The sequence below is a fragment of the Antechinus flavipes genome, chromosome 2, assembly GCF_016432865.1.
Source record: "Antechinus flavipes isolate AdamAnt ecotype Samford, QLD, Australia chromosome 2, AdamAnt_v2, whole genome shotgun sequence".
Lineage (NCBI taxonomy): Eukaryota > Metazoa > Chordata > Mammalia > Dasyuromorphia > Dasyuridae > Antechinus > Antechinus flavipes.
The window spans coordinates 36,052,468-36,123,788 of NC_067399.1; the positions used below are offsets into that span (position 1 = coordinate 36,052,468).

At 45.4% G+C, this 71,321-nt stretch overlaps 7 gene segments (V, D, J or C); all 7 read left to right on the forward strand.

The window, feature by feature from the left end:
- The first annotated feature begins 4,489 nt into the window (after positions 1–4,489).
- Positions 4,490–5,245, forward strand: LOC127547559 (immunoglobulin kappa variable 3-11-like). The segment is given in 2 exon segments: positions 4,490–4,587; positions 4,906–5,245. Coding segments are annotated over 2 exon segments (381 nt in total).
- A 4,617-nt stretch (positions 5,246–9,862) lies between these two features.
- On the forward strand, positions 9,863–29,232 carry LOC127546350 (immunoglobulin kappa variable 3-11-like). The segment is given in 3 exon segments: positions 9,863–9,971; positions 10,290–10,667; positions 29,123–29,232. Coding segments are annotated over 3 exon segments (537 nt in total).
- Positions 29,233–31,180: 1,948 nt separating this feature from the next.
- Positions 31,181–32,097, forward strand: LOC127547545 (immunoglobulin kappa variable 3-11-like). The segment is given in 2 exon segments: positions 31,181–31,291; positions 31,610–32,097. Coding segments are annotated over 2 exon segments (525 nt in total).
- Positions 32,098–45,800: 13,703 nt separating this feature from the next.
- On the forward strand, positions 45,801–51,314 carry LOC127546351 (immunoglobulin kappa variable 3-11-like). The segment is given in 3 exon segments: positions 45,801–45,918; positions 46,237–46,602; positions 51,205–51,314. Coding segments are annotated over 3 exon segments (525 nt in total).
- Positions 51,315–54,646: 3,332 nt separating this feature from the next.
- Positions 54,647–56,239, forward strand: LOC127547544 (immunoglobulin kappa variable 3-11-like). The segment is given in 2 exon segments: positions 54,647–54,764; positions 55,083–56,239. Coding segments are annotated over 2 exon segments (525 nt in total).
- A 3,805-nt stretch (positions 56,240–60,044) lies between these two features.
- LOC127547543 (immunoglobulin kappa variable 3-11-like) lies at positions 60,045–61,610 on the forward strand. The segment is given in 2 exon segments: positions 60,045–60,134; positions 60,453–61,610. Coding segments are annotated over 2 exon segments (531 nt in total).
- Positions 61,611–65,375: 3,765 nt separating this feature from the next.
- LOC127546352 (immunoglobulin kappa variable 3-20-like) lies at positions 65,376–67,450 on the forward strand. The segment is given in 3 exon segments: positions 65,376–65,492; positions 65,811–66,188; positions 67,392–67,450. Coding segments are annotated over 3 exon segments (486 nt in total).
- Positions 67,451–71,321: the final 3,871 nt, after the last annotated feature.

Genomic DNA, 71,321 nt, shown 5'->3' on the forward strand with positions numbered 1-71,321 from the left:
TATTAGCTCTAATGAGTTAGCACTTTGTAAAGCTAAACTTGAAATTCTAAAAATAAAAGGAGAGATCAATAAAATTGAAAGTAAAAAAACTATTGAATTAATTGATAAAACTAAGAGTTGGTTCTATGAAAAAAACCTACAAAAGAGACAAACCCTTAGTAAATCTGATTAAAAAAAGGAAAGAGAAAAATCAAATTGTTAGTCTTAAAAACAAAAAGGGAGAACTCGCCACTAACGAAGAGGAAATTAGAGCAATAATTAGGAGTTACTTTGCCCAATTTTATGCCAATAAATTTGACAACTTAAATGAAATAGAAGAATACCTCCAAAAATATAGCTTGCCCAAACTAACAGAGGAAGAAGTAAATATCCTAAACTGTCCCATCTCAGAAAAAGAAATAGAACAAACTATCAACCAACTCCCTAAGAAAAAATCCCCAGGACCAGATGGATTTACATGTGAATTCTACCAAACATTTAAAGAACAATTAACTCCAATGCTAAATAAACTATTTGAAAAAATAGGGATTGAAGGAGTCCTACCAAAGTCCTTTTATGACACAGATATGGTACTGATACCTAAACCAGGTAGGCTGAAATCATAGAAAGAAAATTATAGACCAATCTCCCTAATGAATATTGATGCTCAAATCTTAAATAAAATATTAGCAAAAAGATTACAGAAAATCATCCCAGGATAATACATTATGACCAAGTAGGATTTATACCAGGAATGCAGGGCTGGTTCAATATTAGGAAAACTATTAGCATAATTGACTATATCAATAACCAAACAAACAAAAACCATATGATCATCTCAATAGATGCAGAAAAAGCATTTGATAAAATTCAACATCCATTCCTAATAAAAACACTTGAGAGCATAGGAATAAATGGACTTTTCCTTAAAATAGTCAGGAGCATATATTTAAAACCATCAGTAAGCATCATATGCAATGGGGAAAAACTGGAATCTTTCCCAGTAAAATCTGGAGTGAAGCAAGGTTGTCCACTATCACCATTATTATTCAATATTGTATTAGAAACACTGGCCTCTGCAATAAGAGTCGAGAAAGATATTAAAGGAATTAGAGTAGGCAATGAGGAAACCAAACTATCACTCTTTGCAGATGATATGATGGCATACTTAGAGAACCGCAGAGATTCTACTAAAAAGCTATTAGAAATAATTCACAATTTTAGCAAAGTAGCTGGTTACAAAATAAATCCCCATAAATCCTCAGCATTTTTATACATCACCAACAAAACCCAACAGCAAGAGATACAAAGAGAAATTCCATTCAGAATAACTGTTGATACCATAAAATATTTGGGAATCTATCTACCAAAGGAAAGTCAGGAATTATATGAACAAAATTACAAAAAAGTTTCCACACAAATAAAGTCAGGCTTAAATAATTGGAAAAATATTAAGTGCTCTTGGATAGGCAGAGCGAATATAATAAAGATGACAATACTCCCTAAACTAATCTATTTATTTAGTGCTATACCAATCAGACTTCCAAGAAAATATTTTAATGATCTAGAAAAAATAACAACAAAATTCATATGGAACAATAAAAAGTCAAGAATCTCAAGGGAACTAATGAAAAAAAAAATCAAATGAAGGTGGCCTCGCTGTCCCTGATCTAAAATTATATTATAAAGCAGCAGTCACCAAAACCATTTGGTATTGGCTAAGAAATAGATTAGTTGATCAGTGGAAAAGGTTAGGTTCACAAGACAGAATAGTCAACTATAGCTATTTAGTGTCTGACAAACCCAAAGATCCTAACTTTTGGGATAAGAATTCATTATTCGATAAAAACTGCTGGGATAACTGGAAATTAGTATGGCAGAAATTAGGCATGGACCCACACTTAACATCATATACCAAGATAAGATCAAAATGGGTCCATGACCTAGGCATAAAGAATGAGATTATAAATAAATTGGAGGAACATAGGATAGTTTATCTCTCAGACTTGTGGAGGAGAAAGAAATTTGTGACCAAAGATGAACTAGAGACTATTACCGATCACAAAATAGAAAATTTTGATTATATCAAATTAAAAAGCCTTTGTACAAACAAAACTAATGCAAACAAGATTAGAAGGGAAACAACAAACTGGGAAAATATCTTCACAGTTAAAGGTTCTGATAAAGGCCTCATTTCCAAAATATATAGAGAACTGACTCAAATTTATAAGAAATCAAGCCATTCTCCAATTGATAAATGGTCAAAGGATATGAACAGACAATTTTCAGAGGATGAAATTGAAACTATTACCACTCATATGAAAGAGTGTTCCAAATCATTATTGATCAGAGAAATGCAAATTAAGACAACTCCGAGATACCACTATACACCTGTCAGATTGGCTAAGATGACAGGAAAAAATAATGATGAATGTTGGAGGGGATGCGGGAAAACGGGGACACTGATGCATTGGTGGTGGAGTTGTGAACGAATCCAACCATTCTGGAGAGCAATCTGGAATTATGCCCAAAAAGGTATCAAATTGTGCATACCCTTTGATCCATCAGTGCTACTACTGGGCTTATATCCCAAAGAAATATTAAAGAAGGGAAAGGGACCTGTATGTGCCAAAATGTTTGTGGCAGCCCTGTTTGTAGTGGCTAGAAACTGGAAAATGAATGGATGCCCATCAATTGGAGAATGGCTGGGTAAATTGTGGTATATGAATGTTATGGAATATTATTGTTCTGTAAGAAATGATCAGCAGGATGAATACAGAGAGGCTTGGAGAGACTTAAATGAACTGATGCTAAGTGAAATGAGCAGAACCAGGAGATCATTTTACACTTCGACAATGATATTGTATGAGGATGTATTCTGATGGAAGTGGATTTCTTTGACAAAGAGACCTAACTCCCGTTTCAATTGATAAATGATGGACAGGAGCAGCTGCATCCAAAGAAAGAACACTGGGAAAAGAATGTGAACTATTTGCATTTTTGTTTTTCTATCCGTGTTGTTTTTACCTTCTGAATCCAATTCTCCCTGTGCAACAAGAGAACGGTTCGGTTCTGCACACATATATTGTATCTAGGATATACTGCAACATATTTAACATATATAGGGCTGCTTGCCATCTAGGGGAGAGAGTGGAGGGAGGGAGGGGAAAAATCGGAACAGAAGCGAGTGCAAGGGATAATGCTGTAAAAAAATTACCCTGGCATGGATTCTGTCAATATAAAGTTATTATAAAATAAAATAAAATATTAAAAAAAGAAATTACAGAGAGAAAGTGAGAAAATTTTAATGTGCTTTGCAATCTTTGATAGTCAGTAAAAGTAGTTAATAATAATAAAAGAAAAGATTATGATGTTGCATTTTGCCTTGAATTCTGAGGACCTGTGGTACAGAGACTGTTTCTGTTTTTCCATTACTTTCCCCAGTGTGTAGCATTTTGTTTTGTGCAAACATTATTTTTAGCATTATTGCACACGTATAACCTGAGTCATATTGCTGGACTTCTCAGTGAGTGGCGAGAAGAGGGAGAGGGAGAATTTGAAAATCAAAATAGAAAAACATTAAAAATTGTTTTTATCTTTAATTAGAAAAATGTTTTTTTTAAGCCCAAGTATGACACGAATGCTTTTTCCTGTGTTTGCTCACTATTGATTGAATGGAGAGAGGAGAGCCTGGAGGCGGGGGATCAGACAGAGGCTGCTGCAATCACCCAGGGTAGAAGGGAATGGCGGCCCAGACTTCTGGTCCCTGTTTCTCAGCTAGTTACGCTCCCATCAGAGGCTCCCCCTGAGCCCTCTTTGCCCAGAACCTCATTCTTAGAAACCGTCAGAACCCAGACCTGGGACTGATGCTATTTTGGGTCCTCGCCTCCAGGGCGTGTCAGGATGGGAAATGGGGACAAGGACAGACCGAATGCTCTTCCCCACATGCCTCAGACAAGGGCAGGATCCCCCCGGTGACTGACAAAGCCCATTGAACAGGAGCCAGGCTCGAACAGGCTTTTCCCGGGGTCCCAGGCCAGGATCTGTCCAGTCTGAGCCAGACCCCCTCCCTGCCCCCCGGAGTTCTCCCCTTCTCCAGCAGAGGGCGGCAGTGGGGCAGGCCCAGGAGCAGCATCAGGGAGGCACCTCCCAGGTCTCCAGGCTGGGAGCTCGGGCCCTCTCTGCCTCCTCCCCAGGGCTGGGAGCTCCCTCGGGGTTAAGAGGAATCAAGTCCTGGGGGAGGGAGAGAAACTGCCTTCATTTGTCCAGAACCGGCTGCACCATCATCCTGAGGCACTAGACGTGACCTTGCCCTTGGTCCTGAGTCTCCCCCTGGGGATAGAGCAGAGGGGGCCCCTCCCCCAGAGCCAGGCTCAGCCAGGGGGACTCCCTGGGGCTCCCGGGGTCCCTGAGGGGAGGCTCCTCCCACACCTGGGGCTCTTTTGCATCTGGAGCCCCAAGGGAGCCACAGGGAGCCCTGCCCAGGACATAAAAGCTTCCTCCCTCCTTCCTGCCCCTCAGGGCTCTGGCTGCTCTCTGCTCAGTCTCTAAAGGCCAGGATGAGCTCCCCATGGCAGCTGCTCTGGCTCCTGGTGCTCTGGGCTCAGGGTAAGGCCCAGGAGGGCAGGGAAGGGGTGGGAAGGTCCCAGGTTTTCAGGGATGTAAAAGTGATGGCTCCTTGATACAATGGGGGCACACGCTGGGGCACAAGATGGGCAGATGGAGGCTGGCAAACATGACCAAAGCCCTGATTGTAAACCTTGTGGGGTCTGTGGAAAAGGTGGTTTCTGTCTCATGTTTATACCCAATACAACGACTTGTCGATCATTTGGGATTTCTGGGGTCTCTGAAATATTGTCTCCTTCATGTTCTTTAGACCAGACCTTCCCACAGTTCTGTCTTCCTCTAATTCTGTTGCTTCCCCAGATTCCCAGGGAGCCATTGTGCTGACCCAGTCTCCAGCCTCCTTGTCCGGATCTCCAGGAGAGAGAGTCACCATCAGCTGCAAGGCCAGTCAGAGTATTACAAATTCTTATGGTACTAGCTTCTTGTACTGGTACCAGCAGAAACCTGGCCAAGCCCCCAGGCTCCTCATCTCCTATGCTAGCGATCTGGCATCCGGGGTCCCTGCCCGGTTCAGTGGCAGTGGGTCTGGGACAGATTTCAGACTCACCATCAGCAGCCTGGAGCCTGAGGACGCTGCACATTATTACTGTCAGCAGGGTTATAACAGCCCTCCCACAGTGCTTCAGGCCTGAACAAAAACCTCCCCCGTGTGTCCAGAGGACTCAGCTCAGAGCAGCAGGTGCCTCCTCGGGGTCCCCAGGGCAGAGCAGCCCCTGCTCTCTGGGCAGGCTCTCACCTCCCAGGGCTTCCCCTTTCTGGTCCCCCGGGTCCCTCCTTTCTAACTTGTGATCACAAGCCCTGTCTGCACAGCCAAGGCAGAGGGAAGGCAGCACAAACCCAGGAGAAACAAGGGGGAAAACGTAACAAAGAAATGCTGATATTTCTGGTCTATTTGTTATATTTTGCCTCAACAGAAAGCGTTTCTCTTGTGAGGACCCCAAGTTCCCGTTGAGGAGGCTTTCCTCTAGGTCTCTGTAGCAATGACAAAAACTCACTGCTGCTCTTCAGCCATGTCTGAGTCTCTGTGACCCCCTGGGGGTTTTCCTGGCAGAAATATTGAAACAGGTTGGGTCCCTTTAAGACACTGTATTTCCTATTGATCTGTGATCCCTTTCAGAATCTCAGCCATTCCTGGGGAAGCCATATCCTCCCCAGACACGTTATCTTTGCAGGATGCAGGGCCTTGGATGCAATTAGAAATCCTGCCACAAAGCCCCACTTTGAAATGCTGTTAATTCTAACAGGAGATCCGGGCTGTCCCAGCCCCTCCTAAGGCCCAACATAACAGCTTCCTTCAATGAAGGTCTTTGCAGATGGATCTCGGCAGCTCCTTTGCTTCCAGGACCTTCTGTCCATTGAGAACTGCCTTCTCTCAGTGCAAAACTCCATTTCCCATAGATCTGCCACTACAGAAGTCGGTCTCTGGGGAACTGATTTCTGTCCAACAATAAACTTTCATTTTGCAACTAATATTCGGGAATGAGTGAATTCTTTCCCTCCTAAAATCCGTGGCCGAGTTAAAGGGGATTCTCAGCAGCTCTTACAGCCACTAACCTCTAGGCCACCAGGAATCTAGAGCACCCAAAGCACATCCCAGGGATGCTGCTCCCTCAGGCAGAGCTGACCGGGAGCAGGGGAGCCTGGAGCTCCTGCACCTGGAGAAGTTGGCCACCAAGGAGGAGGGCCGGCACAGCCCCGGGTCAGGCTTTTCTCTGTAAACTCTGAGGGAATTGTAGGCTCTCTGCAGAGCTGAGACAAAACATCCAATTCTTTCTGCAAATTTCTTCATTTTCTGCTTCATGAGCATGAGCCTGTGGCCAGAGCTGAGTGTGTTCCCTCCTTTTGGAGAGCGGTAAGTTCCTCCCAGTCCTTAAGTCGACTTCCTAATGGGCTGTCGACTAGAATTCCCTGGCTAAGGTTCTGACGCTCATGTTTGGACTGTGATTTCCCCATGTTACTTATTCCCCAAACTAAGCTCAGCAGTTTCTCGGCAGCCTCCCTTGGCAATTCTTTACCACCTGGGCCTGTCACAGTCCAGCACGCAACAAAATTTAGCGAGAGCTATTCCCTCGGGTTCCCTAAAACCCAGCCAATAAGGTCCCCAAACTATTCCAAGAGCTCACCGAGCCACACGGTGCGGATTCTAAACTGCGCTGGCCAGTCAGGACATTCGTTTCTTCCAAAGTATGAGTTTCTGTACATCACTGAGTCTGCCTGCTTCAGTCTGTTGTCTGAGCGGGAGGAAGGATGTGCACACTTGAGTCGGAGACCATTGGAAAAATTCCTTCGTGGGCACCTGCCTCTGCTCAAGGTGCGCACCCTTCTCCCCAAAGACACCATCCCGGAGAGCCCCCAAAACTGTTTGGGGCAATTGCACCTCCCCAAACTGACTACTCAGGAGTCACTCCAAATGATGCACAGAAAGAATTTATTAGAATCTTGAGAAGCGGACCGTCCTGGCCTGTGGTCCCGAAAGGACAGCAAGGACACCCACAGGAGGAGAATCATTCACTTGGAGATGCTGACAACTTTTATACATTTCAGACAAAGAACCCCCCAAATCCCACACTCTACAGGCTGTGATTGGTCACATAAACCTTTATCCCCCTATTTGGTCAGTGGAATGCAGAGAAAAAGGTGATTGACAGCTTTGGCCACTTAACTCCTTCTTTGGACAATGGAATGCAGTCCAGGTCTCATCTAAAATCACGTGACCAGGGCCTATAGGCCTGATCTGCTTTAGTTAACAGTCTCTGATCAAAATGTGATTAATCTGTAAGTTCTTCACCTTTCACACACTCAGAAAAATGAACTGGCAAGAAAACCTGCAAGTGAAGTCCATCCTGAGGCCTTTCTTGATGTTTCCCATCCATTGCCTCCCACACCCATAACCCTGCCCCAGAAAATACCTCATGTTCACTTTTTATTAGGACTTAGAGGCCACAACATTTATTTCAAATAAGAAAAGAATCCTTAACCCTGGAGCCAGGATTCCCCTGTCTGTAGCAGGCAGAACGAGAGCCCATTTCTGGGACTGTCACAGATGCCTATGGCCTGACTATTGTCCCAATGAGCCAGGAAGCCAGTGACATAAACTTAATGCTGAGCTACTTTCCCTTTGTGGAAGTCACTGAGGTCCCCAAGAAGCAGCTTTCCCTTATATTTGCTGTAACGAGGGGACGTGACTGCTCTTTCCCACAGACTTCGAAGTGCATCTAGTCCAGCCCATGACTGTGCCCCCCGAGATCTGCCAGCTTGTGCCGGGCCTGAGCTGTTTCACCTCCGGGATGGAGGAAATTGTGGGAACTTGACTCTCAAACCAGATTCTCTTACAAACCCACCCAATCCTCTGTTGTTTCTTATCTTGAGAGGGGAGCCCTTATAACCTGATGATCTAAACTGGAGACATCACCTTGGCTCCTGAAGCCCAGTAGAAAGGAGGTTCTGAGCCCATAAAATAGCGGGAAGATGAATCTTTTCTATCTTAATGGGGCTTCTGAAAAGTCTGTGTCCCCCCCAGGGTATAAAGGACACCCTGGATTTTAAATGTAGTTTAAGTCAAGCAAATCATGTGTACTTTTCTAGGATTTATTGATAGGTGAGGGCTAAAGGCAGCTCTCTAGGACTACATGCTATAGGAAAGATATTAAATTGCATAAGCGGAAGTTTGGGAGCTAATCACAGCAAACCAGATCTAGCGAAATGGATATCAATATTAATTGACATAATGACATACGGTGGTGCAATGAATGGAGCCTGGACCTGGATTCAGGAGGATCTGAGTTTAAACAATGTCTCAGACATTTGGTAGCTGTGAAGGCCTCACCGCGTCACTTTCTTTGATTTTCTCAGTTTCTTCATCTACATAAAATCCCTATATCCTATAGGTATAATTCCTATATGAATCCCCATGAATCGATGGGCACATCAGTGGTTTTAGTTACTGGCTCCTAGCTCCCACCGAAATTCTAGAGAAAAAGGGAGATAAAATTTTAATGTACTTTGCAACCTTTAAGATAGTCAATAGTAGCTAATAGTAATAAAAGAAAAGCTTATGATGTTGCATTTTGCCTTGAATTCTGAGGACCTGTGGTACAGAGACTATTTCTATTTTTCTATTACTTTCCCCAGTGTGTAGCATTTTGTTTTGTGTATAACGTAATAAGGCTCATTTTCCAGCTGCAATTTCTGAATGTAGAAAAAATCATAACATTTTATTTTCTTTTTCTTTTTTCTCTATTTCCTTTCCTACCATGATTATTGCTGAAACATGTTTAGCATTATTGCACACGTGTAATCTGAATCATGTTGCTGGACTTCTCAGTGAGTGGGGAAAAGAAGGAGAGGGAGAATTTGAAAGTTAGAATAGAAAAGCATTAGAAATTCTTTTTATCTGTAATTAGAAAAATGTTTTTTTAAACCCAAGTATAACATGAATGTTTTTTCCTGTGTTTGTTCACTATAGATTGAGTGGCGAGAGGAGAGCCTGGAGCCGGGGGATCAGACAGGGGCTGTTGCAGTCGCCCAGGGTAGAAGGGAATGACGCCCAGGCTTCTGGTCCCTGTTTCTGAGCTAGTTACGCTCCCATCAGAGCCTCCCCCTGAGCCCTCTTTGCCCAGAGCCTCATTTCTAGAAACTGTCAGAGCCTCCAGGGCGTGTCAGGATGGGAAATGGGGACAAGGACAGACCAAATGCTCTTCCCCACAGGCCTCAGACAAGGGCAGGATCCCCCAGTGACTGACAAAGCCCATTGACCAGGAGCCAGGCTCGAACAGGCTTTCCCCGGGGCCCAGGCCAGGATCTGTCCAGTCTGAGCCAGACCCCCTCCCTGCCCCCTGGAGTTCTCCCCTTCTCCAGCAGAGGGCGGCAGTGGGGCAGGTCCAGGAGCAGCATCAGGGAGGCACCTCCCAGGTCTCCAGGCTGGGAGCTCGGGCCCTCTCTGCCTCCTCCCCAGGGCTGGGAGCTCCCTCAGGGTTAAGAGGAATCTAATCCTGGGGGAGAGAGAGAAACTGCCTTCATTTGTCCAGAACCGGCTGCACCATCATCCTGAGGCACTAGATGTGACCTTGCCCTTGGTCCTGAGTCTCCCCCTGGGGACAGAGCAGAGGGGGCCCCTCCCCCAGAGCCAGGCTCAGCCAGGGGGACTCCCTGGGGCTCCCGGGGTGCCTGAGGGGAGGCTCCTCCCACACCTGGGGCTCTTTTGCATCTGGAGCCCCAAGGGAGCCGCAGGGAGCCCTGCCCAGGACATAAAAGCTTCCTCCCTCCTTCCTGCCCCTCAGGGCTCTGGCTGCTCTCTGCTCAGTCTCTGAAGGCCAGGATGAGCTCCCCATGGCAGCTGCTCTGGCTCCTGGTGCTCTGGGCTCAGGGTAAGGCCCAGGAGGGCAGGGAAGGGGTGGGAAGGTCCCAGGTTTTCAGGGATGTAAAAGTGATGGCTCCTTGATCCAATGGGGGAACACGCTGGGGCACAAGACGGGCAGATGGAGGCTGGCAAACATGACCACAGCCCTGATTGTAAACCTTGTGCGGTCTGTGGAAAAGGTGGTTTCTGTCTCATGTTGGCGCCCAATACAACCACTTGTCGGTCACTTGGGATTTCTGGGATCTCTGAAATATTGTCTCCTTGCTGTTCTGTAAATTGGACCTTCCCACATTTCTGTCTTCCTCTAATTCTGTTGCTTCCCCAGATTCCCAGGGAGCCATTGTGCTGACCCAGTCTCCAGCCTCCTTGTCCGGATCTCCAGGAGAGACAGTCACCATCAGCTGCAAGGCCAGTCAGAGTGTTACTATTTCTAGTACTAGTTACTTGCACTGGTACCAGCAGAAACCTGGCCAAGCCCCCAGGCTCCTCATCTCCTTTGCTAACAGCCTGGCATCCGGGGTACCTGCCCGGTTCAGTGGCAGTGGGTCTGGGACAGATTACACTCTCACCATCAGCAGCCTGGAGCTTGAGGACGCTGCACATTATTACTGTCAGCAGTCAAGGTATACTCCTCTCCCACAGTGCTTCAGGCCCGAACAAAAACCTCCCCAGTGCGTCCAGGGGACTGAGCTCAGAGCAGCAGGTGCCTCCTTGGGGTCCCCAGGGCAGAGCAGCCCCTGCTCTCTGGGCAGGCTCTCATCTCCCAGGGCTTCCCCTTTCTGGTCCCCCGGGTCCCCTCCTTTCGAACTTGTGATCACAAGCCCTGTCTGCACAGCCAAGGCAGAGGGGAGGCAGCACAAACCCAGGGGAAACAAGGGCAAATCCTAACAGGGAAATGCTGACATTTCAGGTCCCTTGGTATCTTTGAAGTGTCCTTTGTGGGGAGCCCAAGGGCCTGTTGAGGAGCTTGGCTCTAGATCTCTGTAGCAATGACAGAAACTTGTTGTTGTTCTTCACTAAGTCTGAGTCTCTGTGACCCCACTGGAGGTTTCCTGGCAGAGATACCACAGGGTTTTGCCATTTCTTCCTCCAGCTCACTCACAAATAAGGAAACTGATAGAAACAGGATTCAGTGACTTGTTCAGAGCCTCATGGCTACTAAGTGTCTAGGGTTAGATTTGAAGTTAGGAACACAATTCTTGGGGATTCCAGGCCCAGCGCTGCATCCTCTCACTGCCCCTGGGGCTGCCATGATACAGACCAGTCACCCCTAGTAGGAGCCTCATTATTTTCTGAATCTCCAGGACCAGGCCCTCACTGGCTCTCAGGCTCGTGGGTGTGAGTGGAGTGCATTTCCCATCAGGCCTTGGGCGAATTCCCAGGAGAGTAGGGGGCAGGCCCGGGACCCTCACTGCTGTCCCTGCTGGGGTCCCTGCCTGGATTCTCTGCCCCAAGGGTTCTCCTGGTAGTATGAAAGCCCAAGGCCCCATCCTTTGCCTTCAGGACCAAGGGCCCCCACATGGCTTCACTGCCCCCAGAGACTTTCTGGTCAGCCTTTGTCACTGGAAAGAAGAGGGGATCGGCTCAGCTCTGAGATGTAACCTCTCCTCAGAACGTTCCCAGACTCTTTCCTATAACCTCATGCTCCCAGTCCCAGGAGCGGGATTACAGGAAGTATAAATAACCACTAAATCCAGTTCCTTTCAATGAATGTTCTAATAAGTCAGAACTTTCTTACATGAAACAAAAGTGCTAGAATAAGCACAGTAATGGCCGTACAAAGGCAATTTTAGTTTTTAGGGAAACTGGGACACGGACAGTCAGGGAAGCAGCTCTCCTCTAAAAGCAGATGCTGGAGGTCAGAATTAGAGAATGCTGGGGATTCATACAGCCGTTTGTATTGTACATTCCAGGAATGGGCCCAAACCGGGTATAGGTCCGGAGTCAGGAGATGAAACACCATTTGTGGTAGAGAGTAAGACAGCTATTTAGTTTGGATTATTGAATACAGGCTGCATTGTGCAATTAATCTGGATAGAAATGAGGAGCTAGATGATAAAGGTTTTAAATGACAGAGTGGTTTGTATTTTATCCTAAATGTAAAAAGAGACAGAATTTCCTCCATGAAACTGTCAGTACACATTTATTACTCACCTTCCAGGTATCTGTCACTATTGAGGTGAGTTCTAAGTTCAGATCTGTTCGGGAAGGAAAAGTCCAGAGACCCTCAGTACTTGACCCTCAATTTCATCTGAAATATAGATACTTTCTGAGGGTAGGATGGGGGATTGCCCTGTTAAGCACTGTTCCAGTAAGATGAAGGTCTTTTCCAAATTACCTCCTAAGAAATAAGGAAGGAGGAAGATTTTATGAAGAAAGAATCAGGAAGCAGGAATCAGAACTCTAATGCTATTATGTCAAGAAGAGGCTGAAATGAATATTCGGGGCTGAGGTTCTTGCAGCCAAACTGGTTTGGGTCAGTTAAACATCTTCCTGGTCCCAGCATCCCATCACCAGAACCAGACAGCCCAAAGGCGGATACTGCTGAGCAGAGCAAAGAAGCTTCCATATCTAGAAATGTATTCACCAGAGGTTGTGTGTGTGTGTGAATGTCCCCTATATTCCCTGGGATTGACATCTCACACACAACACCCACAGCCAGGGAAGGGTAATCTTCCCTGACATTCTCTGTACCGTGTGTAGTTCTTCACAAAATGTATTCCCCTGACTTTTTGGTCATTCTTCCCACATTAAGAATCCTGTAGGGATTCTGTGATGATCCAGCCTCCAGCCTCCTCGTCTGTGGTCCCAGGACAGAGTCCCCATCTAAGGAAATGCCAGTTGTAACATTGGCAAGTGGAGAACCTCGTAGCAGCAGAGGTAGGACAGTCCCCAAACTCCTGATCAATGAAAGATCTTCTGTGCCTCCTGGGGTCCCAGCCCCGCTCAGTGGCAGTGGGTCTGGGACAGATTCCACTTTCCCTAATCAGTGCTAGAGGGGCAGAGCTTGCAGGCAATGACTGCTCTTGGTAGCTCTCCCAGAGAGCTGGGGCCCTGAACAAAACCTCAGCCTCTCAGTTCTGGGGAGGAGGTGCTTCTGCCCAGGTCACAGGCAGAAACAATCTCTTTGTGGGGAGGCTAAATCCTATTCTTCTACTAGGAGCCAGCTGTGTCACTTCTCTTGTGGGAGAGAGGGAAAAGTTAGGGGAATTGTAAAGCAAAGAGAAGTGGAGTGTTTTTGGTTTTACATTCAAATCTTAGATTAAAAACCTGCCAGGCATGCGATCAGTAAAGCTTGGTGGGTCAGAGCTTGAGTTTTTCCTTTCCTGAGCATTGTTATGCCTCAGTTTCCCCAAATTATTATGCCCTGGGTAAAATTATTATAGCCTCACTCTTTTTTCCTTGCCACTAGGCCTGGGGGAATTGAGGCCCTGAAATGCCATTGAGTCATAAAGCTCCAGGTGCCTTATCTCAATTCTTGCTGGGATAATTCACCCTCCTTTGGAGTATTGCCCCTCGCCTTGCTGCCTCCTGCCCTCTGCCTTTTTATCTTGACTCTCATCTTGTCAGGACTAAGTGAAGAAGAAATCTCTATATTATGAGTAAGGTCATTTCAAATCATTGTAAGGACGTGACTTTCCCCATGTGAACCTAATCTCATGCGAACCATGTGAACCCAATCTCTAGTAGACTGACTTTCCCCATATGAACTTAATTCCCATGCAAACCATGTGAACCTAATTAAGGTAGGATGTGACTCCCCCTGTGAGAACCTGACCGTTCCTTAACCCATAAGAACATGTGTTTTAGCTTCTTCTCTCATGAGAATTTGACCATTTTTTAACCTATAAGCTGGGAACATACCACATGTGTTTTAGCTCCAAATACACGATTCCAGGAATTCACCACTCCTTGGAACAGTTGCTGTTGATAACGACTGGCCCCTTTGTCAATGGAACACTTGACTATAACCATCTGGAGCCCTTGTCGGTACATCCCTGTCTTATATGAGGTCTTTATTTGGCTCAAAGCCTTCTTTGTCCTGATTCCTATAAAAAGCAGGTAAAGCATTCTCCATTTTGAAACCTCACCTACGGAGATGATGATCTGCCTAGGATTTTCCCGTTCGGGACTAAAAGGCTGAAAATACCGAGCCACTGCCCAGTAAATTAGAGTCGGAGCTCCCCCGATTGGTGATGTATTCTCTCTCTCTGCTATTTTAATCATAATTCTCATTATTCTTTGTATTTTATGTATTATTTGCTGTGTGAGTTGTTATTGTAAGCATTCTATTCTGTGTATTGTATAATTAAATTTTACTTTCACTTTGATTGAGTCCGAGAGCATCATTTATAGGAGCAGATTCGAACTTTTCCCTAAAATCCCATAATAAAATTGGCATCACGAACAGGATCCACTATATATAAATGCCTCTCTTTAAGAAAACTAATGAGACCCCCGCCCTGGCTGAGGTCCCGGGGTGGGAAGATGCCCTGTTTTCTTCCTTAGCAAAGATCTGGGTGCAAAATATGGGATCTTGTGAAGCCTGGGGCAGCCGAGTGAGAAATGGCAAGCTGCCCCAGTTAGCTGAATGTTTATCTAACATTCCCATAGAGAAAGGGAAAGAGATGAGTGGTATAGTAGAAGTGGTTGGGCTTTGTTAACGGCGTACCACAAGGTATGTCAGGAGCTAGATAAAAAAGGAAGATGAAAAAATTCAAATGGAAAAGGAGTTAGCAGAGCTAAAAGGCAGAATGTCCATGTTGCGATGATAGAAATTCATTCGAGGAGATCAGGCCTGGAATTATCAGCATGTCGCTGAAAAGGCTGCGGTGAGAGTAGCACAATATAAGTACAGGAATCACTGGGGCAAAGTGAATAAAAAGAAGGCTCATGCCCTGATTGCCTCGGCTAAATCTGATTGGGACCCTGATAAATGGGATGGAGATATTTGGGATGAAGATGATGAGTGATGGGAGGACGTGATTGAGGAAGATAGGCCCGATGTAAAAGAAGAAGTAAGACCTATAGTATGTAGGAAAGCTGAAAAGGAAGGGAAAAATCAACCTAAAATAACAGAAATCACTGAGGATTTTTCTCAAAGGGAGATAACTGATTTACTAAGCAGATTTTCTCAAAGGTCAGGAGGGTCCACTATCTCCTGGCTAGTAAGGTTAGCTGATGGAGGAGCGGGTGGTGTCTGGCTGGACCCTAAGGGTTGCTTAAAATTCATCAGTCTTACTTCTAATCCCTTTGTTCAGCAGGATATAAGGGATCACAGCCAATTAGGGTTAAGTGCTTGGGGAAGTAACACTTCCATATTAGAATTAGCTGCCCAAGGGTTGGGACTCAATATCCTGATTCTTCCGTGTGGCCTAATGCTCACCATCCTTAGTACACCCTAAAGGATGGAATTCAGAGATTGAAGGAAGAAGTGATGAAAACTGCTGTTCTTGTGGGAGATGCTGACACTTATACTGCTACTGGTGTGTTGGAAATGCATAGAGCTCCTATTATGCAATTTGCACTCCCCACTTACAAACATCTCATCTTAACCTTGTTGGTGGCATCTTTAGGGAAGTTGCTAGGGACAGTGATAGATAAGCTGTCTCAGCTAGGAGACCTCGGAGAATTCAGAGATGTGGGGATCCTAATATTTGGGAGGGGAATCGCCCTGGGGAAACAACAGCAATAATAGAATGTCCCGCAAGGAAATGTTCTCTACGCTCCTGAAAGCAAGAGTAAAAAGAGAAGAGATAGATGGGTTCACAACTGCTGATATGTATCAATTATATAACAAAATAGGCAATAAAGGCTAGATATCTGCTCTGAACGTTACCCCATCAGTGCCGCCCACTTCTACCTCTCTGTACCCCTCTTTAGACCATCTTAAGGGAGAATAGGGTGAAGGCCAAGCTCTGTGTGTCCACACCTTGCATACTGATTATAGGCCCCACATGTCTTTCATAATATACTGGAAAAGTGGCTCAACCACCAAGACTCATGCATTAGTGGACACAGGGGTGGAGGCCACCCTAATTTATGGGAATCCTACTAAATTCAGAAATGGAATACCAATAACTATCTCGGGGCTGGGAGGATACAAAGTAAGGACAAGTGTCGTGTATGAAAATTGGAACTTTCCCCAAAAGGGAATATAAGGTTGTAATCGTGCCCATTCCTGAATATATCATAGGGATTGATATATTAAAGGGAATGACCTTACATTTACCTGATGGACAATATCAATTTGCTATAAGGACTTTGCAAATAGCTGCAGTGGTTGGAAAATTGTCAATGCTTCCAGTCTGTTCCTGTTCCCTCAAAGATTGTTAGTCAAAAGCAATATAGGATACTAGGAGGGACAGAAGAGATTACTCAAACTATAAAGGAATATGTGCAAGCTGGGGTGTTAATTCCTACGACTACTGCTTGGAATAATCCAGTTTGACCCGTCAGAAAATCTGACGGGTCCTGGAAGATGACAGTGGATTATAGACAATTGAATAAAGTCACCCCTCCCTTATATGCAGCTGTCCCGGATACTATTACTTTAATAGAAGCTGTGCAGTCATATCCCGGTTCCTGGTGTGCAGTAATAGATCTAGCTAATGCACTTTTTACTATTCTTAGAGAACTTAAGCAGTGGGACTAATTTGCATTTACCTGGCAGGGTAGACAGTATACCTTTACCAGACTTCTCCAAGGGTATTTACATAGCCCCACTATTTGTCATCAGATAGTGGCTGAATACTTGGATGAACTTAATTGGTCTGATGTGGAATTAACCCATTATATTGATGATATTATGATACAAGCCACTACTGCTTAGATGCTGAACAACGACTGGTGCAGCTTATAGAACATATGAAAGGGAAAGGATGGGAAATTAATCCTGAAAAAAATACAGGACCTACCCAGAGTGAAAAGTTTTTAGGGATAATTTGGAATAAAGGCCACAGAGAAATATTACCAAAGGCCAGACCGAAAATATTGGACTTTTCTCCTCCCCGGGATAAGAAAGAAGCACAAAACTTTATAGGCTTATTTGGATTTTGGAGGAATCATATTCCCCATTTAGGCCAGATCTTGCAGCCTTTGTACAAGGTCACTAGAAAGAAATATGAATTTGAATGGGGGGACAAGAAGATACAGGCCTTTGAAGAAGCTAAAGCTGCTATCCAGGCTGCCTTAGATTTATGGCTTGTAAAGGAGGGACCTGTAGAATTACAGGTATCTATTTTAAATGGATATGCAGATTGGAGTTAATGGCAAAGACAGCAGGGGAAGAATGTTCCCCTAGGATTTTGGTCCCGGAAATTGCCCCCTGCAGGACAAAATTATACTCCTTTTGAACAAAAGTTATTAGCAGCATTTTGGGCATTGGTGGAAACTGAGTATTTAACTTTAAATCATGAAGTAATTTTAAGGCCAGCTATACCCATAATGAGCTGGATTTTGGGGACATCTGACTCCCACAAAATTGGACATGCTCAAGAATCTTCTATAATTAAATGGAAGTAGTATTTACAAAATAGAGTAAAAACTGGGTGGGAAGGAATGTCTGCTCTGCATGAGAAGCTTTTAGAACTTCCAAACCAGCAGGAATATGTGGAAACACCCAGAATATATGAGCAGTCCCCAGTATCTTGGAATCAAGATTATGATTCCTTAACCCAAGTTCAGCCAAGTCCATAGGCTCCAAAAGATATTGGAAAGCAATAGCATATAATCCAGTAAAAAATATTGTTCTAGAGGCTACAGAAGGCCAAAGTAGCCAGTGGGCTGATGGCTGCTTATCAAGCAATACAGAGTGAAAAAGGAAATCAGTGATTTGTTTACTGACTTATGGGCAGTGGCCAATGGGCTAGTGGTCTGGATGCCCATGTGGAAAGAACATGACTGGAAGATAAGAGATAAGGAGGTCTGGGGCAAGAAATTGTGGTTACCAATATGGGATTGGTGTCAGAATACTAATGTGTCTGTGTTTCATGTAGATGCTCATGTAAAGATGGATTCTGTGGAACGTGAGTATAACGCACGAGCAGATGAAGTATCCAAAATACAAGGAAAGGCACTGCAAGTGATTCCCACTAAGGATGATGACCTAATGTTGGGAAAATGGATCCACACCGCTGCGGGACATCTTGGCACACTTGCTTCTTGCAGGTGGGCATTAGATAGGGGAATCAATCTTCCTCTTCACTTATTTAAACAAATATCTCAGGAGTGTCCCCAGTGCCAGCTCTTTAGTCAGCGCCCTTTACCCAGGAGGGTGACTGGGGAACTGGCTCGGGGTACACTACCTGCTCAAATCTGGCAAATTGATTATATAGGCCCATTGCCTATGAATCAAGGGTGCCAATATGCCTGTACTTGTGCGCATACCTACTCTGGGATACTTTTTGCTTGTCCATATAAGAAAGCTATGCAAAGGAACACCTGTAAAACCTTAGACATTGTTTCATTATATTATGGCGCCCCATGCAAATCCTGAGTGATAATGGCACTCATTTTAAAGGAAAAGAAATTGAACTATATTGTAATTATAATAATATTGAATGGATTTATCATATTTCTTATTATCCTCAAGCAGCAGGACTTTTAGAAAGAATGAATGGATTATTGAAGGAAAAATGAAAGAAATTAAGTGATAATAATGATTTGAGAAAATGGAAAGAAAATGTATTTGAAGCTCTAAAACAACTAAATAATAGACCCCTAGCTGATGCAGAAGATACTCCTCTCTCCAGGATGATGACTCCTAATTTACAAATAAGAAAGATATCATCTCTTCCCACTATTCCATGGTGGATTCTAAATAAGAATGGTAGGCAACGTTGGTGAGCTTCATTAGGATCCGCAGGGTATGATTTATATGTAATTCATGATGTGAATATTTCTCCTCAAGGTCAACAATTAATGTCATACTGGTATTGATTTTAAATTATCCTCTGGATATTATGGACAATTATGGGCACGGACCTCAGGAATGTTGATGCATCCTCGCAAACATTCACCCAGGGACTGGTCTGCTGATTACCTGCCTGACTCTCCATACAACACTTTGATGCCTTTATATTGGGATAACAAAACTCAGAGGTTTCAAGATGGATTTATGTGTCCCAATACACCCCTGTGTCAAATAGGAACCTGGACTTTACCTGACGGATCTTCCTTTTGGGTGACTTCGAGACCTGTGTTTAGAATCTTTAGATCTAATCAAACCAATGGGACTATTACAGTTATACCTAAGGCTAACATAACACTATTATGTTGTTTTTCTTATCTCAATTTTATTCCTTTTCCTACACATAGAAATACTGTTGTATCTGTTATGATGTCATGTAATTTTACTGTTACTCAAAGTACATATTTCAATTATTCCTTCCCACCACATAATAATCAATATTTTATGTGTGAAAATGGATCTACAATTTATATTTCTAAAGAAAGGACTGGAAGACCATATTGGAATTTTATGAAAATGGTATGGGATAAAGACCCTGAAAAACATCCTCCATCCATTGTAAGAATTCCTAAAATTTGTACCAATACTTCCACTTCACAACACAAAATAGTATTCCACTATAATGTTACTTTTCCTCCCTTGTCCTTATGCAACAGAAGGAGAAGAGCTTGGTATGATACTTTGCTTGATGGGGCAGGAACTGGTTTGGATATAGTTAATTCCATAGATCTTGAGACCTTGGCCAGCAGACTGCGCAGTGCTGTATCTCAGCCTTAACTGTTAATGCACAATGGTTACCCACAACGATCCTACCACACCAAAATACTTTAAACTACCAAGGCCAATTTCTACATGTATTCGATGACAGTACATTAGCCCAATTTACACTCTGATAACAATGTTACCCAATTATTCAGTTGGACTAAATGTTCTCTCCAAAATATGTATACCTTGTTCCAAAAGGAGAATGCTCAACGTCTCCTACAAGAAGGAGACACACGTATATGAGATCAAATATTCCCCCAACATTAACATGTGGAGAAAGCTTAAACCTGGAATGCACAGCGCACCCCTCACTGGTACACGGGAACGATTGTATGTTACCAAGTGCATGATGGACTGTTATGTGTCAATTTCATGCTATTCCTTTTGTCCTCCATGATTATTTTGTAACCTCACATACAAAGTAACTACAGGTCGTAATAATGTAACTCACACCTGAGCTGACTGTGTACCGACCGATAAGGGCAGAATATGTGGGATGATGACCCGGCAGGTGCAGCCCTGCCCTCTCCCACATTCTTCTAATCTTTGTGATCTAACTCTATATCCTTTAAACAAATTTTCTGTGATATATGAAGTTTCTGCCCAACATATATGTCTTGTATCTAATAATGATACTCAGATTCCTCCTTATTCTGGCTGTTTAATTAATGTTTCCTTCTTACACTGGCAGGGTGATGATTTCTATTTTTCCCCTGACACTGATGTGATACAGAATGTGACGTGGGCACCCAAATTGTTACCTCTTCCCCATACCTCTTTGTCTTTGCAACCTTTGATTAATATTCTGAATCAATCTCATGTCCTGAAGCGACTATTACAGTCTCATCAGCGCGCCTTGAATGAACATCGAATTCAGACTCATATAGTGGCAGGACAGCTGTTCGAGGCCTCACATTTAGTTACTTCTGATACTAATCATCATTGGTATGATTTTTTATTTAAATCTAAAAGTGCTACCTCATATTTTAATAGTTTAGCTATTCCCATATTATTATTGTCAATCTTTTTTATTATCCTTATGTATATATAACTGTTATATGTATTCTAAAATGAAAAGTATTTATTCTAATTTCACCTCCCTAGTCATGGCCTCTTATGCTTCTCATGAACTTAAGGCCAAATGAATAAGAAATGCCTTCTTATTAGTAAGTTCATTTCAAACCATTTCAAGAACACGACTCCATGGGAACCTAGTCTTTCTTTAACCCTATGAGATCGGGAACATGCCACATGTGTTTGGCTTCACTTCCACAATCCCAGGAACTAGCCACTCCGTGGGACACAATGGATGTCAGGGAGGGTTGGGCCCCTCCCTAACATCTACATTAATCTAGTCATGTCTTGGAAGTCCATCTGGCATTTCCTTCTCCTATACCTAACTTTCTACATGTAAGCAAGTTGGCTCTGTGCCGACTTTGTTTTCAAGCACTATAAATTCAGGGCAGTTTTAATTGTAGTTGGAATCTCAGCCATGGAGATAATCTTTCTGCCTGGGATCTCTCCCCGTTCAGGACTCAAAGGCTATTTATTTGGGGTTCCCTAGCCTGCTACAACTTAAGAACTGCAACTTAGAGACAGTGTTCCTCCGGACTATTCTAATCATAGTTCTCCTTTTTCTTTGTCTTTTATGTATTATTTACTGTATTGGTTGTTATTGTAGGCAATCTATTCCGTGTATTGTATAATTAAATTTTACTTTCTTTTTAACTGAGTCAGAAAGTGTCATTTATAGGAGCAAATCCGAACCTTTCCTTAATTAACATAACAGACCCTTAGGACTCCATCATTTGAAACATAGATACTTTCTGAATCTGGGGTAGGGAGACTGCCCTTTTAATGTTTGTTTCAATAAAATGGAGATCTTTTCTAAATTGTCTCCCAAGGAAGAAGAAATGAGAAAGATTGAAGGAGGAAGCAAGAAGCAGAACTCTAATGGTCCCATCCCAAGAAGAGGCTGAAATGAACATCTGGGACTGAGGCTCTTGCAGCCAAGCTGGTTTTCATCAGGTGAACACCTGTTTCCTGGTCCCAGCATCTCATCTCCTAGAACTAGACAGTCCAAAAGCTGATACTGCTTAGCAGAGCAAAGAAGCTTCCTTGCCTAGAAATGTATTCGATAGAAGTTGTGTGTATGTGTGTGATTGTCTACTGTATTGGCTGGGATTGACATCTCACACACAACACCCACAGTCAGGGAAGGGTAATCTTACCTGACATTCTCTGTACTGTATGTAGTTCTTCACAAAATTTATTCCACTGTCTTTTTTGTCATGTTTCCCACATCAAGAATACTGTGCGGGTCATGCGATTGATCCAGCCTCCCTGTCTGTGGTCCCAGGACACAGAATCCCCATCAGTGGCAATGGCAGTTGTAACATTGGCAAGTTACCTGGTACCAGCAGGAACTAGGACAGTCACTGATCAGTGAAATCTTTTATGTGCATTCTGGAGGTTTTGCTCACCTCAGTGACGGTGGGCACATCCTCCACAACTAATAAACCCACTCATTTTATGGCGACCTTACACAATTTGGCAAATGGTTTCATATGGCTGATCATATATTATTATATATCATATCTGCTCAAGAAGATGTTCACAATAAACTTGTTAGGGTAACAACTGAGGAGATTTTAGAAGTCTAATTCTCAATCACTTTTTCCTTTTCTCCAAGTAAAAATTATTTTTTTTTCTTTATCAATTGAGATGCCACACTTGGATGCTTCATTATTTAACATACCAAAAAGGATCTATAAAAACTGAATTGCTATTTTCAGAGCAATTTTACAGTATCCCATTTCAAAAGGATTCAATTTTCCAATGACACCATTTCCTCCTCCTCTCAGTAGTGTTCCTTATATAATGCTTTCCCAGAAATTATAATGTAAGAAAATATAGGAGCACAATAATGACATTCATAATATCTAGAATTCAAAATGTGAAATACTCTATTGAGTATGATCTTAAGTGAAGTAGACTGGAATGGATTAGACAGTAGGAAGGGGGATATTTTCTAAAGGTGATGACTTTTAATAGAGGTGATTTGTTCCACTGGCTGGGGCTCTCTAACAAAATTAGTTCCTTTGTGTATTTCTTCATCATTTTGGGTAAAGTGAATGTGCTTTTTCTTGATCACTGTGTTCCATGACCTCTGACTACAGGAGAATCCTTGGAAAACTCTTGATGTGTAAAAAAGTGGGTTCTGATAATAGAGATTTAGTTCTGGATGAGCTATTCATTTTCCAAGTACTGAACTCTCACCTCTGTCATTTACTAAATTTGTTGTCTTAGAGAGGTAGATTAAACTGTGATTTTTTTAGTTGTTTCATCTGCAAAAATCTGATCAAGTGATGGTGACTCAGTATCCTTTTAAATGGAGTAACTCTGCCTCCTTCATTTGTTCATCAAGCTACTTTCCGCCTCTCTCTGCAAAGAGAGGCTTTTTTTGGCGAGGGCAAGATAGCAATCTCCGGGTAGAAGGCAGGCCATAAAACTTGTGGAACTTCATGGTATTACATATCATTATTTACCCTTAGAAAGGACAATATTCCCATATATTTCTGCTTTGGTATGGAGCCCATGGAGCCCAAATTATCACCCCTAGCCTCTCATGTAATTATAATTCTGGTGAAAGTGAAATTTCTTTGTTTTTTTTAACTTAAAGAAATCATATAACCAGAGGGTCTCTCCTGTTTCTGTGTCCTCTGTCTCTCCCTTTCTGTCTCTGTCTCTCTCTGTATCTCTCCCTCCAAACCTGAAGCAGTAGCAGAGCTAGAAAGCTGAGTAGGTCTGTGTCATTGGGGAAAACTGTGCCATTGGCCATAGGGGAAAAGAAATATTCCTGAGACTGATTGTGTAGTTCAACCCTCTATGGTAAGATATCCCTGGGAGGAGCTGTTGTAAGTCTCCGAGTTTTAGAGACAAGAGAGCTCTGTAACTGGAAGCCTAGAACCTCCCCCACCGTGGGACCAATTCACATGCCCTTCCCTGCTGCAAGGAGTCCTGGGTTCTGCCTTTGAAAGCATCAGCCCTGGACAGCACAGAGCATGAACATGTGCTGCCGGCTCAGCTCCTTTGTCTCCTCTGGCTCCCAAGGAAGGAAGTCAGCTCATGCAGAGGGATCATGGGATCATTCTTGTGATTTCATTCTCCCTGCAGAGCATATTTGCCAGATTAGGAAATATTCATGTTTAGGAGAATGTTCTTTCTTTCTTTTCTTTTCTTTTCTTCTTCTTCTTCTTCTTTTTTTTTTTTTTTTTTTTGCTGAGGCAATTGGGATTAAGTAACTTGCCCAAGTTTACACAGCTAAGAGGTGTTAAGTGTCTGAGACTAGATTTGAACTCAGGTCCTCCTGTCCTGATGCTCTCTCCACTGTGCCACCTAGATGCCCCCAGGAGAATGTTCTTTATTTGCAGCCCCTTATATGACTTCAACTGCTTTTACTTGAGAGTCATTAAAGTTTGGCTAACTTTTGTTTTTTTCTTTTTCTGTGTAGATGCCAAAGGAGTCCTGGTGCTGACCCAGGCTGTGGCCCCCTGCCTGTGTCTCCAGGAGACAAAGTCACCTCTCAGCTGTGGTCCAGTGAGGGCTTGAATAACTCTTTATTGTGAAAGAATAAGTTTCTTACATTCCTAAGGCTTTTGGCCTCGTCTGGGGTCGCGGCTCACCTGACTGGCAGTGGGTCTGGGACAGACTTTTCTCTCCCCACGAGCAGCCTAAAGCCTGAGCATGCTGGGGATGCTTATTTTCTGTAGGATGATAGAAGGGTCCCACTGCATTACAGTCTTAAACCAAACCTTCCCAGGACAGCTCAGGTGCATCAGTCTGGGCCAATAGCTGCTTTGTCCAAAGTCAGCAAGACGGAAAACTCCTTCCTCTTTGTTCGTACAGGCCTTAGCTGGGCTCAGCCCACTATGTCTCCTGTCATACTTTCTCATTTCAGCCCAGCCAGCCTGACATTTCTAGCTTTACACAACAGAAAATTGGATGGATTGGATTTGTCTCTAAAGCTCAGACTTACAGCAGCTGCTCCCAAGTTTATTTTATCATAGAAGGTTGAACTACACAGACTTCTCTCCTTAGACTCATGTTCATATGTCCTTGGACATGTGATCCAGGATGTTTAGGGAGAAAACATCTAGTAGAGTAACCATTTCTGATCCGCTAGAAGTGATTTATGCTACGAGGGAAGAACTCCTTTTGTTCATTCTTCTTTCAAGGGCACTAATGTAGGAAAGGCCTTTTTCCAGTTTTAGAGCAAACAAGGTCAGATTAAAACAAAACAAAACAAAACAAAACAAAACAAAACAAAAAAAAAAAAAACTTGGGCACATCCCACACAACACTCTCTGGAGGTATTTTCCTTGTCATCTGAAGAATTCTAAATTTGAAGCGGCATCATGTAGGCCCTAGTGGGTGTTTTGTTAGTGTCTGGACTAGGAAACAAACCACACTGGAGGATCTGCCTTTTAATGGGAACGTGTAAGTGTGTATTTCTCACCCCCAGAATAAGCAAATAAGACATGACAATGATGGGACGTCCATTATGGGTTCATTGTTTCTCTGATGGGATGACATGATTTCTTGTGCAGAAGGGTTAGCTTACGCATGGAGCCCCAGTGACCTAATACTGTGCTTGAGAATCAGGAATATGGAGACATTCCCTTTTGTGCCACCAGGAATCTCAGCCACTCCTTTGTACTGGAAAGAAGAAGGAACAGGTTCATGTACCAAAGTCTTTTGACTGTTTTTTCACTTCATGAAGAAAGAACACCTGGGTTAGGGGACAGTGTCAAATTAGAGCCCTGTCACATACTGAACGAAGGTCTCTGGGGTCCTGAGAGAACTTTGGCTTCTGCATTCTACCAGGACAGGTGAGAGGAAGTTTGTTCTTTGGCATTACTGCACAGAACTGGAGAAGAACTTCCCCCAAAAGAACTTAGGCTTGAACACAGAAACATGAATCACAGGATTGAACACAGAAAATTCTGTCATACTTGTTTTCTCCCTATCTCCCCACATCAATTCTCCCTGGACCCTGCCTTGTCTCTGTATCTGAGGTTTACCATAATCTGTAGGAACCTTATCATAACCTTTCAGGTACAAGTTTAGAATGGCTTGAACACAGTAACTAATACAACCACTAGGTTCTGTTGGTTGCTCAGGGAAGACTCGGACCTCTGTGTGAGAGCTGCTCAGTATATTTCTCAGGACTCCTTTCCATTTTTGGTGTCCCATCTGCCCCCCCAACTCTCACCCACACGTGGCTCCACGAAGCTGTAGCATGTTCAGCACTCTCCACTGTGTTGACAAACCACTCAGTCCAACTGATTAATATGAAATCCACTGCTCACTTAGGAGGATGTTTGTTTGAATAATTAAAGACTGCCTTGGAAGAATAGGTCTTCTTATTGGTGGTTCAGGCAGGTGCTGTGGAGAGCTTAGGGCTTGGTTAGACTAGAAAAATGCTGATCCAAACCACTGACAGTCAACTTAACCTTTTTTTTTTTTTTTTTTTTTTTTTGTGATTCAGTCTGATGACTTCTGAAGAGAGAGAGACTGATAACTTTGAGCAACCTAGCTTCATTTGAATTACCCCTTTAGCTGAAAGGTATGACCCACACAATTTTTCCTTTACTCTCTAATGTTTCATTATTTTATTATTGACATGGCCATTGACACTAGGAAACAGTAGTTCTCCCTTTCTTCCCAAACCTTTCATACATGGAGTCATTTCTTATATAAATTGTTGAAGTTTTGAATGCTGTGGATAAAATCATTCCGCGCCACTGTGCTTTTCAGAGATACAGAACTAGATGATGAAGCTGACACCTGCATTTCCAGTCCTAGCTCATTGTCTGGGAAACTCTGAAGGAAAAAGCATTAGAAATAGAAAGAGGAATTAGTCTGCGTACTGAAGTGAAAGTCTGCAGAGCCACTGTGGTCACTTCATTGCCGTGTCTGTGCCATCTGGAGAGTCTACCAGAACCCCGCCAGAAAATGGAACGCCTTCCTTCTGAATTGTCTTAGGAAGATTCTGAGGATCATCTGAGAAGATAGAGTAATGAGCTCCTTTCTTGGGCCGAACTGGCAACACTCTCACTGAATTGCAGAGGACACAACCCAATGGGTGGGCCATGTTGTTTGAATGACAAAAATACACTTGTTTAAACACTATTTTAGGGAAAACTCATACAAGACAAGTGCTTAAATTGAGATCTGAAGAAAAAATATAAGGACATTCACAAAGTATCTTTTTAGAAATTTGTTATCAATGATGACACATGGGAGACACTGGTCCCAGACGTCTCAGCAGAGTATACCTGGAAAAAAGAAAATGCTGTAATTCATGACAGACACAGAATTTCAGTAGCTCAATGGAAACGTGAGATATAAAAATTTAGAGACATCTCTCTTCTAAATGTTGATATCGACCATTTGTGCCTTATTTGTTATAGAGCCTTCTGAGATCATATTGGTCTGATCATCCCTGCAGGATATAGTGCATGTTGTACATCCCACCATATAGATGTCATTTTTGTTCCTTTCCATTACAAAGGGCAATCAAAAATTTCATCCAAGAGAATGACAACAATGAGATAACATAGCAAATTTGTGGGTTGAAGTCAAAGTAGTTATTAGGGAAATTGTATATGTCTAGATGCCTACTTGCATTAAATAGAGATAGAGAAGACCAATGAATTGGGCTTGCACTAAAAAAGCTAGAAAAAGAACAAATTCAAACCCTCCAATTAAACACCAAGTTGAAAATTGCGAAAATAATAGGGGATTTTAATAAAGCTGAAAGTAAGAAAACTATTGAATTAATAAACACAACTAAGAGTTGGCTTTATGAAAAAAAATCAATAAAATAGATGGAGCTTTAGTTAATTTGATTAGAAAAAGAAAAGAAGAAAATCAAATTATTAGTCTCAAAAATGAAAAGGGAGAACTCTCCACCAATGAAGAAGGAATGAGAGCAATTGTTAAGAGTTCAAAATGTTGGAGTTTGTTCTCAGAGGACAGCCGGTTTAGAGGCTTAGAGCCCTTCGGATGTCTCCAAATCCAAAGGTTCTGTCCTTCAGCCTCTGCCTCTGCCTTCTTCTGCCTCCAACAGAGATGGAAGATCTCTCTTATCTCCTTCTGGGGAGCCCAGCACCAACTTGCCGCGGAGAGAGGGCTTCTGGCGTAGCTCCACTGAAATCCCAAAAGTGTTCTCTGCAGCAGAGTCGTTTCTCTCGAGTCTAGCGCGATCAGCCAGCCAAGAGGAAAATATATATTCTGGAATGGCTGTCTCGCCTTATATGTGAACCTTCTGAGAGAATGGGATTATGGGTTTTCTCCCATAGTGCTCTCTGGCCCAAAGAGCTTTAAGGTGTGGACTTTGAGTAAAGGTGGGAACACAAGCCTTGTCTTGATTAGTTCTACTTAGTACCTTGTTTCAGGTTCTGGCCAAAACAACTTCTTGTAAGATTAGATCAACTCTAATTACTTAGCAGTTAGTAAGGATTCCAACAAGCAATAATGAAAAGTTATTTTTGCCCAACTATATGCCAATTGATCTGATAATCTATGTAAAATGGAGGAATAATTATAAAATAGAAATTGTCCATATTAAGAGAGAAGGAAATGAATTACTTAAATAGTCCCACATTAGAAAAAGAAATTGAACAAGCTATTGATCCCCTCCCTGAGAAAAAAATCTCTAGGAGCAGATGAATTTATATGTTAATTCTACCAAACATTTAAAGAGAAATTAACTCCAATATTATGCAAACTATGTGAAAAAAAGGCAAAAAGGAGTTGTACCAAATTTCTCCTATGACACAGATGGTCTTAATACCAAGAGCTAAATCCCCCATCCAGGCTTGTGTAAGATGCTGGAAAACCATGGGAGGCTACAGCCATGTCTCTGTATATCGAGAGAAAACCTGGAACCTTCATGCTCCGCGCTGCCAATTGTGAGAATGAAGTCTCATATATTTCACCATTTTGAGGCTAGACCAGTGTCTGCTGGGACAGTGTAAGAGGTCTTTATGCTCCTTCTCCATTACACTTTGGATGACTTTGATGGTGATTTTTTTTCCTGTCTGTCTGTCTTCCTGTTTCTCTCCATCTGTCTGCCTGTCTCTCTGTCTCTATCTGTGTCTGTCTCTGTTCTAATCTTTCTTTCTCTCTCTGTCTGTGTGTCTGTCTACTGGAGATTTGGACAACCAGGCTGGAGACTGGGTCATCACAGGAACTCCTTGGAAATCTAGGAAGTCAACACAATTAGAAAGACAGACATATATGCAATTTCTAAGCACTATGAATAAACAAGAACATTGTGGAAGTCACTGAATTCCCAAAAAGTAGCATTCACTATATTTGCTGTAATGAAGGGACTTGACTCCTTTTCCCCACAGACTTTGAAGTGTTTATATTCCAGCTCATGACTGTGCACACCGAGATCTGCCAGCTTGCGCCGGGCCCGAGGTTTTTTACCTTCTGGATGAAGGAAATTGTACGAACTTGATCCTCAAACCAGATTCTCTTATAAACCCTGTTGTTTCTTATCCTGGGAAGTGAGCACTTGTATAATCTAGCAATATGTAGTGGAGAGATCATCCTGCCCCTTGAAGTTCAGTAGAAAAAGTGTCTTGAGCCCTGAGTAAGACAGCTGGAAGGGTGAGTCTTTTACATCTTAATGCAGCTTCTGAAAGGTCCCTTGGCCCCCAAGGTGTAAAGGACAGATGGGATTTTAAATGTAGTTTAAGTCAAATGAATAATATGTACTTTTCTCTGATTTATTAACATGTGAGTGGTAAAGACAGCTCTCTAGGACTACATGCTATAGGGAAGATGCTGAGCTGCATGGATGCAAGTTTGTCATGGGGGCCTAATCACAGCAAACCAGATCTAGCGAAATCAATATCAATATTAGTTGATATATTGATAGATAATTGGTGGTGCAATGAATGGAGTCTGGACCTGGATTCAGGAAAAGTTTCAACAATGCCTCAGACATTTACTAGCTGTGAAGCCCTCACCATATCACTTACTTTGATTGTCTCAGTTTTTTCATCTATAAAATGGGTATAATTCCTTTATGAATCTCCATGAATCTATGGTGACATTAGTGGTATTAGTTAATAGCTACTAGATCCCATCAAAGTTATAAAGAAAAAGAAAAATTATAAAGATAAAATTTTACTGTGCTTTACAAATTTTGAGACAGCCAATAAAGGCTTACTGTATTATAATGATAATGGAAAAGATTATTATTTTGCATTTCCCCTTGAGTTATGAGGATCTATGGCACACACACATGTTTCTGTTTTTCCATTTCTTTTCCCAGCACTTAACATATAATTTTGTGAATAACTAAAGAAGCCTTTTTATTCAGCTGCGATTTCTGAATGTAGATAAAATCATAACATGTTACTTTCTTTTTCTTTTTTATCTGTTTCCTTTCCCACCATGATTATTGCTGAAACATGTTTAGCATTATTGCACACATATAACCTGAATCATGTTGCTGGACTTCTCAGTGAGTGGGGAGAAGAGGGAGAGGGAGAATTTGAAATTCAAACTAGAAAAGCATTAAAAATTATTTTAATTTTTTATTAGAAAAAATGTTTTTTTAAATTCAAGTATAACAGGAATGTTTTTTCCTGTGTTTGTTCACTATAGATTGAGTGGAGAGAGGAGAGCCTGGAGGCGGGGGATCAGACAGGGGCTGTTGCAGTCGCCCAGGGTAGAAGTGAATGGCGGCCCAGGCTTCTGGTCTCTGTTTCTGAGCTAGTTACGCTCCCATCAGAGGCTCCCCCTGAGCCCTCTTTGCCCAGAGCCTCATTTCTAGAAACCTTCAGAGCCTCCAGGGCGTGTCAGGATGGGAAATGGGGACAAGGACAGACCTAATGCTCTTCCCCACAGGCCTCAGACAAGGGCAGGATCCCCCAGGGACTGACAAAGCCCATTGACCAGGAGCCAGGCTCGAACAGGCTTTTCCCGGGGTCCCAGGCCAGGATCTGTCCAGTCTGAGCCAGACCCCCTCCCTGCCCCCGGGAGTTCTCCCCTTCTCCAGCAGAGGGCGGCAGTGGGGCAGGCCCAGGAGCAGCATCAGGGAGGCACCTCCCAGGTCTCCAGGCTGGGAGCTCGGGCCCTCTCTGCCTCCTCCCCAGGGCTGGGAGCTCCCTCAGGGTTAAGGGGAATCTAGTCCTGGGGGAGGGAGAGAAACTGCCTTCATTTGTCCAGAACCGGCTGCACCATCATCCTGAGGCACTAGACATGACCTTGCCCTTGGTCCTGAGTCTCCCCCTGGGGACAGAGCAGAGGGGGCCCCTCCCCCAGAGCCAGGCTCAGCCAGGGGGACTCCCTGGGGCTCCCGGGGTCCCTGAGGGGAGGCTCCTCCCACACCTGGGGCTCTTTTGCATCTGGAGCCCAAGGGAGCCTCAGGGAGCCCTGCCCAGGACATAAAAGCTTCCTCCCTCCTTCCTGCCCCTCAGGGCTCTGGCTGCTCTCTGCTCAGTCTCTGAAGGCCAGGATGAGCTCCCCATGGCAGCTGCTCTGGCTCCTGGTGCTCTGGGCTCAGGGTAAGGCCCAGGAGGGCAGGGAAGGGGTGGGAAGGTCCCAGGTTTTCAGGGATGTAAAAGTGAGGGCTCCTTGGTACAATGGGGGAACACGCTGGGGCACAAGACGGGCAGATGGAGGCTGGCAAACATGACCAAAGCCCTGCTTGTAAACCTTGTGCGGTCTGTGGAAAAGGTGGTTTCTGTCTCATGTTGGCACCCAATACAACTCCTTGTTGGTCATTTGAGATTTCTGGGGTCTCCACAAACTTATCTCCTTCATGTTCTTTAAATAGGACATTCCCACATTTCTGTCTTCCTCTAATTCTGTTGCTTCCCCAGATTCCCAAGGAGCCATTGTGCTGACCCAGTCTCCCGCCTCCTTGTCCGCATCTCCAGGAGAGACAGTCACCATCAGCTGCAAGGCCAGTGAGAGTGTTAGTAGCTACTTGCACTGGTACCAGCAGAAACCTGGCCAAGCCCCCAGGCTCCTCATCTACTGGGCTAACAGCCTGGCATCCGGGGTCCCTGCCCGGTTCAGTGGCCGTGGGTCTGGGACAGATTACACCCTCACCATCAGCAGCCTGGAGCCTGAGGACGCTGCACATTATTACTGTCAGCAGAGTTATAACAGGCCTCTCACAGTGCTTCAGGCCCGAACAAAAACCTCCCCAGTGCATCCAGGGGACTCAGCTCAGAGCAGCAGGTGCCTCCTCGGGGTCCCCAGGGCAGAGCAGCCCCTGCTCTCTGGGCAGGCTCTCACCTCCCAGGGCTTCCCCTTTCTGGTCCCCCCGGGTCCCCTCCTTTCTAACTTGTGATCACAAGCCCTGTCTGCACAGCCAAGGCAGAGGGAAAGCAGCACAAACCCAGGTCAAACAAGGGCAAAAACCTAACAATGAAATGCTGACATTTCAGGTGTAATTTGCATCAAGAGAAGATGTTTCTCTCCTTGGGAGCCCAAGTTCCCATTGAGGAGGCTTTCCTCTAGGTCTCTGTAGCAATGACAGAAACTCGCTGCTGTTCTTCAGTCATGTCTCAGTCTCGTGACTCACTGGGAGTTTTCCTGGCAGAAATATTGAAAGCAGGTTGTGTCCCTTTAAGAAACTGTATTTCCTATTGATCTGTGATCCCTTTCAGAATTTCAGCCATTCCTGGGGAAGCGATATCGTCCCCAGTCACTTTATCTTTCCAGGATGCAGGGCCTTAGATGCCATTAGAAATCCTGCCAAAAAGCCCCACTTTGAAGTGCTGTTAATTCTAACAGGAAATCCGGGCTGTCCCAGCCCCCACTAAGACCCAACATAACAGCTTCCTTCAATGAAGGTCTTTGCAGATGGATCTCAGCAGCTCGTTTGCTGCCAGGACTTTCTGTCCATTGAGAACTGCCTTCTCTCAGTGCAAAACTCCATTTCCCATAGATCTGCACTGCAGAAGTCAGTCTCTGGGGAACTGATTTCTGTCCAACAATAAACTTTCATTTTGCAACTAATATTCGGGAACCAGTGAATTCTTTCCCTCCTAAAACCCGCGGCCGAGTTAAAGGGGATTCTCAGCAGCTCTTACAGCCACTAACCTCTAGGCCACCAGGAACCTAGAGCACCCAAAGTGTATCCCAGGGATGCTGCTCCCTCAGGCAGAGCTGACTGGGAGCAGGGGAGCCTGGAGCTCCTGCAGCTGGAGAAGTTGGCCACCAAGGAGGAGGGCCGGCCCAGCCGGGTCAGGCTTTTCTCTGTAGACTCTGAAGGAATTGTAGGCTCTCTGCAGAGCTGAGACAAAACATCCAATTCTTTCTGCGAATTGCTTCATGCTCTGATATTTTCTTACTGCTACACTGGGAAAATACAAAAGAGCCTCTCTTACTGCTGTTCCTTGTTCAATTCTCTTTATAAATTCTCATTAGAAACGAACACTTGGCAAAATTCCGCATTGAGGATGTCTTTAGTGAAAGGAATCCAAATTGCTGCCTCAAAACTGATTTACTCGGTGCCTTGAGTAGCTTCGTACATTCTCTATTGGGAAAACTCACAAAGTGAGTCCGACTTGAGATTTCAGTGGATTTCCCTAGAACTGTGTGTGTGTGTGAGTATGTGTGTATGAATGTGTGTGTGTGTGTATGTGTGTGTGTGTGTGTGAGTGTGTGAGTGTATGTGATTGTGTGTGTGTGTGAGAGAGAGAGTGTGTGTGAGAGAGAGAGAGAGAGTGTGTGTGTGTGTGTGTGTGTGTGTGTGTGAAGAATCAGAGTATTAAGGAGAGAATTCTTCTATGGGGGAGCAGGCTTCCATGAGCCTGAGCCTGTGGCCAGAGCTGAGCATGGTCCCTCCTTTTGGAGAGCGGTAAAACCCACCAGGATTCTGGGCTCTGGCAGCAGAATTTAGGTATAAATGACAAAACATATTAAATAAAAGCCCTACATTCTATTTCCTTAGCTATGGATTCAAAGGCCATGATAGAAAACCTCCCGCCCTCGGGGAAGTTCACATTTATTTGGGGAAAAGGCAGCGGGTGTTTGGAGGATAATTCTTAGAGAGGAAGAAGACACAGATGGGGAGGAGTGAGGGGGAGGAGCAGAGGCCTCAGCAGTGGGAGGAGCCTGAGCTGAGCTTCAGAGGAGGCAGAGGATCCTGCCCGGAGGGTGGGGAGGAGAGCCTGCCTGGGGCTCGGAGGGAGTCCCCTGGTAAAGACCTGGCGGTCAGGGATGGCTGGCTGTGTGCAGGGGAGGGAGCAGGCTGGCTTTGCTGGAGCAGAGAGGCCCCGGAGCTGGGGAACATGGCCTGAGCCCGGGGAGTGCTGGGGGAGCCGCCTTGTGGAGAAGAATCAGGGTCGGGGGAGGATTGTGTGATTTATCCCAGACACAAAAATAAATCTGGGGGATGTTTGTGCAAGAGAGTAATGGGGTCAGAATTAGAGAATATCCCTCTGGGACTTGTGTGGAAGAAGGAAGGCTGATCTGGTCCCTCAGGAACAAAGTTTTTCTGGTACTTTTGTTCTTCTTATCAAGAAATAAATGCTGTGGGTTCTGTCAGACACCGGGAGAGGGTGAGATTCTGTACTTTCTTCAAGTCCTTCTGATTCTGAAATTTCTTTGTTTCCTATGATTAGAGAGGTTTAGTCCCGTGATCACAATCACCTGCTACAAAGCAGCAGAACTGCCCCTTAGCCAGGCTGGCCCCAGAGGCTGACAGACTTTCCCCAACTCTCCCTGGTGGGCTCAGGCCCGGTTCCTGAAAAGAGGCTCAGGGAGTCTCCCTCCTCCCTCATCTCCCTTTTGGAAGGAGAATACTTGGGGTTTTCCCCCTGATTAATGAGGCAAAACCCGGACAGAGAGACTGAGAAGGAATTTATTTTAACTTTTTCAAGGTAGGAACAAGCGGAGGGGCTGAAGAGCAGCGATGGGGTCAGGGTGAGTTCCGCTTTTCTAGGTAACTTGTAGATCATTCAAAAAGTTCCATCCCAACAGAGACCTGGCCTCTCAGTCCCTCCCAAGGGTGTAAGAAAGTGACTGATGTGCAGGTCGGCATCTGTGATGAAGATCAGGGAATACAAGAAGATGTCCGGCCTCTCCTTCTTTCCCAGCCTCCCCCACACTGATGGATAAGAAGGGCTGGGAATCGGGGTCTCTGAGTCAGGGGAACATTCAGTCTCTCTCTGTGCCCGTTTCCTCTCCCAGCAGAGGCCGACAGAGGCACAGATGGCACAGAAGGTACAGAGAGAGGACACAGGTGGGAGACAGGGAGAGCAGCACATGCAATGACACATACATACATGTAACCCATACACACGTGTCCATGTACACACACATATAACTACATGAGGCCCCGGGGAGAGCAGGCAGAGGTGACCTGAGAATCAAGAAACCCGGGTCAGGCCTGATTTCGGCCCAATGATGTCCGAGCTCCTGATCTCCTGTTTGACCCCCGAGTGTGAAGAAAACTTCTCGGGAAAATCAGCCTGAGAGAAGCTGCCACGTTGCATGGGCGGGGATTGTCCCTGGGAGCTCCTCTTACCTGATCTCATCGGGAGAAATCAGGGTCTGCTTTAACCCCTTTATGATGTGTCCTGGAGGATGCAAAGAAGGAGCCTGAGCCTGGATTCAGGAAACTCGAGTTCAAATTCTGACTCAGAATCTAAGAGATGTGCAATCCTGACCCTGTGACTTTACCTCTGACTGCCTCAGTCTGCTCATCTGTGAAATGGGGATAATACTCCCATCAGTTCTATCCCTAATAGCACCTACCTCCCAGTGCAATTACAATGATCCAATGAGACCTTGGAGCCATTCAGGACCTGATAGTGACATCCCCCTTCCCTCCTCCCCCTTCTCACCAGCTTTATTATCTATGACAATCTCCCTTAGAATGAGAGCCCCTGGGGGGATTGATGGCTTCTGCTTCTCATTTGCATCCCCGGGACAAGCATTCTGCTTCACACTTACCTTAGTCATCATTTCTCACGGATCCACTTGCTTTGGATTGACTGAGAGAGGAGAGACTGGGGCCTGGAGGATCAGACAGGGGCTCTCCCAGCCCAGGAGAGGAGAGATTATCGGCCGGCAGGGAGCGTCTCCTTGTCTCTGAGCCGGGAATCCCCTCCTCCGAAGCCCCGGATGTGGCCAGAGATTCACCCAGGTCCCGGTTTCCAGAAAGAGTCCCAGGCAGGGAAGGGGATGGATTCTAGTGAGGGTCCTCACCCCCCGGGCGGGTCTGGAAAAGGAGGAAAAGCGGGACAGGAGGAGACATCGTCTTGTTCCACAATGTGCAGGATCACAGGGATGTCACCTAGTGACGGACAAAACCCCCTCCCCTGGGAATGAGGCTCCCGGGGTCCCAGGCCAGGATCTGTCCAGTCTGAGCCAGACCCCCTCCCTGCCCCCTGGAGTTCTCCCCTTCTCCAGCAGAGGGCGGCAGTGGGGCAGGCCCAGGAGCAGCATCAGGGAGGCACCTCCCAGGTCTCCAGGCTGGGAGCTCGGGCCCTCTCTGCCTCCTCCCCAGGGCTGGGAGCTCGGGCCCTCTCTGCCTCCTCCCCAGGGCTGGGAGCTCCCTCAGGGTTAAGAGGAATCTAGTCCTGGGGGAGAGAGAGAAACTGCCTTCATTTGTCCAGAACCGGCTGCACCATCATCCTGAGGCACTAGACATGACCTTGCCCTTGGTCCTGAGTCTCCCCCTGGGGACAGAGCAGAGGGGGCCCCTGCCAGAGACCATGCTCTTCAAGACCATGTCCTTGAACAATGCCAGAGACCATGTCCTTGGACGCAGGAGACAAAGAGCTAAGAAGAGCAGCAAACACCCTAAATTCCTGAGATTAGATAATGTGTGTCCCAAGAAATCGGTCATCTCCGCCCAAGATCTAGATAACTAGTATACTCTAGGATTTCCGCCACACCTATGGTCCGACATTCTTCTCATTGTAACCCCCCACTCAGAAATCCTATTTAATTAAACTCTCTTCATTCATTAAACAGAGACATTCACCATCTTAAATCTTGAGTTGCCTCTCTGTCTCTCCGATTCCGTTCCCAAGCCGTAGGCTTTACAGACTGGTTGTCTTACAGAGCTTTTGCTCCTCCTCGGCCCTGGTTCCCTTCGATGACCCACTGTTGATGTCCTGCCGGACAGGACAATTGGCGCCCAACGTGGGGCTCTAAGTGGACCTCGGCCCGACATCGCTCCCGAGCATTCCGCGAGAGAACTCACGGTCTCTACGGAACCCCGTAAGGGTAGAGGTAAGTTTTCGCGATTGTCGGTACTATGGAATCGTATTTATCTAAAGAACAAATATTCCTTAAAGATCTTAAAGGAAATCTTAAGAGGCATAAAAGTAAAAAAGAAGGACCTTATAAAATTCTTTATATACATAGATAAGGTCCGTCCTTGGTTTATTGTAAATGGCCCTGAAATACACCCCGGGAAATGGCAGAAGGTTGGCCGAGACCTAAAACGAGAAGGGCCAAACGTTGTAAATGTTTTCCCCCTCTGGGCATTAATTAATGAAGTCATTGAAGGAGCCTCTAACAACGGCAAGGTTCGGCAATTACCCCCGGGTCCTCAGATAACTTGGGAAGACGCTGAGGGAAATACGGGCACTGTCAGCCCTTACATAGTTCCTAATCTACCTATTAACCTATGGGGAAGAGATATTCTCTCACAAATGGGTATTATTATGTACAGCCCCAATTCTGTAGTCACAAGACAAATGCTAAGCCAGGGTTTTCTCCCTCAACTAGGATTAGGGAAAAATAACCAAGGTATCAATCAGCCTTTACAAGTACAGCCGTACCCTGGCCGTGCTGGCCTTGGTTTTCAGAACCATTTTTTATAAGGGCCACTGGTCCGCCCAGCCTGCAGGCGGACAAGATCAAAACACTCCAGTCTGGTTTGACCAGTGGCCCCTTTCCAAAGAAAATATGTTGCGCAGTCCATAGATCTTTTTCGCTTGAAATACCCCAAACCTGCCACTAGACCTTAACCCTAATTTCGTTTAGGTACCCCAAAGCTAGACCTCAACATTTGGGGCACACTCAGAACCAATCTGGGTTTTGAGCTGTTCAAGCAGTATTCTTCTGGGAAGAATATGCGTTCTTTCTTTGGTCTCACTCTATCTCTAAAGGTGGTGGGGAGAATATCTGTGTTCCGTCTCACCCTACTTCCATTTCAGGTGAAAAGGCTTCTCTAAAGTCTTTTCCTGGAGCAGATGCTTTGCTTGAAGAAACTCCCACTGACCAAATCCTTTAGAAAGAGAAAGGCCCTTCCTTTGCATCTCAATGCATTTCTAATCTTTTTTTCCTGTCACCAGATAGTCCTGCTCTCCAGCAGGAACTGTTGAGACACGAGAGGAAGTGTCTCTTTAACACCACCCCAGACCAAAGAGTGGTCATGTGGCCGTTTTGGGGACCTTACCCTTCTCGGGGGTCCCAGGCCAGCGCTCTCTTTGCTCTGTTCTGGGGAGATAGCCGGAGAAACGTAAGAGGAGCTGTGTTTGAGCCCTTCTCCCATGCCACTGTTAAGTGCAATGGAGTCTCTAATGGTCAGGCTGTAGCCACGAGGAGAAAGGTCACTGAATTGGGGTGAGTTTAGAGAATGTCTCTGCCCACGGCAGCTACTCCCTGGACAGGGGTAAGCAGTCTTCCCTTCAGGTTTTGCTCTCCCAGTAAGATTTGGGGACTTAGATGAGCTGCCCTGCCTTCAAGTTCCAGCGTGGAATCGCCAGAGGAGCCCTCGCCATTCAAGACGCACTGCGCTGGGTAAGATGGCATCTCTTCCTCCCCCACCCTCGTTCTGGCCTTTTCTCCCCCTTCTTACATGGAGTGGGGAGTGTAGAACTCGAGGCCTGTTTCGGACCTCTCCCATGTGACTTGGCAACCTGCCGTTTAAATGCTTCTATCCTGCCCCCTCCTTGGGGTTACTGTACAGTGGGGAGATTGGGGACTCAATCTAAATCTTCTCAAATCTCCGGAAAGGTTGTCACCAACTTTTAAAATAGAAATTTGCTAGCAATTTGGACAAGTGGGCCGTGCCCCTTCCAGACCTTTACCTGGCTCTTAAAGCCGCAGCTTCTAGCCCTCGGGACGTGTGCTCGTCCTATACATTTAAACGGGACTCAGTTTCCCTGATTTGGTCATCTTGTGTTAATTGTAGAAGCCTCAGAATTACGCTTTCGCATACTCACAAGGCTGTCTACAAAGACGGGATTTTAAACTGCTCTTGGGTTTTTTTTCTTAGCCTCAGGGCACTACTTAAAACTTTTTTAGCTGCTTGTGGAGAGATAACCTAGGTAAACCAGGCTAGGTCTGTTTGTCTCACACTTTCCTACCTAACCCTACAGGTGGGAACTCTTTTGCTCCTAATTTTCTTAGTCCTAAGACCTTTTGCTCTTAGTACACTCGGTTCTGGTTCTATTCTTTTCTGGATTGGCGTTCTATGTCCCTGCCAACAAAGGATTTTTTCCTGGGCTCCAACCCTGGCCAGGTTGCAGCTTCAAGAAAGACCTTTGGAATGATGGCTGGGGAATAAAATTTTAGGTCAAGGCAAATTAAATTCTTTAGAAGATGGCTTTTTATTTCCTTTCTCTCCTCATTCCTTGACTGCAGCAAGAAATGAGTAAATGAGAGAAACTGAAGCCATTTAAGAATTCGGTGAATACCCTTAGGAAAGAAGTCTGCCTTTCCTGTGTGCTTTTCTATGTTCTCTAGACTTGTTCCCTGTTTTCCCTCCTCCATTCTTTGAGAAGTTACTGAGGGACTAAGATGGGATAGTTTACCTTCCTACTTAGATGGTGTGTTTTCTAGAGGTATTGGGTAATTTGTAACTGAGTTATGCCTTAAAATTTGTCATCTCTGTTGGGCAATAAGTTATATGAAGTTTGGTTCAGTTACTTGTGAACTTTAAGATCTGTGTAATGTTAAATTTAAAACTGTCTACTTAGATAAGAAAGATAGTTGTATAAGCTGTAAACCCTTTACTGTGATTCTTGAACTAGATTTTATCTGAAGTCCTAGATTAATGATAACTGATGTAGAAGATAAAATCCTTTGGGACTGCAGCTAATATTTGCTGGGAGTTTTGAGTTCAGGTGTGATTGCATAGACCAGAAGTAGAACTGCCTTAAATAACTATTTTAATTTGTGGCCACACTATGATTGTTGCTAAGCTTTTTCCTGGGGCTAGAGTTTCTTTATCTAAAGGTTTACTTCGCCCAAGTACTTGGGGCCACTCCCACCTTGCCTTTTGAGAAAGATGACCGGCCTTTTACACTGTATGTTGATGGAAGGCAGGGCTAGGCCCCTGACTTGCGGCTCAAATGCCCGGGCTAATTTGAGCTCGCTGGGAAACTCTTGCAGTCTTGGGGGACTCTGTGAGGCCCTGAGTCTTAAACTCTAGGTCTCTGGACAGGTAGGCTTGGCTAGGCCTTCTAGGGTGACTGGAGTCAATTGGCGACAATTGGCGTGTTTGGATGTTTTTGGAATTTAGATTCTGTCCAAATCCAATGGGTGTGGCCCAGTCCCAGCCAGCCCTCGCGGAGAGAAATGAGAAAAATGATCAGAGAATACCGGTATAGTCCCTTGGGAAACAAATTAAGTAATTGGAACAAACTGCCAAAATATAAAGGAAAAAGCAAGAAAAAGATGATAAGGTATTGCTACTTTGTCTGGGGTGACAAAGACATTGGTGGAGGCACTATTTGGCCTAAATTTGGCTCCCTTGAAGAGTGGGTGTGCCAAATACTGAATTTGTGTGTTAATAACAAAGAACCTGTTAATCCAGAGGAGGTTCTATATGCAGGACTATGGCTTTCCGGGGCTTCTATAATGTTGAGTAAGAGTCCAAGTGTAAAGGACACGAAGGAGGAAACTTTAAAGACCCAGCAATGGGACCCATTGTTATCTCTCCCTCCTCCATACTTATCCCCACCCCCAGAAGAAGCCATGGTTTTAGGAAAGGGAAGGTGAGGACTTAATCCCATCAGCTCCTCCGGGGCCCCTCAGGGTACGGGAGGATTTAATTCGATTGACCCCACCTGGACTCCAAAAAGAGTCATTCTCCTCTTTAAGGAAGGAATTAGATCAAATTCAAAGAGATATCCGAAATTATCCTTTGCCGGGAACTAAAACCCCAAGTCCTAAATTATATCCCTTAAGAGAGGTTCCTTCGGCCCAAGGAGGTATAGGATTTGTGAATGCTCCTCTGAGCACCACAGAAGTCAGGGCCTTTAAGAAGGAAATGAGGTCCTTGATAGAAGACCCCACTGGGCTAACAGAACAGTTTGATCAATTCATTGGAATTTGTCTCCTAGGACCTAACATGCTTCCTCCCAAACAGCTTGAAGGCGTTTGCAACCACACCATACCTGTCAACCTGACGTGGCAATATGTGGCCGCTCCTGACGGCTCTTATTTTGCCTGCTCTGCTGGCCTTACTACATTTCTGGATGCCCGATCTTTTATCAAAAAACGCGATTACTGCGTTTCTGTCTTTCTCTTCCCTCATATTAATATACACCAGGCCGATGATTTCCTTGATATCTGGGAAAGAAAAAGTACTGGCAATTTCAGGACCAGGAGGGAACCCCTTACTGAATTGACCCTGACCGTCCTCCTTGGCCTAGGAGCGGTAGGAACGGGGACGGGTATAGCCTCCCTCATACAAAATGATAAACAATATTCCCAATTGAGCGCTGCTATAGATAAGGATTTACAGGAATTGCAAGCAGGACCTAAACACCTTAAAGACTCAATAGCATCCTTAGCTGAAGTCGTCCTGCAAAACAGAAGAGGCTTAGACCTTTTCTTCTTACAACAAGGAGGTCTTTGTGCAGCCCTCAAGGAGGAATGCTGCTTTTATTCAGATAAACTTGGCCTTGTTGAAAACAGTCTACCAAAAGTTAGGGACAGTCTGGAAAAAAGAAAACAGGAAAGAGTAAAAAATGAATCCTGGCATAAGAACTGGTTCTCCACTTCCCCCTTGCTATCCACTTTTCTCCCTAGTATTCTCGGCCCTCTTGTGGGACTCCTTCTCCTCCTTTTGGCCCTTGGGCCTTTAATAAACTAACCACTTTCGTTAAATCTAAAGTAGATTCTGCGATCACAAAAAGACACATCTTTTATCATCAGTTACGAGACCAAGACACTTTGGAACCTGAAGAGAAGATCGAACCACTCAAATTCACTGAACAGCTCCTGAAACAGACAGGGTGTCAACGATTGAGAAAATTGTTGTTCTCATGTTTTAAAAAAAAATCCTGAATGTCATGGAATCTGTATAACTGTGTAGTCTGTCATATATGTTCCATGTTCTGTGTGGTTTGTCTGTTATGTTGTTGTTTGGAAAACAACGTTGCAACTGTACATAGTAAATTGGAGCTCCATGTCTGTTTCTGTGTGTCTGTGTTAAAAGTTAGTAAGCTTGTAAGAGATAAGGATTCAGCCTCTGTGTTGCAGACTTAGAAAATATCAAGAAGTTTGAAAAATCTTTCTATCTCTCTCTCTCTCTCTCTCTCTCTGTCTCTGGCTGACTGCAGCAGCCTGTGAGAAAAAGGGAGAGAAAAGAAAAAAAAAATAGATTGAAAGGGATTTGAAAGTTTGGAAAGTTAATATACAGAAGGAAAGACGTTTGAATAGAATATCTAGGCATTCTCTGTGAAGGCAGAGTAAAACACTAAATGGGCTTCCTTGGAAATTCACCGAAGCCGCTTTGGATTTTGGAATGGGAAAAGGGAATTCAAGGTGAAACATACTTCTCTCTGAGGGTGGGGAATCCTGGAAAAAGCCCCTAATCTGTTTTTGCTGATTTAAAAGCTTTGTTAAGTTTTAAGAACAATGATTAAGGATAATTTGCATGTCTTTAAGGAAAAGCCTGCTAGAGTAAAGAACTATAAAATTCAAGCTTAGCCTGGCCTAGGCGATAAATAGCTCTAGAGATAAGATGCTAATCGCTGTTAAAGAAAGGTGGTAGAAAAAAAAAAAACTTTGCTGTATTACTTTGATTCAGTTTGTTACCTTCTGAAATTTGTTAACACAAGTTAATACTTTAAAACCAGCTCTGCTAGACATGTGTGGATTTTTGGAGGTTTATTATTCACTATAGGGTTGAATCTTACAGGTTTTTGATGGGAAAAGGAAAGAGGAATGCAGGTGAGTTAGGAAGGACTGATTTGCAAGGGAAATTAAAGGTTCGATTGGTATCAGAAGGGTGAAAGAAAGACTTTTGGGAGTAGGTGAAGAGGTGGGGGAAGGAGTCACCCACCCCCACTGCCTTCTGCTACTTCACCAAAGGAGTATCTGGGAAGGAAAGTTCTTTAAGGAGATTGTTTAAGTATGTAGTCAGAAGGAAAGAGAAAGTTGGAAATGGGTGGATTTGGGAAGAAACCTGATATTGGGAAACTGATGGGTTAAATCTTGAAAAGGATCCCCATGTAGGAAATTGAGTGGGGAACCTGAGGGAAGTTTTTTCTAGGGGGTCAGGAGTGGGGGAAGGATGGCCATATGGAATCTTCTCCGCCCCTCACCTCCCTGAGTATGTTCCTGCCGCTTTTTTCTTACCTGATTTACAGCCAGTGCAGCAAAGTGATTATTAAGGACATGCTTATTTTAGGTTAATTGATTGAATATTTGTTTCTTGATACATAAAATTTTTTTTGGTTAAAAGAAAATGGTCGTAAATATGATCCATAAAATGTGATCCATACTTTGGTCTGAGTATTTCTAAAAGTTTAATTGCTATGTTAAAAAACCTTCTTGAATTCTTTCATGTGGAATTGGGTTTTTTGTATAAGTTTAAATTGATTGTATTGGGTCATCCTGAGGTTATTTAAAGGGCCTCTGAACATAATAGTTTTTTCTCTTTGTCCTTTTGAAAATGTTTGTTATGGACAATATGCAATTTGGGATATTTTTCTATGTATTGGGTATTTTAAAAGCAAAATGATTTGTATGTATAATGTTCACTCATGTAACATCTACCTAGATATGATAATTGTTCTAAGTTGTGAACTTACTGAGGCGAAATTTCTTTCTGTTATTACTGTAAGGTTATGGTAACTCTTTAAGATTTATCCGAAATTTGATGACATCTGTCATTGGAGTTTTTGGGCTTAGAGTTAATTAGCTAATGTTATTTGGGAGTTTTAAAGCTCCACCCTGTGACAGTTAATGGGACAATTGATTGATAAGCTGTTAAAACTCAATTGCTTATGTTATGTTATAGTTATGTTCTTGAATTTTTCCTTCTGTAACTGATCTCTCTGATCAGAGCAATGGTCAATAGAATTGTTAATGCAATTCAATTATGTCATGCCTTGCTATTTTCAGTCTGGTCATATGTAATCATTGTATCCTAAATGCTTGGGCAACTATTTCGCCTAGTCAACTGTCTGTTACTGGATATTTGTGTTTTGTTCCTTTAAGGTTTCTACATGATAAGTGGACAATTAACAAGGGTCTGTAAGACTGCAGCCGTTTGCTTGGCCTGTAAAGCAAACTCGTCTCGTCACATAGGAAACTGCTGGCCAATCCATTTTGGCCTCCTCATGTTTTGCAACAGTCTGGTGAACTGAGTCTTTCTATCTGAGACTGATCCAATCTTTTTGTGTTAGATTTGTGTTTTTGTTTTAGATTTTGGTCAAATTACAGATATTGACTTGCTTCTGGAACCTGGATCAACTTTGATCAGCTTTGATTGTCACCACGGCACACACCCACTCTGCAAGGAATGAGAGCCTCCTATCACTTCACAGCCTGAAGCAGCAGTTTTAAAATGAGACCATGGACTTGACCCTGCATCGACTGTACTTTGGACTGATATGAGGGACTTTGGGAATGGTTGATGACTGACTGTTAAACCTTACCTGGATCATCTATTACTGTGTGTTTAAGACTTGGGATGGGATTTGTTAAAACTGTAATTGCTGTTATGTTTGAGGGCTTTGAAGGAAATGCTACTGTATTAGTCTGTTATGTATAGGGATTTTGATTTGCTCTTGGGATTTATACGGGGAATGGTCATTTGAAAAGGGGAGGTAGAGATAGAACATTGGGGAAACTGGTATATTTTTTCAATATACCTGAAAGAATGGGAACTCTTAGCTCCTATTCACTTTGCCTTAAGCACTCTTGCCCCACCTCCTCCTCATATCCATACAAGGTCTGGTCTCAGGTATTGCCCCCCCCTGCATTCAGTAAATAAGCTGTGGGTGAGCCAATGACGGGATTATTGTGGCCCCATATTTCAGGATCATCATACCCTCTGGCTGCAGGAACACCCAATGACGGGATTATTGTGGGCCCGTTTTCCAGAAGCACACCCCGGAAGTTTGATGCTGGGGTGCTGGGACGGATGCCGCCCACATAGCCTAAGACAGGGGTCCTGCCCTTCTCTGGCCTTTTAAGGTCGGATTACTTGGGTACTGAATATGGATGCCGCCCACATAGCCTAAGACAGGCCTCCCACCTATTTAATAATAAAGAAAGGGGGATATGCCAGAGACCATGCTCTTCAAGACCATGTCCTTGAACAATGCCAGAGACCATGTCCTTGGACGCAGGAGACAAAGAGCTAAGAAGAGCAGCAAACACCCTAAATTCCTGAGATTAGATAATGTGTGTCCCAAGAAATCGGTCATCTCCGCCCAAAATCTACATAACTAGTATACTCTAGGATTTCCGCCACACCTATGGTCCGACATTCTTCTCATTGTAACCCCCCACTCAGAAATCCTATTTAATTAAACTCTCTTCATTCATTAAACAGAGACATTCACCATCTTAAATCTTGAGTTGCCTCTCTGTCTCTCCGATTCCGTTCCCAAGCCGTAGGCTTTACAGACTGGTTGTCTTACAGAGCTTTTGCTCCTCCTCGGCCCTGGTTCCCTTCGATGACCCACTGTTGATGTCCTGCCGGACAGGACAGGCCCCTCCCCCAGAGCCAGGCTCAGCCAGGGGGACTCCCTGGGGCTCCCGGGGTCCCTGAGGGGAGGCTCCTCCCACACCTGGGGCTCTTTTGCATCTGGAGCCCAAGGGAGCCTCAGGGAGCCCTGCCCAGGACATAAAAGCTTCCTCCCTCCTTCCTGCCCCTCAGGGCTCTGGCTGCTCTCTGCTCAGTCTCTGAAGGCCAGGATGAGCTCCCCATGGCAGCTGCTCTGGCTCCTGGTGCTCTGGGCTCAGGGTAAGGCCCAGGAGGGCAGGGAAGGGGTGGGAAGGTCCCAGGTTTTCAGGGATGTAAAAGTGAGGGCTCCTTGATACAATGGGGGCACACGCTGGGGCACAAGACGGGCAGATGGGGGCTGGCAAACATGGCCAAAGCCCTGATTGTAAACCTTGTGCAGTCTGTGGAAAAGGTGGTTTCTGTCTCACGTTGTTGCCCAATACAACTACTTGTCAGTCATTTGGGATTTCTGGGGTCTCTGAAATATGGTCTCTTTCATGTTCTTTAGATTGGCCATTCTCACTTTTCTGTCTTCCTCTAATTCTGTTGCTTCCCCAGATTCCCAGGGAGCCATTGTGCTGAGCCAGTCTCCAGCCTCCTTGTCCGGATCTCCAGGAGAGACAGTCACCATCAGCTGCAAGGCCAGTGAGAGTGTTGGTGGCTCCTTGCACTGGTACCAGCAGAAACCCGGCCAAGCCCCCAGGCTCCTCATCTCCCATGCTGATATTCTGCAACCTGGTGTCCCTGCCCAGTTCAGTGGCCGTGGGTATGGGAGTGATTATACCCTCACCATCAGCAGCCTGGAGCCTGAGGATGCTGCACATTATTACTGTCAACAGAGTAATAGCTCCCCTCTCCCACAGTGCTTCAGGCCCGAACAAAAACCTCCCCAGTGCATCCAGGGGACTCAGCTCAGAGCAGCAGGTGCCTCCTTGGGGTCCCCAGGGCAGAGCAGCCCCTGCTCTCTGGGCAGGCTCTCACCTCCCAGGGCTTCCCCTGTCTGGTCCCCATGGGTCCCCTCCTTTCTAACTTGTGATCACAAGCCCTGTCTGCACAACCAAGGCCGAGGGGAGGCAGCACAGCCCCTCTGAAATGGAGAGAAAGTCCCTACAGGGAAATGTTGACATTTCAGGTCCCCTTCATATCTTTGCCCCACAGTAGTGAGTTTCTTTCTCTGGTTGGGAGCCCATGTTCCTGTTGAGCAGGGTTTGCTCCCATTCTCTGTAGCAATGGCAGATGTATCTTGCTTGTTTTTCAGCCATGTCTGTTTCTTTGAGACTCTACTCAGAATTTTCTTGTCATAGACATTGGTGCTTTGCCATCACCTCCAGCTTATTTCAGACAAACAAATGGAAGCAAACAGGACTGAGTGACTTGTTCAGAGTCACATGGATAATAAGTGTCCAAGATTAGACTTAAATTCAGAAACACGAGTCTTGAGGATTCCACGCCCAGCGCTCCATGCTCTCACTGCTCCGTGGGGCTGCCATGATAGAGACCAGATCTCCGCCTATGGGGATTCACCTGGAGACTGTCTGTTTTTAGTCTCCTCAGTGTATAGAGTCTGCTCTCTATCCATATAGAAGCTGTCAAGGGTTAAGGTCCTTTTCAAATTTTTTGCTCATTTTGTCAGAGAAGAATCAAAGACAAACTAGCAAAGAAAAAAAAGAGAAAAAACCCCTAAATGGAGTCTGCTTTTTTGCGGCGAGGGGCTGCATGGTGTTACCGAGCTTCCTCGACAGACTGCGGGGCAGCAGCGAGGCACTAGCCCTACTGTGCTGTGCCTGCGCTCCGAGACTCTGAGAGCGTGCTGAGACACTGTGGGGGAGGGGTGGCCAGGTCCCGAGAGACTCCAGCTGTTCAGGGTTGTATTCTTCACCCCAGTGTTTTTAGCTTCTCTGCTGGGCTGCTGACTTGCTGCCAGGGCAATGTATCCAGTCCTGTAGCAAAGCTCCCCCCGCAGAGATGGCTGAGATCACGCCCCACCCCCTCTCTGGTCTGCTCGGCTGTGAGCTGCCTTCCGTGCTCTCGCTGCCGCTGTCTGCCCTCAGCCTGCGTCCAATCCAAAACCGTCCCTGCCCTCGAGCAAAAACAAACCTTTCCTGGCGAATTTCAAGGATGTCTTATCTTGGTAACTATTTGTGGGTTTTTTTCAGTTAAGCATTAATTCAGAGGCTTATCATGCAATGGATTCTGAGAAAAAACTCGGAGCTTACACAGCTGTGTGCCTCCTCTCCGCCATCTTTATAATTCGTACCTGCACTACGTCAGTCTCTCCTGGATCCATGCCCTGTGGTAAAGGAGGAGAGAGGGTTGAATAGTTAAGAACATGCAGGTCATAGTGGAGAGTTCTGATGAAAGGAGATCGGTGGAGAAGAAAATTTACAGCTAATTGCAACAACAACAACAAAGAGAGCTGTCTGCTCAAGAACAAAATGAAAGAAATTGAAGGAAAAGGAAAGGAGAATGAGCATTCTGTGTGTTGAGCTTGGGGACTCCTCCCCAGTCTAGGACTGCCTATGGGAAGTAGAACTGGGTCCTCGGCTCTGGATGCCAAAAGTTCATTTTAAGACTTAGTTTCCATCCTATTCATAATCACCCCATGCTCATTTACCATTTCATTGAATCAAACAACCAACATTTATTAAGCACCAGCCAATCAGTGTACATGGAGATAAAGATAAAAAGAGAAGAGTTAAATAATACCTGCCCACATATTGCAAGACTCTATACACATAGTGATACACCCTCAATTAGCCCAATGGTCCACTTCCTCAATCTACTCAATTCTCATGACCTACGACACTCAGCTCAGTGTTTGGTATACAGTAGGTAGTTGATAAATGCTCCTTAACCTGTCAACCTCATGTATATCCAGAGATGGACCTAATATAGACTTTGACATTGGCCACAAATGTTCCACTTCCATGTTCATGAATCTGATATTTCTTTCTCTGATCATAGCCTTCTATCTTTCCTTTCTTTCTGTTTTACCAGCCCTGAGCCTGTTCTTCCAGATCTGAAGATTAATATAAAGAGTTTTCTCCCTTAATACATCTCAAGAAACTCACGTGTCTTATCTGGAATTTGCCTTGATGTTGTAAAGATGCTTTTCTTGTTTCTTTGTTTAAACTCATATAATAGAGAAATATCAGATATTGATTAGTGTGGATCAATTCTTTTTTTTTTTTTTGACTTTTCTTTCTGTCCTTTTTCTAATATTTTTTCCAGTACTGGATTTGTTTTCTGTGCTCACTCCTTTTTCTCTCTCTCTGTAATTTTTTGCAGATATAAATGTATATATATATATGTGTGTGTGTACATGTGCATGTATATATTCACATACACACATATATAAAACTTACAAGGACATTTGTATGTCCATATGTATGCACGTGTGCTATGTTAAATGTTTTCATATTTTATGTTATACACTCACATATGTCCTTATCATATATTTAATTATATAACATTTACCATAAATTCACATTGTATATGTATGTCGAGTATCCCGATATGTGTATTATGTAACAAGATATGTAGCAGATAAACATGTTGACAGATAGAGACACAAATTATCTAAATAACTTGATTTTCTTTACATGTCATTCTCCCTCCAGCATTAGAATGTGAGCATCTTGAAGGCAAAGCTGTCTTGTCCCTTTTGGTTTCCTCGACACAATACAATGGCAAACACATCGGAGACACTAAATAAATGCTTGTTGATTGGTTGCCTACCCTCAAGAAATTTATATTTTAAATGGAAAAAGTGTGTACATGTTTGGGCATATACAAATAAATAATGGGATGAGGAGGGAATTCGATGCCAGGATGAATGAGAAATATTTCAGTTGAAGGTAGTATCTGAGATAAGCCTTAAAAGAAAGAAGAGATTCTAAGAAATGATAGAAGGGAGTGAGTATATTCCTTATTTGAAAAATAAATGACCAATAATGGAAGCCAGGATGGCTTCTGCACTTTATAAACATTATCTCATTTGATCTTTCCTACCACCAAGGGAGGCAGGATTATTATTATTATTATTCCCACTTGCAGTGGAGGGTACTGAAGCAGAGAGAGAAAATAATTCACCCAGATCATACAACTAGTAAGTATCTAAGGCCACACTTGAATTCAGCTCTTTCTGACCTCAGGCCTAATACTCTGGCCCCTCTACCACCTTGCTGCTTCTCTAACAAAAAAGGAAAGAAAAGAATGTCACTACCTAATTTTAAGAAAAATGACAATAGCTGATGGGAAATACAGCAAAAACAGATCAAATTTTATTTACATATTTAATCTGTTAGTGGAGAAAAGATGAGAAACAGATAAAAAGTCATGAACTACTCTTACAAAATATGGAAGTTTGAACAATGAAAAGCAATCACCAATACAAACAGGACAAAAGAGCCCAGCAACAAAATTTTGCCTCATCAATACTTGATTTCCTGCACTCTCCTCCCCAGTGATGCTAGAGAGCACAGACTTCTTCAAAGTGCAGCTCAAGGATCACTTCCATCCTGAGGCCTTTCTTGATGTTTCCCATCCATTGCCCACACCCATAACCCTGACCCAGAAAGTACCGCGTGTTCACTTTTATTAGGACTTAGGAGCCACAACGTTTATTTCTCACAAGAAAAGGATCCTTAAGAGCCAGAAGTGTATTTCTATGACAAAGAGACTTAACTGAGTTTCATTGGATAAATGATGGACAGAAACAGCTACACCCAAAGAAGGAATACTGGGAAATGAATGTGAACTATTTGCATTTTTGATTTTCTTCCCGAGTTATTTTTACCTTCTGAATCCAATTCTCCCTGTGCAGCGGGAGAACTGTTCAGTTCTGCAAATATGTATTGTATCTAGGATATACTGTAACATATCTAACATATATAGGACTACTTGCCATCTTGGGGGGGGGAAGGGGGGGGAGGGGAAAACGAAACATAAGTGATTGCAAGGGATAATGTTGTTTAAAAATTATCCTGGCATGGATTCTGTCAATACAAAGTTATTATTAAATAAAATAAAATTAAAAAAAAAAAAAAGCAATCAGGGAGACTCCTCCTCCTGAGGTTGAATCTGGCCTCAAAAACGTACTAACTTATTTATCATTTAAGCCTCTTTGCCTCAGAAAAATGAACTGCCAAGAAAACCTGCAAGTGAAGTCCATCCTGAGGCTTTTCTTGATGTTTCCCATCCATCGCCTCCCACACCCGTAACCCTGTCCCAGAAACTACCGCGTGTTCACTTTTATTAGGACTTAGGAGCCACAACGTTTATTTCTCACAAGAAAAGGATCCTTAAGAGCCAGGATTCCCCTGTCTGCAGCAGGCAGAACGAGAGCCCATTTCTGGGACTGTCATAGATGCCTATGGCCTGACTATTGTCCCAATGAGCCAGGAAGGCAGAGACATAAACTTAATGCTGAGCTACTTTCCCTTTGTGGAAGTCACTGAGGTCCCCAAGAAGCAGCTTTCCCTTATATTTGCTGTAACGAGGGGACGTGACTGCTCTTTCCCACAGACTTCGAAGTGCATCTAGTCCAGCCCATGACTGTGCCCCCCGAGATCTGCCAGTTTGTGCCGGGCCTGAGCTGTTTCACCTCCGGGATGGAGGAAATTGTGGGAACTTGACTCTCAAACCAGATTCTCCTACAAACCCACCCAGTTCTCTGTTGTTTCTTATCTTGAGAAGGGAGCCCTTATAACCTGATGATCTAAACAGGAGAGATCACCTTGGCTCCTGACGTCCTGTAGAAAGGGGGTTCTGAGCCCTGAATGAGATAGTGGGAATGTGAGGCTTTTCTATCTTAATGGGGCTTCTGAAAAGTCTCTGCCCTCCCCCACCCTCCCAGGATATAATGGATCCCCTGGATTTAAATGTAGTTTAAGTGAAATGAATAATATGTACTTTTCTCTGATTTATTGCTATGTGAGGGCTAAAGGCAGCTCTCTAGGACTACATGCGATAGGGAAGATGCTAAGTTTCATGGGGGGAAGTTTGTCATTGGGAGCTAATCACAGCAAACCAGATCTAGTGAAACAGATATCAATACTAATTGATATATTGACATATAATTGGTGGTGCAATGAATGGAGCCTGGACCTGGATTCAGGAGGATCTGAGTTTAAATAATGCTTCAGACATTTAGTAGAGGTGAAGCCCTCACCATGTCACTTACTCTATGTCTAAGTTTATTTATCTATAAAATGGGTATAATTCCTTTATGAATCCCCATGAATATATTAATGATATCAATGATACTAGTTAATAGCTACTAGCTCCCACCAAAATTATAATTAAAAAAAGGAGATAAACTTTTAATGTACTCTGCAAACTTTAAGACAATCAATAAATATTAGCTTTATTATAATAATAATAGAAAAGATAATTTTTTTGCATTTCCCTTTAAATTAGGAAGACCTATACTACACAGACTGTTTCTTATTTTCCATTCCTTTCCCCAGCATTTAGCATTTTGTTTTTTAGCTGAGATTTCTGAACGTAGATAAAAGCATAATATTTTACTTTCTTTTCTTTTTTCTGTCAATGTTTCCTTTCACAATATGATTATTCTTTTTTTAAATTTTTATTTAATAATTACTTTATATTGACAGAATCCATGCCAGGGTAATTTTTTTTTTACAACATTATCCCTTGCACTCGTTTCTGTTCCAATTTTTTTCCCCTCCCTCCCTCCACCCCCTCCCCTAGATGGCAAGCAGTCCTTTATATGTTGGATATGTTGCAGTATATCCTAGATACAATATATGTTTGCAGAACTGAACAGTTCTCTTGTTGCATAGGGAGAATTGGATTCAGAAGGTATAAATAACCCGGGAAGAAAAACAAAAGTGCAAATAGTTCACATTCGTTTCCCAGTGTTCTTTCTTTGGGTGTAGCTGCTTTTGTCCGTCATTTATCAATTGAAACTCAGTTAGGTCTCTTTGTCAAAGAAATCCACTTCCATCAAAATATGTCCTCATACAATATCGTTGTCGAAATGTATAATGATCTCCTGGTTCTGCTCATCTCACTTAGCATCAGTTCATGTAAGTCTCGCCAGTCTTCTCTGTATTCATCCTGCTGGTCATTTCTTACAGAACAATAATATTCCATAACATTCATATATCACAATTTACCCAGCCATTCTCCAATTGATGGGCATCCATTCATTTTCCAGCTTCTAGCCACTACAAACAGGGCTGCCACAAACATTTTGGCACATACAGGTCCCTTTCCCTTCTTTAGTATTTCTTTGGGATATAAGCCCAATAGAAACACTGCTGGATCAAAGGGTATGCACAATTTGATAACTTTTTGGCCATAATTCCAGATTGTTCTCCAGAATGGTTGGATTCGTTCACAATTCCACCAACAATGTATCAGTGTCCCAGTTTTCCCGCATCCCCTCCAACATTCATCATTATTTTTTCCTGTCATCTTAGCCAATCTGACAGGTGTGTAGTGGTATCTCAGAGTTCTCTTAATTTGCATTTCTCTGATCAATAGTGATTTGGAACACTCTTTCATATGAGTGGTAATAGTTTCAATTTTATCATCTGAAAATTGTCTGTTCATATCCTTTGACCATTTATCAATTGAAGAATGGCTTGATTTCTTTTAAATTTGAGTCAGTTCTCTATATATTTTGGAAATGAGGCCTTTATCAGAACCTTTAACTGTGAAGATGTTTTGCCAGTTTGTTGCTTCCCTTCTAATCTTGTTTGCATTCGTTCTGTTTGTACAAAGGCTTTTTAATTTGATGTAATCAAAATTTTCTATTTTGTGATCAGTAATGGTCTCTAGTTCATCTTTGGTCACAAATTTCTTTCTCCTCCACAAGTCTGAGAGATAAACTATTCTATGTTCCTCTAATTTATTTATAATCTCGTTCTTTATGCCTAGGTCATAGACCCATTTTGATCTTATCTTGGTATGTGGTGTTAAGTGTGGGTCAATATGATTATTCTTGAAACATGTTTAGCATTATTGCTCATGCATAACCTAAATCAAATTACTTGCCTTCTCCATGGGGGGGTGGGGAGAAGAAGAGGGAGAGGGAGAATTTCAAATTTAATAAAAAAAAGCATTAAAAATTCTTTTTATCTTTAAGTAGAAAAATGTTTTTTTAAGCCCAAGTATGACTCGAATGCTTTTTCCTGTGTTTGTTCACTATAGATTGAGTGGCGAGAGGAGAGCCTGGAGGCGGGGGATCAGACAGGGGCTGTTGCAGTCGCCCAGGGTAGAAGTGAATGGCGGCCCAGGCTTCTGGTCCCTGTTTCTGAGCTAGTTACGCTCCCATCAGAGGCTCCCCCTGAGCCCTCTTTGCCCAGAGCCTCATTTCTAGAAACTGTCAGAGCCTCCAGGGCGTGTCAGGATGGGAAATGGGGACAAGGACAGACCTAATGCTCTTCCCCACAGGCCTCAGACAAGGGCAGGATCCCCCAGGGACTGACAAAGCCCATTGACCAGGAGCCAGGCTCGAACAGGCTTTTCCCGGGGTCCCAGGCCAGGATCTGTCCAGTCTGAGCCAGACCCCCTCCCTGCCCCCGGGAGTTCTCCCCTTCTCCAGCAGAGGGCGGCAGTGGGGCAGGTCCAGGAGCAGCATCAGGGAGGCACCTCCCAGGTCTCCAGGCTGGGAGCTCGGGCCCTCTCTGCCTCCTCCCCAGGGCTGGGAGCTCCCTCAGGGTTAAGGGGAATCTAGTCCTGGGGGAGAGAGAGAAACTGCCTTCATTTGTCCAGAACCGGCTGCACCATCATCCTGAGGCACTAGATGTGACCTTGCCCTTGGTCCTGAGTCTCCCACTGGGGACAGAGCAGAGGGGGCCCCTCCCCCAGAGCCAGGCTCAGCCAGGGGGACTCCCTGGGGCTCCCGGGGTCCCTGAGGGGAGGCTCCTCCCACACCTGGGGCTCTTTTGCATCTGGAGCCCGAGGGAGCCACAGGGAGCCCTGCCCAGGACATAAAAGCTTCCTCCCTCCTTCCTGCCCCTCAGGGCTCTGGCTGCTCTCTGCTCAGTCTCTGAAGGCCAGGATGAGCTCCCCATGGCAGCTGCTCTGGCTCCTGGTGCTCTGGGCTCAGGGTAAGGCCCAGGAGGGCAGGGAAGAGGTGGGAAGGTCCCAGGTTTTCAGGGATGTAAAAGTGACGGCTCCTTGATACAATGGGGGCACACGCTGTGGCACAAGACGGGCAGATGGGGGCTGGGAAACATGACCAAAGCCCTGATTGTAAACCTTGTGTGGTCTGTGGAAAAGGTAGTTTCTGTCTCATGTTTATACCCAATACAACGACTTATCGGTCATTTGGGATTTCTGGGGTCTCTGAAATATTGTCTCCTTCATGTTCTTTATATTGGACCTTCCCACATTTCTGTCTTCCTCTAATTCTGTTGCTTCCCCAGATTCCCAAGGAGCCATTGTGCTGACCCAGTCTCCAGCCTCCTTGTCCGCATCTCCAGGAGAGACAGTCACCATCAGCTGCAAGGCCAGTGAGAGTGTATATAGCTACTTGCACTGGTACCAGCAGAAACCTGGCCAAGCCCCCAGGCTCCTCATCTACTATGCTAACAACCTGGCATCCGGGGTCCCTGCCCGGTTCAGTGGCAGTGGGTCTGGGACAGATTTCACCCTCACCATCAGCAGCCTGGAGCCTGAGGATTCTGCGTATTATTACTGTCAGCAGAATTATGACAGCCCTCCCACAGTGCTTCAGGCCCGAACAAAAACCTCCCCAGTGCATCCAGGGGACTCAGCTCAGAGCAGCAGGTGCCTCCTCGGGGTCCCCAGGGCAGAGCAGCCTCTGCTCTCTGGGCAGGCTCTCACCTCCCAGGGCTTCCCCTTTCTGGTCCCCCCTGGGTCCCTCCTTTCTAACTTGTGATCACAAGCCCTGTCTGCACAGCCAAGGCAGAGGGAAGGCAGCACAAACCCAGGAGAAACAAGGGGGAAAACGTAACAAAGAAATGCTGATATTTCTGGTCTATTTGTTATATTTTGCCTGAACAGAAAGCGTTTCTCTTATGAGGAGCCCAAGTTCCCATTGAGGAGGCTTTCCTCTAGGTCTCTGTAGCAATGACAAAAACCCACTGCTGTTCTTCAGCCATGTCTGAGTCTCTGTGACCCCCTGGGGGTTTTCCTGGCAGAAATATTGAAACAGGTTGGGTTCCTTTAAGACACTGTATTTCCTATTGATCTGTGATCCCTTTCAGAATCTCAGCCATTCCTGGGGAAGCCATATCCTCCCCAGACACGTTATCTTTGCAGGATGCAGGGCCTTGGATGCAATTAGAAATCCTGCCACAAAGCCGCACTTTGAAGTGCTGTTAATTCTAACAGGAGATCCGGGCTGTCCCAGCCCCTCCTAAGGCCGAACATAACAGCTTCCCTCAATGAAGGTCTTTGCAGATGGATCTCGGCAGCTCCTTTGCTTCCAGGACCTTCTGTCCATTGAGAACTGCCTTCTCTCAGTGCAAAACTCCATTTCCCATAGATCTGCCACTACAGAAGTCAGTCTCTGGGTAACTGATTTCTGTCTAACAATAAACTTTCATTTTGCAACTAATAGTCGGGAACCAGTGAATTCTTTCCCTCCTAAAACCCGCGGCCGAGTTAAAGGGGATTCTCAGCAGCTCTTACAGCCACTAACCTCTAGGCCACCAGGAACCTAGAGCACCCAAAGCGCATCCCAGGGATGCTGCTCCCTCAGGCAGAGCTGACTGGGAGCAGGGGAGCCTGGAGCTCCTGCAGCTGGAGAAGTTGGCCACCAAGGAGGAGGGCCGGCCCAGCCCCGGGTCAGGCTTTTCTCTGTAGACTCTGAGGGAATTGTAGGCTCTCTGCAGAGCTGAGACAAAACATCCAATTCTTTCTGCAAATTGCTTCATTTTCTGCTTCATGAGCATGAGCCTGTGGCCAGAGCTGAGTGTGCTCCCTCCTTTTGGAGAGCGGTAAGTTCCTCCCTGTCCTTAAGTCGACTTCCTAATGGGCTGTCGACTAGAATTCCCTGGCTAAGGTTCTGACACTCATTTTTGGACTGTGATTTCCCCATGTTACTTATTCCCCAAACTAAGTTCAGCAGTTTCTCGGCAGCCTCCCTTGGCAATTCTTTACCACCTGGGCCTGTCACAGTCCAGCACGCAACAAAATTTAGCGAGAACTATTCCCTCCGTTTCCCTAAAACACAGCCAATAAGATCCCCAAACTATTCCAAGAGCTCACCGAGCCACACGGTGCGGATTCTAAACTGCGCTGGCCAGTCAGGACATTCGTTTCTTCCAAAGTATGAGTTTCTGTACATCACTGAGTCTCCCTATTTCAGTCTGTTGTCTGAGAGGGAGGGAGGATGCGCACACTTGAGTCGGAGACCACTGGAAAAATTCCTTCGTGGGCACCTGCCTCTGCTCAAGGTGCGCACCCGTCTCCCCAAAACACACTATCCCGGATGAGCACCCAAAACTGTTTGGGGCAATTTCACCTACCCAACCTGACTACTCAGGAGTCACTCCAAATGATGCACAGAAAGAATTTATTAGAATCTCGAGAAGCGGATGTCCTGGCCTGTGGGCCCGAAAGGACAGCAAGGATACCCACAGGAGGAGAGTCATTCACTTGGAGATGCTGACAACTTTTATACATTTCAGACAAAGAACCCCCCAAATCCCACACTCTACAGGCTGTGATTGGTCACATAAACCTTTATCCCCCTATTTGGTCAGTGGAATGCAGAGAAAAAGGTGATAGACAGCTCCGGCCACTTAACTCCTTCTTTGGACAATGGAATGCAGTCCAGGTCTCATCTAAAATCACGTGACCAGGCCCTATAGGACTGATCTGCTTTAGTTACCAGTCTCTGATCAAAATGTGATTAATCTGTAAGTTCTTCACCTTTCACACACTCAGAAAAATGAACTGGCAAGAAAACCTGCAAGTGAAGTCCATCCTGAGGCCTTTCTTGATGTTTCCCATCCATTGCCTCCCACACCCATAACCCTGCCCCAGAAAATACCGCGTGTTCACTTTTTATTAGGACTTAGAGGCCACAACATTTATTTCACACAAGAAAAGAATCCTTAACCCTGGAGCCAGGATTCCCCTGTCTGTAGCAGGCAGAACGAGAGCCCATTTCTGGGACTGTCACAGATCCTTATGGCCTGACTATTGTCCCAATGAGCCAGGAAGCCAGTGACATAGAGTTAATGCTGAGCTACTTTCCCTTTGTGGAAGTCACTGAGGTCCCAAAGAAGCAGCTTTCCCTTATATTTGCTGTAACGAGGGGACGTGACTGCTCTTTCCCACAGACTTCGAAGTGCATCTACTGCAGCCCATGACTGTGCCCCCCGAGATCTGCCAGCTTGTGCCGGGCCTGAGCTGTTTCACCTCCGAGATGGAGAAAAATGTGGGAACTTGACTCTCAAACCAGATTCTCTTACAAACCCACCCAATTTTCTGTTGTTTCTTATCTTGAGAGGGGAGCCCTTATAACCTGATGATCTAAACGGGAGAGATCACCTTGGCTCCTGAAGCCCAGTAGAAAGGAGGTTCTGAGCCCATAAAATAGCGGGAAGATGAATCTTTTCTATCTTAATGGGCCTTCTGAAAAGTCTGTGTCCCCCCCCAGGGTATAAAGGACACCCTGGATTTTAAATGTAGTTTAAGTCAAGTAAATCATGTGTACTTTTCTCTGATTCATTGCTATGTGAGGGCTAATGGCAGCTCTCTAGGACTACATGCTATAGGAAAGATATTAAGTTGCATAAGCGGAAGTTTGGGAACTAATCACAGCAAACCAGATCTAGCAAAATGGATATCAACATTAATTGACATATTGACATATGGTGGTGCAATGAATGGAGCCTGGACCTGGATTCAGGAGGATCTGAGTTTAAACAATGTCTCAGACATTTAGTAGCTGTGAAGGCCTCACCGTGTCTCTTTCTTTGATTTTCTCAGTTTCTTCATCTACATAAAATCCCTATATCCTATAGGTATAATTCCTATATGAATCCCCATGAATCGATGGGCACATCAGTGGTTTTAGTTACTGGCTCCTAGCTCCCACCGAAATTCTAGAGAAAAAGGGAGAACATTTTAATGTACTTTGCAACCTTTAAGGTAGTCAATAGTAGCTAATAGTAATAAAAGAAAAGCTTATGATGTTGCATTTTGCCTTGAATTCTGAGGACCTGTGGTACAGACAGTTCCTATTTTTCTATTACTTTCCCCAGTGTGTAGCATTTTGTTTTGTGTATAAGGTAATAAGGCTCATTTTCCAGCTGCGATTTCTGAATGTAGAAAAAATCATAACATTTTATTTTCTTTTTCTTTTTTCTCTATTTCCTTTCCCACCATGATTATTGCTGAAACAAGTTTAGCATTATTGCACACGTGTAACCTGAGTCATGTTGCTGGACTTCTCAGTGAGTGGGGAGAAGAGGGAGAGGGAGAATTTGAAAGTCAGAATAGAAAAGCATTAGAAATTCTTTTTATCTTTATTTAGAAAAATGTTTTTTTAAACCCAAGTATGACTCGAATGCTTTTTCCTGTGTTTGTTCACTATAGATTGAGTGGAGAGAGGAGAGCCTGGAGGCGGGGGATCAGACAGGGGCTGTTGTAGTCGCTGAGGGTAGAAGTGAATGGCGGCCCAGGCTTCTGGTCCCTGTTTCTGAGCTAGTTACGCTCCCATCAGAGCCTCCCCCTGAGCCCTCTTTGCCCAGAGCCTCATTTCCAGAAACTGTCAGAGCCTCCAGGGCGTGTCAGGATGGGACATGGGGACAATGACAGACCAAATGCTCTTCCCCACAGGCCTCAGACAAGGGCAGGATCCCCCAGGGACTGACAAAGCCCATTGACCAGGAGCCAGGCTCGAACAGGCTTTTCCCGGGTCCCAGGCCAGGATCTGTCCAGTCTGAGCCAGACCCCTCCCTGCCCCCTGGAGTTCTCCCCTTCTCCAGCAGAGGGCGGCAGTGGGGCAGGCCCAGGAGCAGCTTCAGGGAGGCACCTCCCAGGTCTCCAGGCTGGGAGCTCGGGCCCTCTCTGCCTCCTCCCCAGGGCTGGGAGCTCCCTCAGGGTTAAGAGGAACCTAGTCCTGGGGGAGAGAGAGAAACTGCCTTCATTTGTCCAGAACCGGCTGCACCATCATCCTGAGGCACTAGATGTGACCTTGCCCTTGGTCCTGAGTCTCCCCCTGGGGACAGAGCAGAGGGGGCCCCTCCCCCAGAGCCAGGCTCAGCCAGGGGGACTCCCTGGGGCTCCCGGGGTCCCTGAGGGGAGGCTCCTCCCACACCTGGGGCTCTTTTGCATCTGGAGCCCCAAGGGAGCCTCAGGGAGCCCTGCCCAGGACATAAAAGCTTCCTCCCTCCTTCCTGCCCCCTCAGGGCTCTGGCTGCTCTCTGCTCAGTCTCTGAAGGCCAGGATGAGCTCCCCATGGCAGCTGCTCTGGCTCCTGGTGCTCTGGGCTCAGGGTAAGGCCCAGGAGGGCAGGGAAAGGGTGGGAAGGTCCCAGGTTTTCAGGGATGTAAAAGTGACGGCTCCTTGATACAATGGGGGCACACGCTGGGGCACAAGACGGGCAGATGGAGGCTGGGAAACATGACCAAAGCCCTGATTATAAACCTTGTGCGGTCTGTGGAAAAGGTGGTTTCTGCCTCATGTCGACACTTAATACAACGACTTGTCAGTCATTTGGGATTTCTGGGGTCTCTGAAATATTGTCTCCTTCATGTTCTTTAAATTGTACATTCCCACATTTCTGTCTTCCTCTAATTCTGTTGCTTTCCCAGATTCCCAAGGAGCCATTGTGCTGACCCAGTCTCCAGCCTCCTTGTCCGCATCTCCAGGAGAGACAGTCACCATCAGCTGCAAGGCCAGTCAGAGTGTAACAAATTCTTATGGTACTAGCTTCTTGTACTGGTACCAGCAGAAACCTGGCCAAGCCCCCAGGCTCCTCATCTATGGTGCTTCTAACCTGGCATCCGGGGTCCCTGCCCGGTTCAGTGGCCGTGGGTCTGGGACAGATTTCACCCTCACCATCAGCAGCCTGGAGCCTGAGGACGCTGCACATTATTACTGTCAGCAGAGTTATAATAGCCCTCCCACAGTGCTTCAGGCCCGAACAAAAACCTCCCCAGTGTGTCCAGGGGACTCAGCTCAGAGCAGCAGGTGCCTCCTCGGGGTCCCCAGGGCAGAGCAGCCCCTGCTCTCTGGGCAGGCTCACACCTCCCAGGGCTTCCCCTTTCTGGTCCCCCAGATCCCTCCTTTCTAACTTATGATCACAATCCCTGTCTGCACATCCAAGGCAGAGGGAAGGCAGCACAAACCCAGGAGAAACAAGGGGGAAAACGTAACAAAGAAATGCTGATATTTCAGGTCTATTTGTTATATTTTGCCTCAACAGAAAGCGTTTCTTTTCTGAGGAGCCCAAGTTCCCGTTGAGGAGGCTTTCCTCTAGGTCTCTGTAGCTCACTGCTGGTCTTCAGCCATGTATGAGTCTCTGTGACCCCCTGGGGGTTTTCCTGGCAGAAATATTAAAGCAGCTGGTGTCCTTTTAAGACACTGTATTTCCTATTGATCTGTGATCCCTTTCAGAATCTCAGCCATTCCTGGGGAAGCCATATCCCCCACAGACACGTTATCTTTGCAGGATGCAGGACCTTGGATGTGATTAGAAATCCTGCCACAAAACCCCACTTTGAAATGCTGTTAATTCTAACAGGAGATCTGGTTTGTCCCAGCCCCTCCTAAGGCCCAACATAACAGCTTCCTTCAATGAAGGTCCTTGCAGATGGATCTCGGCAGCTCCTTTGCTTCCAGGACCTTCTATCCATTGAGAACTGCATTTTCTCAGTGCAAAACTCCATTTCCCATAGATCTGCCACTACAGAAGTCAGTCTCTGGATAACTGATTTCTAGCCAACAATAAACTTTCATTTTGCAACAAATATTCGGGAATGAGTGAATTCTTTCCCTCCTAAAATCCGTGGCTGAGTTAAAGGGGATTCTCAGCAGCTCTTACAGCCACTAACCTCTAGGCCACCAGGAACCTAGAGCACCCAAAGCGCATCACAGGGATGCTGCTCCCTCAGGCAGAGCTGACTGGGAGCAGGGGAGCCTGGAGCTCCTGCAGCTGGAGAAGTTGGCCACCAAGGAGGAGGGCCGGCCCAGCCCCAGGTCAGGCTTTTCTCTATAGACTCTGAGGGAATTGTAGGCTCTCTGCAGAGCTGAGATAAAACATCAAATTGTTTCTGCAAATTTCTTCATTTTCTGCTTCATGAGCCTGAGCCTGTGGCCAGAGCTGAGTGTGCTCCCTCCTTTTGGAGAGCGGTAAGTTCCTCCAAGTCCTTAAGTCGACTTCCTAATGGGCTGTCGACTAGAATTTCCTGGCTAAGGTCCTGACACTCATTTTTGGACTGTGATTTCCCATGTTACTTATTCCCCAAACTAAGTTCAGCAGTTTCTCGGCAGCCTCCCTTGACAATTCTTTACCACCTGGGCCTGTCACAGTCCAGCCCTCAACAAAATTTAGCGAGAGCTATTCACTCGGGTTCTCTAAAACCCAGCCAATAAGATCCTCAAACTATTCGAAGAGCTCACCGATCCACACGGTGTGGATTCTAAACTGCGCTGGCCAGTCAGGACATTCGTTTCTTCCAAAGTATTAGTTTCTGTACATCAATGAGTCTGTCTGCTTCAGTACGTTGTCTGACAGGGAGGGAGGATGCGCACACTTGAGTCGGAGACCACAGGAAAAATTCCTTTGTGGGCACCTGCCTCTGCTCAAGGTCTCCCCAAAAGACACCATCCCGGACGAGCACCCAAAATTTTTTGGGGCAATTGCACCTACCCAAACTGACTACTCAGGAGTCGCTCCAAATGATGCACAGAAAGCATTTATTAGAATCTTGAGAAGTGGACCATCCTGGCCTGTGGGACCGAAAGGACAGCAAGGATACCCACAGGAGGAGAGTCATTCACTTGAAGATGCTGACAACTTTTATACATTTCAGACAAAGAACCCCCCAAATCCCATACTCTATAGGCTGTGATTGGTCACATAAACCTTTATCCCCTATTTGGTCAGTGGAATGCAGAGAAAAAGGTGATAGACAGCTCCGGCCACTTAACTCCTTCTTTGGACAATGGAATGCAGTCCAGGTCTCATCTAAAATCACGTGACCGGGCCCTATAGGACTGATCTGCTTTAGTTAACAGTCTCTGATCAATATGTGCTTAATCTGTAAGTTCTTCACCTTTCACACACTCAGAAAAATGAACTGGCAAGAAAACCTGCAAGTGAAGTCCATCCTGAGGCCTTTCTTGATGTTTCCCATCCATTGCCTCCCACACCCATAACCCTGATCCAGAAAGTACCGCGTGTTCACTTTTTATTAGGACTTAGGAGCCACAACATTTATTTCACACAAGAAAAGAATCCTTAACCCTGGAGCCAGGATTCCCCTGTCTGCAGCAGGCAGAACGAGAGCCCATTTCTGGGACTGTTACAGATGCCTATGGCCTGACTATTGTCCCCATGAGCCAGGAAGCCAGTGATATAAATTTAACACTGAGCTACTTTCCATTTGTGGAAGTCACTGAGGTCCCCAAGAAGCAGCTTTCCCTTATATTTGCTGTAACGAGGGGACATGACTGCTCTTTCCCACAGACTTCGAAGTGCATCTACTGCAGCCCATGACTGTGCCCCCCGAGATCTGCCAGCTTGTGCTGGGCCTGAGCTGTTTCACCTCCGGGATGGAGGAAATTGTGGGAACTTGAGCCTCAAACCAGATTCTCTTACAAACCCTCCCAATCCTCTGTTGTTTCTTATATTGAGAAGAGAGCACTTATAACCTGATGATATAAACAGGAGACATCACCTTGGCTCCTGAAGCCCAGTAGAAAGGGGGTTCTGAGCTCTGAATGAGATAGCTGGAAGCTGAATCTTTTCTATCTTAATGAGCTTCTGAAAAGTCTGTGTCCCCCCCAGGGTGTAAAGGACACCCTGGATTTTAAATGTAGTTTAAATCAAATGAATATTATGTACTTTTCTATAATTTATTAATAGGTGAATGCTAAAGGCAGCTCTCTAGGACTACATGCTATAGGGAAGAGGCTAAGTTGCATAAGCCGAAGTTTGGGAGCTAATCACAGCAAACCAGATCTAGCGAAATGGATATCAACATTAATTGACATATTGACATATGGTGGTGCAATGAATGGAGCCTGGACCTGGATTCAGGAGGATCTGAGTTTAAACAATGTCTCAGACATTTAGTAGCTGTGAAGGCCTCACCGTGTCTCTTTCTTTGACTGTCTCAGTTTCTTCATCTACATAAAATTCCTGTATCCTATAGGTAGAATTCCTACATGAATCCCCATGAATCGATGGGCACATCAGTGGTATTAGTTACTGGCTCCCAGCTCCCACCGAAATTCTAGAGAAAAAGTGAGAACATTTTAATGTACTTTGCAACCTTTAAGATAGTAAATAGTAGATAATAGTAATAAAAGGAAAGATTGTTATGTTGCATTTTGCCTTGAATTCTGAGGACCTGATGTATAGAGACAGTTTCTATTTTTCCATTACTTTCCCCAGTGTGTAGCATTTTGTTTTGTGTATAAGGTAATAAGGCTCATTTTCCAGCTGCGATTTCTGAATGTAGAAAAAATCATAACATGTTACTTTCTTTTTCTTTTTTATCTGTTTCCTTTCCCACCATGATTATTGCTGAAACATGTTTAGCATTATTGCACACATATAACCTGAATCATGTTGCTGGACTTCTCAGTGAGTGGGGAGAAGAGGGAGAGGGAGAATTTGAAAGTCAGAATAGAAAAGCATTAAAATTCTTTTTATCTTTATTTAGAAAAATGTTTTTTTAAACCCAAGTATGACTCGAATGCTTTTTCCTGTGTTTGTTCACTATAGATTGAGAGGAGAGAGGAGAGCCTGGAGGCGGGGGATCAGACAGGGGCTGTTGCAGTCGCCCAGGGTAGAAGGGAATGGCGGCCCAGGCTTCTGGTCCCTGTTTCTGAGCTAGTTACGCTCCCATCAGAGCCTCCCCCTGAGCCCTCTTTGCCCAGAGCCTCATTTCTAGAAACTGTCAGAGCCTCCAGGGCGTGTCAGGATGGGACATGGGGACAAGGACAGACCGAATGCTCTTCCCCACAGGCCTCAGACAAGGGCAGGATCCCCCAGGGACTGACAAAGCCCATTGACCAGGAGCCAGGCTCGAACAGGCTTTTCCCGGGTCCCAGGCCAGGATCTGTCCAGTCTGAGCCAGACCCCTCCCTGCCCCCTGGAGTTCTCCCCTTCTCCAGCAGAGGGCGGCAGTGGGGCAGGTCCAGGAGCAGCATCAGGGAGGCACCTCCCAGGTCTCCAGGCTGGGAGCTCGGGCCCTCTCTGCCTCCTCCCCAGGGCTGGGAGCTCCCTCAGGGTTAAGGGGAATCTAGTCCTGGGGGAGAGAGAAACTGCCTTCATTTGTCCAGAACCGGCTGCACCATCATCCTGAGGCACTAGACGTGACCTTGCCCTTGGTCCTGAGTCTCCCCCTGGGGACAGAGCAGAGGGGGCCCCTCCCCCAGAGCCAGGCTCAGCCAGGGGGACTCCCTGGGGCTCCCGGGGTCCCTGAGGGGAGGCTCCTCCCACACCTGGGGCTCTTTTGCATCTGGAGCCCGAGGGAGCCGCAGGGAGCCCTGCCCAGGACATAAAAGCTTCCTCCCTCCTTCCTGCCCCTCAGGGCTCTGGCTGCTCTCTGCTCAGTCTCTGAAGGCCAGGATGAGCTCCCCATGGCAGCTGCTCTGGCTCCTGGTGCTCTGGGCTCAGGGTAAGGCCCAGGAGGGCAGGGAAGGGGTGGGAAGGTCCCAGGTTTTCAGGGATGTAAAAGTGACGGCTCCTTGGTACAATGGGGGCACACGCTGGGGCACAAGACGGGCAGATGGGGGCTGGCAAACGTGACCACAGCCCTGATTGTAAACCTTGTGCGGTCTGTGGAAAAGGTGGTTTCTGTCTCATGTTGACACCCAATACAGCTACTTGTCAGTCATTTGGGATTTCTGGAGTCTCCACAAACTTGTCTCATTCATGTTCTTTAAATTGGACCTTCCCACATTTCTGTCTTCCTCTAATTCTGTTGCTTCCCTAGATTCCCGAGGAGCCATTGTGCTGACCCAGTCTCCAGCCTCCTTGTCCGCATCTCCAGGGGAGAGAGTCACCATCAGCTGCAAGGCCAGTCAGAGTGTATCTAGTTCTAGTACTAGCTTCTTGCACTGGTACCAGCAGAAACCTGGACAGGCCCCCAGGCTCCTCATCTATGGTGCTAACAGCCTGGCATCCGGGGTCCCTGCCCGGTTCAGTGGCAGTGGGTCTGGGACAGATTTCAGACTCACCATCAGCAGCCTGGAGCCTGAGGATGCTGCACATTATTACTGTCAGCAGAGTAATAGCTCCCCTCTCCCACAGTGCTTCAGGCCGGAACAAAAACCTCCCCAGTGCGTCCAGGAGACTCAGCTCAGAGCAGCAGGTGCCTCCTCGGGGTCCCCAGGGCAGAGCAGCCCCTGCTCTCTGGGCAGGCTCTCACCTCCCAGGGCTTCCCCTTTCTGGTCCCCCAGGTTTACTTCTTTCTAACTTGTGATCACAAGCCCCTGGGCAAGGCAGAGGGGAGGGAGCACAGCCCCTGGGAAACCAAGAGAAAAGTCCCTAAGGGAAATGCTGACATTTCAGGTCCCTTGGTATCTTTGAAGTTTCCTTTGTGGGGAGCCCAAGGGCCTGTTGAGGAGCTTTGCTCTAGATCTCTGTAGCAATGACAGAGACTTGTTGTTGTTCTTCACTAAGTCTGAGTCTCTGTGACCCCACTGGAGGTTTCCTAGCAGAGATACCACAGGGTTTTGCCATTTCTTCCTCCAGCTCACTCACAAATAAGGAAACTGATGGAAACAGGATTCAGTGACTTGTTCAGAGCCTCATGGCTACTAAGTGTCTAGGGTTAGAGTTGAAGTTAGGAACACAATTCTTGGGGATTCCAGGCCCAGCGCTGCATCCTCTCACTGCCCCTGGGGCTGCCATGATACAGACCAGTCACCCCTAGTAGGAGCCTCATTATTTCCTGAATCTCCAGGACCAGGCCCTCACTGGCTCTCAGGCTCATGGGTGTGAGTAGAGTGCATTTCCCATCAGGCCTTGGGTGAATTCCCAGGAGAGTAGGGGGCAGGGCCGGGACCCTCACTGCTGTCCCTGCTGGGGTCCCTGCCTGGATTCTCTGCCCCAAGGGATCTCCTGGGGGTATGAAAGCCCAAGGCCCCGTCCTTTGCCTTCAGGACCAAGGGCCCACACATGGCTTCACTGCCCCCAGAGACTTTCTGGTCAGCCTTTGTCACTGGAAAGAAGAGGGGATCGGCTCAGCTCTGAGATGTAACCTCTCCTCAGAATGTTCCCAGACTCTTTCCTGTCACCTCATGCTCCCAGTCCCAGGAGCGGGATTACAGGAAGTATAAATAAGCACTAAATCCAGTTCCTTTCAATGAATGTTCTAATATGTCAGAACTTTCTTACATGAAACAAAAGTGCTAGAATAAGCACAGTAATGGCCGTACAAAGGCAATTTTAGTTTTTAGGGAAACTGGGACACGGACAGTCAGGGAAGCAGCTCTCCTCTAAAAGCAGATGCTGGAGCTCAGATTTAGAGAATGCTGGGGATTCATACAGCCGTTTGTATTGTACATTTCAGGAATGGGCCCAAACCGGGTAAAGGTCCGGAGTCAGGAGATGAAATGGCATCTGTGGTAGAGAGTAAGACAGCTACTTATTTTGGATTATAGAATACAGGCTGCATTGTGCAATTAATCTGGATAGAAATGAGGAGCTAGATGGTAAAGGCTTTAAATGATAGAGTGGTTTGTATTTATCCTTAAAGGTAAAGAGAAACCATTAATTTCATCAGTCAGTCTGTCAGTAAACATTGATTAATCACTTTCCATGTGTCAGTCACTGTTTAAGAGAGTTCTAAGGTCAGATCTGTGTTCCAGTGAAATGACCAGAGACCCTTAGGGCTTGAACCTGTCTATCATTGGAAACATAGATATTTTCTGAAGTTAGGGTGGGAGAATTACTGTTAAGTATTGGTCCAAAAAAATGGAGGTCTCTTCTAAACTGCCTCCTAAGGAAGAAGGAATGAGAAAGACTGAAGGAGGAAGCAAGAGTCAGGAAGCAGGAATTAGAACTCCAATGTTCCCATCCCAATAAGAGGCTGAAATGAGCATCGGGGGCTGAGGCTCTTGCAGCCAAGCTGGTTTTCATCAGCTGAACATCCGCTTCCTGGTCTCAGAATCCCATCTCCTAGAACTAGACAGCCTAAAGGCAGATACTGCTGAGCAGAACCAAGAAGCTTCCTTACCTAGAAGTACATTCAAGAAAGATGGTGTATATGTATGATTTTCCCCTATATTTCCTGGGGTTGACATCTCCCACACAGTACCCACTCTCAGGGAAGGGTGATCTTGCCTGACATTCTCTGTACTGTGTGCAGTTCCTCACAAAATTTATTCCATTGACTTTTTGATCAAGTTGCCCACATCAAGAATCCTATTCGGGTCATGTGATGATCCAGTCTCCCCGTCTGTATCCCCAGGACCCAGAGTCCCCCTCTGTGGCAATGCCGGTTCCAGTATTAGAATGTGGGAGCAGCAGGAGCTAGGACAGTCTCCCAAACTCCTGAGCAATGAATTGTCTTCTGTGCTTTCTGGGGTCCCAGCCCCACTCAGTGGCAGGGGGTCTGGGACGGATTTCCCTTTCCTCATCAGTATTAGAGAGGCAGAGTTTGCAGGCAATGACTCCTCTTGGTAACACGATGATGTCTCTCTCCCAGAGAGCTGCAGCCCCGGACAAAACCCTCAGGCTGCTCAGCCCCTGAGTTCTGAGGAAGGGCTTCCCCCCAGCTACAGACAAAGGGGAGACTAAATCCTATTCATCCACTAGGAGTCAAGTGGATCACTTTACTTGTGGGAGAGATGGAAAATAAACCAAAAAGAAGGGGAGTATTTTTGATCTTATGTCCAAATCTTAGATTAAAAACTACCCAGACATGGGATCAATAAAACCAGGTGGTCTGAGCTTGAGTTTTTCCTTTTCTGAACAAAGATTGAAATGTGATCCTCAGATGGATTTCCGAATCTTGGGGTCAGGCTTGACATTGGAGAAGCCAGGGACGCTGCTCCCTCAGGCAGAGCTGACTGGGAGCAGGGGAGCCTGGAGCTCCCGCACCTGGACAAGGTGGCCACCAAGCCGGAGGGCCGGCCCAGCCCCGGGTCAGGCTTTTCCCTATAGACTCTGAGGGAATTGTAGGCTCTCTGCAGAGCTGAGATAAAATGTGCAAATCCTGTTTCTGTCAATTGCTTCATGCTCTGATGTTTTATTACTGTTACCCTGGGAGAATACAAAAGAGTGTCTGTGACTGCTATTCCTCTTTCAATTCTCTTTATCAATTCTCATTATGAATGAACACTGGGCAAAATTTCGTGGTGAGGATGTCTTTAGTGAAAGGAATCCAAATCGCTGCCTCAGAACTGACTTACTTGGGGCCTTGAGCAGGCTGGCTTTGCTGGAGCAGAGAGGCCCCGGAGCTGGAGAACATGGCCTGAGCCCGGGGAGTGCTGAGGGAGCCGCCTTGTGGAGAAGAATCAGGGTCGGGGGAGGATTGTGTGATTTATCCCAGACACAAAAATAAATCTGGGGGATGTTTGTGCAAGAGGGTGATGGGACCAGAATTAGTGAATATCCCTCTGGGACCGGTGTGGAAGAGGGAAGGCTGATCTGGTCCCTCAGGAACAAAGTTTTTCTGGTGCTTTTGTTCTTCTTATCAAGAAATAAATGCTGTGGGTTCTGTAATACATTGGAAAGAGGCTGAGATTCTGTACATTCTTCAAGTCCTTCTGATTCTGAAATTTCTTTGTTTCCTATTATTAGAGAGGTTCAGTCACGTGATCATAATCACCTGCTACAAAGCAGCAGAACTGCCCCTTAGCCAGGCTGGCCCCGAGGCTGACAGACTTTCCCCAACTCTCCTTTGTGGGCTCAGGCCCGTTTCCCGAAAAGAGGCTCAGGGAGTCTCCCTCCTCCCTCATCTCCCTTTTGGAAGGAGAATACTTGGGTTTTCCCCCTGATTAATGAGGCAAAACCCGGACAAAGAGACTGAGAAGGAATTTGTTTTAACTTTTTCAAGGTAGGAACAAGTGGAGGGGCTGAAGAGCAGCGATGGGGTCAGGGTGAGTTCCGCTTTTCTAGGTAACTTGTAGATCATTCAAAAAGTTCCATCCCAACAGAGGAGGGTGAGACCTGGCCCCTCAGTCCCTCCCAAGGGAGTAAGAAAGTGACTGATGTGCAGGTCGGCGTCTGTGATGAAGATCAGGGAATACAAGAAGATGTCCGGCCTCTCCTTCTTTCCCAGCCTCCCCCACACTGATGGATAAGAAGGGCTGGGAATCGGGGTCTCTGAGTCAGGGGAACATTCAGTCTCTCTCTGTGCCCGTTTCCTCTCCCAGTAGAGGCCGACAGAGGCACAGATGGCACAGAAGGTACAGAGAGAGGACACAGGTGGGAAACAGGGAGAGCAGCACATGCAATGACACATACATACATGTAACCCATACACACGTGTCTATGTACACACACATATAACTACATGAGGCCCCGGGGAGAGCAGGCAGAGGTGACCTGAGAATCAAGAAACCTGGGTCAGGCCTGATTTTGGCCCAACGAGGTCCGAGCTCCTGATCCCCTGTTTGACCCCCGAGTGTGAAGAAAACTTCTCGGGAAAATCAGCCTGAGAGAAGCTGCCACGTTGCATGGGTGGGGATTGTCCCTGGGAGCTCCTCTTACCTGATCTCATCGGGAGAAATCAGCATCTTTTTTTACCCCTTTATGACATTGTAATGCCGGAGAAACTGAGGCAGGAGAGAGATTAGAGAGTTTTTAATATTTTATTAATGGGAGAGTATAATTGACTGGACAGGACTCTCGTCTCAGATTATCCAGTCAGACAGAGATAGAGATATACTGGGACCAAGGAATCCATGTTGGTCCCAGAGCTGGAGGAGACTGTCATCTCAAAGAATCCAGCGTCCAGCAATGAATGGGGGAACCCCAACTTCTTAAATACCTTCTAGAAACAAAGGACAGGTAAGAAGCTGTCAGGATGGGGGAGGCCATAAATTCTTAAAAAACCCCAAGACAGGATGTCTGAATACACAGAAGTAAATATATCAGTGAGGTATCTTGGAATATTTTAGAGGGATATTGTAAATTCTTGAGGACAGAAAAGAGTCAGGAGGTCTACTCTCTGGTTTATCTTGCTAACAATTTATAACCTTAAAACAAATGGTCCTCAGTCTTAATGGGCCAGAGTGGGATTTACAGCTTAGGGGATTGACACAGAACAGTTAAGGAAACTGAGACAAGGGAAACTCGTACAGGGAAACTGAGTCAGGACAGTTCAAGAGAACTGTGGCATAGCATTATGTCCTCGAGGATGCAAAGAAAGAGCCTGAGCCTGGATTCAGGAAACCCGAGGTCAAATTCTGACTCGGAACGTTAATAGATGTGCAATCCTGACCCTGTGACTTTACCTCTGACTGCCTCAGTCTCCTCATCTGTGAAATGGGGA